General features: G+C 31.3%; 1 long non-coding RNA gene across 1 annotated transcript; it reads left to right on the top strand.

The window, feature by feature from the left end:
- Positions 1–31,698: 31,698 nt before the first annotated feature.
- LOC126835765 (uncharacterized) lies at positions 31,699–61,958 on the top strand. Its single transcript, XR_007685248.1, has 3 exons — positions 31,699–31,755; positions 60,493–61,063; positions 61,712–61,958. It is a non-coding gene; the product is annotated as an uncharacterized LOC126835765 (long non-coding RNA).
- Positions 61,959–72,089: the final 10,131 nt, after the last annotated feature.

The following is a 72,089-nucleotide window of genomic DNA, read 5'->3' as shown; positions in this document are numbered from 1 at the left end:
GTTCGTAATATTTATATTATTGTTAAAAAAAAACTGAACAACATAACCGTACTGCGGTGCTAAGTTATATTATACAAATAAAAAAAAATTAAATAGATTGCTGTCGGTTTGACACACATCCGTCTCCAAAGGAGATTAATTATGTGGAGTATGAGTTATTTAAATAATAAATAATATCTATTTGTACAACGGTATGTGCTCGGGTATTAAAGCGTGTCAGGCGTCCTCTACGGACAACACCTGGTCAGTATTTCTACAGCGGTGTTAAATGTTAGTGTACTCAGTAAACAATACGGTCGGTTAGCCGATCGTGCTTTAAACGCATATCACTGTATTTACTTGTAAAAAATCACTCATGTTTTAGTACATAATATAAAATTTAAGAGAAATATACCGTTGAAACTTATGTTTCAAGGTAGTATATACTGTATTATATACTGCATAAATGAATAGAATGAATTCTGACTGACGTAATCAATGAATAAAGTCTGTCGACTTGAGACAAAGTGTAAGGAGTTTTTTTTTTGGATAGTACCCATAGTCGAGTGCACGCACTACAAAACGGTTGTTAAGTGTGTTTTAGCTCTCGTAAAATTCGGTCGTCTGGTCTGCAATAGGGTTCGAGCAAAATATAGCAAACGAACATATAATAGGACATGTATAAAAATTCACAACGGTTCACATTAAAATGGGAGGAACTCGCTTGCCAGGCTGTAAACAGTATGTCTTTATGTCCGTCGCGTCGCATGAGCGTTTGCTTTATTTCTGAATTGTAACGACGTTGTTAAGCAGCATATTTGGTGACCGTATTCATATATAAAGGGTGAGCGGTACACTATCGGTCTATATGTATGCGTGTTCGAGCAAATTGATTACAGCAAATATGTTTATGTTTAAACAATAAAAACTTCTACTAAAAATTTAGTTTTGGAAATATTTTTTTATTAGATTTTTAATTATATTTAGACGACTTCAGAAATGTACTACAAATATTTTGATTTTGAAATTTTTATAGCGTCAGGTACTATGCTAATTAGTATTAAGAAAATTATGAGTGTACACATAAGTATTTGAATATAAACCAGATTTAATCTTGATAATTTTGTTCCTTTTAAGCGGGTTCTATCGCCAGGGACGGACTGGCCGTGCGCCATCGTCACCGATTATTCATACACATTTCAAATGATACTTTTTTAAGAATTTTTCCTGTGTTTCTTCGTGTGATAAGCATCCGTTTTGCAAAATAATACAATGACTGGTCAATACATAACGCTCGTTGAAAAATAAGAGAGCTATTACACCTAACCGGCTACCGTTCAATCTAATATCACTCGCTTTGTACTCCGGGTATTATTTTAAATATTATATTTTATATAAAGTAACCTAATTTATTATCCGTTTATAACAGTCCGTGCCTGATTATTGAGACGACTAATCTAGTCTGATAACATAAATCATAATTTAAAAATACGTCTGCTATTAGAGCTACAACAGACCCCCAAGAACTCGCGTGTGAATGGCTGATTGCTGTATTGAGAGTGTTTAAAATATTGTTCGATAATCTGTTAACCGCTTAGCCGCTCACTGACAAGCTATATTTTTCGGTTACACCGAGGCCCTAAGTTGTATGCGGCGGTACCGTTGGCGTCGACGACAATTGTGCTTGCGGCGCCGTGTCCATCAATCACTGGGGCTACGAAGATTCGCATGGTGCAGCAGCGCGTCAGTTTTTCGGGTAAACGAAACGTTTCAAAAACACACAATATTAATAGCATCCGTTTGTTTAGGTCTCGGGTAATAAGAAAAGCCCGGCATTGTGCGAACGCGTCAGCCGTAACCTCCGCCCGCCACAGTCCCAAACAAATGGGCCGCCACGTCGTGTATTCTCCACGCGTTCGCAGACGATCATAGTGGTAAAGGTAGAGAGGAAGGAAGGAGAGGGGGGGGGGTGGTTGGGATAAATAATGGACACGGAGAGGATAGAAACGATGTCGGGGTGAAGACTGTCTGATGCGAGCGTAGAAGAAGAAGAAGAAGACGGATTTTTGGATAGAGAAAGAACGGCGATGGGGTGACTTGTATATGTATATAAATTTTCCTTTTCCTTTTTGGAGCTGCGATGCTGTCGGTCGCGGTGGCGGAAGGGTTCGACGGCGCGAAACGTCTCGACGGCACGCACATACAAAAAGAACGGCCGACAAAATCCCTGAGACTCATATTTCACTGTCTGTCAAGCCGTCAGGGGTTTTTACAATATAACGGATAACCAGCTGTGTGTGCTGGCTGGCGAAGAAGAATTGCGCTCATCAAAACGTAGATCCGACGCCTTGAGCTTTCCTTGGAGGCCAATAAACGTGTATATATATTTATTTATTTATTTAATATTGTATATTATATTATATACGATGTACTTGCATCCTTTGCTGTTATACCACATTAATCAAACAAGCTCGCACATCCTAATACAAAAGGTTTGGCAATTTTCGCTCCGAGTTAAGAAATGTTTTCAATTTTCATGGAGGAATTGGACGGGAAAAGGTGTTGCTGAGTAATATCATTGAGTATAATATATTGTATACAATATATACTCAATGGTATAATATTTATGACACCACAACAAAAACTTACAAAGTTTTTAAATTGGAAGTAGTTTTATGTGATCATTGTAGTTATAATGTTTGTAATTTGACTTATAGTTCAATGATATCAAGTCATAGCTATGGTTTCATAGTAAAAAAATTGCGTCTAATGAACCGACAAATTATCTTATTCATGATAATAAAATTCAAATTAAATATATGAAAAAGATAATAGGACACAATTTAAATTAACAAACCACGGTATTAGTTAATTGAAAATTAACATTTTAAAATATGGTAGACAAGAATTAAAATTATTTTAGTTATAATATTACAGATATTAATTAGTGTAAAAGTACAATAGGTAATTTATTAATTTTATTATACATTTAATGTATATTTTTATAAGTTCAAAATTACAGTTGATTATGTACTTAGGACAAATTATGTATCTCCGCTTAGACTACATCCTACAGAAGACATTTTGAGGTTTTTTTTTATTTTGTTGTTGATTAAGTTTTATTTGAGAAAGATGTACCAATAATGTTATTTTTTTAAACACGTTACTTCTAGATAATATGATAACTATTATGAAAAAATATGAAATATAAAATAATAATAATTTTTGGAATACGATTTTCTTATTAAAATATGACGTGGTAATAATCAAGAATGGAAACGGAATTTGGGTATACTATAATAGTTTTAGTGTATGGGTTTATAATTAATTTTGTTGAAAATATATACTTATAGGACCTTCCGGTTATTAGACAGATCGGACCGCTGCCATAATGTTGCTTTGGCGACGACGTGTAGGAAGCGCTCGTCTAAGCGTGTTGTGCGTGTATCTTCCTATTTGTATAACATCTAAACACGTTAATAGCGTTTTGGTAAAAAACGAAGAGGGACTACCTTTAGAATATCGTGAGAATATTAGGGTCATGTTGACGGCTATTGCACTTCCGGTATTCATCTAGGACGGCGATACGTGTCCTGCAACGGACTACAATAAACGCGGCAACTGTCCCCGTGTGTATTTGTAAGACCAGTTTTCGCAACCCCCGAGTGAGTGGACAATGGGACGGGACCTAAAAAACCGGTTGTCCGCGGCCGTCGTCGGCAGTTGTTGTGCAACCCTTTGCCGCTTGACCGGTGCGCGGCCGATCGTCTTCCCAGCAAACCGGTTGTGTGGTAGTGTAGAATAATAATAATAATAATATACTTGTGACCCATTCGTATAGGGATGAGCACCGTCGTAACTGCTGCTACCACCACCGTCGCCTACCTTTTATCATTTACGCTCTATCCCACACTGGTTATAAACCGTAGGTACCTAGTATGTACGCGAGCTATACCGTACACGTTATAGTGACTGAGTGGGGACCTGACTTGAACTCGGTATAACGGTCATCGCCAAACGATTTCAGTATAACGACACGGTATCTAGCACTAAGAATCGATGGAACACGCTTGCCGGTAAGTTAATATTAAAATTAAAAATTGTGTATTGTTATTGATTGCATCACTGCGGTGGCGCTAATGACCGCCTATTCAATGATTGCTTATAATTGCTTTTTTACCACATCCCCATAACTAGGAGTTTAACATTGTTCGAAATATAAGGCATTTTAAATTGCAGCTTATTGACAGCCTATAATATGTATCATTTCTATGTGCAATTTTAAGTACTTCTCTTGTGCAAAATCTATGGATTTAGAAACATTTAATTTTGTTATTGTACCTACTGAATATCCTAGGAAATTTTGGTGTGACTTAAAAATGTATACATATTTAAAGAAAATATTTATCTGCTCCAATTAACCATAATAATATCATATTTATTAATATAACTATATCAAGTCAGTTTATTCTCATAAAATTTACATTTTAATATACGATAGTGGTAATTTTAACTCGAGCTAAATAAAATAATAGTCACAGTTGCTATGGTAAGATTACATTTTCAAAAAACGTCTATACCTAAATCTCTTTGATGAGAGGCAATACAATTAAAAATAACATGACCGCCAGTATAAGACGGAAATCAGCTGTCTATTTATACTCATTATTAATATAAAATAAATAATATCAATTATAGCTGTTACATGAGTAATATTACATGATTCGTTGATGTTAACGGTGGGCATTGTTAAGGCTTTATAATAATTGTTAGTACAATGGGAAATACGAAAATCAAAGAAGATAAACATAAAAAATAGAGTATCGATTTATCACCAGTTTAGTATTAGTTTATTTAAAAAGAAATTAAAAACTATTACTTTTTAACATAACTTGTGTAAAATCAAAAACTATGGCATAAACGTAATTTTTTCATTCGCGCTTTAAATGATTTTCTTAATTATTTAATCAAATGAAACTATCGACACGTGGTGACTGTGTTGAAAAATACATTTTACTTGATTATATTTTTATAAACCATTTAGATAATTACTAGCGATAATTGTCTCGTTTAATACCTATATGGCTGCCGTATTATTACATAATAATATAAAAGCAACAATCATAATGTTATAGATTAACGTGCCGACAATGTTGCGGTTTTAACGCTAGAGTGTAATATTTCGGAAATGCTGTAGTTTTAAAAGCGATTATTATAATTAAACATTAACAATAATTACTGTCGAATGCTCTCGAATTTCGGTAAGATTTCTCGGTCGATTTTTCAAATAATAAAAAAATTAAATTTTGGTGCCGCTACACTTGTATGGGCGCGCAGGCAACTATACGGAAAACAATTGCATCAGGTGAGTCTGTTGTTTATTAACGAGTGTGTTCAGGTTGTATTGTTTTCCATTAATGACCTGTGATTCTAGAGAGGGTCGCCTATTGTTTTCCGGGGTTCACATGTCTCTCACGGCAACAACCCCCTTCCCCACCAAATCACTACATGTGTATAATGAGCGACGAGTCCGACCGTAGAGTATGTGTGTACGTGGTTGTTTTGTCTATATTGTAGCAACAACTCATTAAACGCTTTAGCGAGTGCGAAAAAAATAATTTTGAAAACGTAAACGCAATCCCACACGGCCACACCGCCAAAAATCGATTACGACCAACGAGCAATTGCCAATACAATAATGGTGGACGGCAGTATTATTATTTTTCCACCCTATTCGGAGGGTGGAACAACCGAGTGCTCTTGCCGTGCACTTGGGCGACCAATCACGACTAGGTTTTCTTTTTATCCCGTTAACAGTTTTTGCAAACCATCATAATCAGACCAATAGTTGTAACAGTATTGAACAAACGTACTCATTGAAAAAAAAAAAGAGTTCAGATGTGAAACAATTCCTTCGAAAGATCGTAACGACCGCATGCATAAAAAGGTGTTTTGTCAAAAGGATTAGGTATTACTAAATATACATACATATTACTACGGTACCTGGTACAAAATAAACCACAGACGGGACCAATTCGTAAGGACTTCAAAGTTCTATTTAAATTGTCGATTATTTCAAATTTCCCCATTAGATATGACGTGTAAAAATCATGTTTGCATTGTTTTCAAGTAAACGATAATGAAAAAATTTTCAAAGTAAAATATTATGTATTTTAAAATGAGGCAAGTTTACTGTGTAGCCGACCCTCTTTAATACAAAATAAACTAAAATATTAAATATCACATCGAAGCTAAAAAAAATTGATTGGAATTTAATATCTTTCGGATTTAATAACGACATCAAAAAATAGTACAAATGAAGAAAGAAGTTAACATTAACGAAGCTTAATTATTATTTTTCTAACCTACCTTTTTAGTCCTACCTCTCAGATCGACTTAGGCACTTTAAAATTCAAAAGTTCTAGATTTTAAAATTGAATAAACGATTTACAATTTTAATTTAAAAATTTGACACAAATCTAAAAAATAATACATTTAAATAAAATTATTAAATAAAATATGATATTTTTGGTATTTTCAAAGAAAATGTTTACCTTACTATGCTCAGTGCTTACCCATGATGTAATATGTAGTATTGGAGTCCACGCTGAAGGAGTTCGGGAAATTTAATTAGTTTCTTAGGGCGCACTAAGAAGGAATAGCGCAATTAAGCCGTGTTTTACTAATGCCAGCGGCAAAGCGCGGCTGTCTGTTATAAATTAATACCTTCTAAGAATTCTATTAAGTAACGGCTATGTCAATTAACAAATGTTCGTTTGATACATGTCTAAGAATAAAGTGACTTCTATTGATAATAATTCGTGTCAATGGTATTTCAATATGCATAGTTTTTTGTTAAAAGAAAATGTTCACCAGTAAGTAGAGTAGTTCGTAGAAAACTATAAAGGACATACAAGTCAAAATTCGGGGTTATTCAAAATTCGATTTTCAATTTTAAATAAATTAATGCTATTCATTAAAAATGTTAATATTTAGCTGCCATAATTTTTAGAAAAACTTAGTGTTCAACTGTTGTAAATAATAAAATGAATAATAATTTAAATTCATGTCACTACTTAAAACATTGTTGGTTTAGTTACAAGATTTATTTATTAAAATTTATGTTGACAATTGAACGTTTGGAAAGCAAGAGTCAAAGAGTATTGAATATTGATAGTGTTTGGGATCAGATAGTCTTATTATTTGTGCCAACGCAGCAAGTAAAAAGAAGTAGATTGTGTAACTACAAAAAAATGCCTGATAATTTAATTTTTACTGCAGAAAGTGATCTTCAAAATTCACATTGCAGTTATACGTTAAGTCCGATTATAATAGAAAATATTGTAACAAAATTGAATACTTAAATATAGATAAATGAATTGCGCTGCCCGACCGCCTAACAGTGTTAGTGATGACAATATATTGTTATTGTTATCAGGTTGTTAACATAGGCATGTATTATATAATATTAACTATTCGTGTTCTCAGTTATCTCTAACACATGTATATTACTATAGTTTCTTTGTAAACTTGCATGTCTACACGTTGTCCGTGGACGTTTCCGTTTTTAACCAAACAAGGTCGAATTTGACGTAACGGCTGCCTGACGTTAATTGTATTTGCGTTGGGGAAAAAAAATTCTCGGCAAAGTTCGTGACGGACTATTTTGCCGACAGCCGTTTTGCGAAGTTGTAACTCGTATTTCATACAAATTCAACGGCTAAATAAATTTAATTTAATAAGAAATGGCCGAGTCACGTGTTGTCTTTCTCACGAGCCTCGGCGACGGTTTCGGCCGAGTATACGTCGTGTTTGGACGGGGTAGGCGATCGACGGTGGCGACAAAGGAGGTGAGGCGCGCGTTTGCAGATGTACCTAAGTAAGTAAGCGAATAAGAAAAAAAAACCCCCTTTTAAAAACTTTTCTGTATGTAGAAAACTTTGGGGAGTATGAAATTAAATGAAGAACCTCGGCGGGCATAGAGAGGGGGTGGTAATGTGACAGAAAGGAAGAAAAACGAGAAGATGAGAAAACGTTACGCGAGCGCAGAAAAACACAGAAAAGGGACAAGGAATATACATTAAGGGTGCAATTTGCGAAGGGTTGCCAGCATGTGCTCGGGGGTAGGTGGGATGGCGATACCGGGGCACGAGGCGAAGAAAAAGAGGGCTCTCCATTCTCGTTTTAATCGAAAAACATCTTTTATACGTTCGTTCATTATAATAAAAGAACGCGCGACCCGGACGCGAGACGTACGCGGGGTAAAACCGAGCGAGAAAATATGTATATATAAATATAAATAAGGGCGAGGGGAAGCAGCAGCAGCAGCAATGAGCGAGGTTGAAAAAAGAGAACGAGAGAGGAAGAAAGAGCTTTACGATATTATTTCGGCTCTCTAATTATTTTCTCCTCCGCGGTGCGTTATTAGATCTACGCCCGCAACTCGAAGGGCTGTTGGACGGGGTAAAGGATGAAAAAGGGATTCTTTGGCAGATGTACATGCACACCGTCGGCCCACGGGTACTGCCACTCTCCGCCAAACCCACCAGGCAAAAAACGTCGGAATAAAGAATATTATAGGGGCCGGCTATGGCGGCGGCGACAAATAAACTTTTTCTGGAGAAGTTGCTTTAACAAATAAGAGCATATTAGTGTTTTCCAGTAGGCTATATTTGTCTATTGTATGTATTATTTCTAAAGATTTTTGTGCTTATCGATCGATTATGCGAATTCACGCTTACTTATATTTGTGTGATGGATGTTTCACTTTTTCTAACTTCCCGGAACATTTTTTAATGGATACTAAAATTCTAAAAATGTTTTGTAATTTCTTTTAATATCATAAATATAGTCCTTATAATATCAGCGTATTAAAACTGAACCGAAATTTCTTTTTTGTAAATATATATGTTGAAACGAAGGAGAGACATCAATTCCAACAATTTTAAACATCAATTCAAAATATTTATTTTGACCTATTGGCAAAATATTTTTTTATTAATATTAGCTTACATTTTAGTTACTCTGGCTTGATAATGGAAGCATTTAAACATATCATAGGCCACTTTGTTTACACTTTTTTTAATACTTAGCAAACAATTACACTAAAATAGACAAATACCCACTTCTGCAATCCTACCATAGATTTATCCTTTATGCTATAGAAATTGGATAATCTTCTATACGTAATATGAATAATATAATGGTTTGGTTAACGAAAATCCGTTAACGGAAAAATATAAATATAAATTTCAACATTTTCTGTATTAAAGCAAAAAACAAGGATTACTATAATATTTGTAAGTACGCAACCATCCCAACTATCCCTTTAGGAAATAATTCGACGGGCTATCGAAATTCACGTCATGCATATTTGGAAATAAGTATATACTTTTGCAGGTACATTTTTTTAATAATACTCCCGTAATTTATATTTAAAGTGTAACATACCATTTACTCTAATGCGAACAATAAAATATTGAATACTTAATGAGTACCTTAGCATTGTTTTATAATTATTATTTATGTATTCATACGTTCAAAAATTCTTTATTTTTTTGTAAAAATGTAATTACATTAATACGTATAGCTACATATATATTTATTTGTTTTTATGTTTTGTTTCAGGTATAAAATGAAGTACTGTGTTTGAAATTTGCAAAAAAAGAAATCTGAAATTACTACAGTAAAGTATTTAATGGTACAGGGTTAACTACATATACTGCTTTTACAGATAAATACGTAAATGTATATATATATATATATATATATATATAATATATGTGTACAATATAATTAATTAAAAAAATTAAAAAATTATTGGTGTAAATAAAAAAAAAAGAGTTAAATTATAAAAAAAATGTTTTAAAGATTTTAATAAATAAAAATAATTAATAAGGTGTAATAACAATTTACATTATAGTACGTTTATAACTATTAAACTCATAAAATCAGTACTTAATTATAGTTAATTTTGTATTTTATCCATAAATAAATGATAATTAAAGTCCTAGACCGAAGTTATGCCAGAAATATAATAGTGTATAATTTAATTTTCCTTTCATTACTGGGTAGAATCTTCTATACAGTCTCCTTTTTTAAACAAAATGTAATGATCATTTAATGTTATATTAATAATATTAAATCAAGTATTACCATTAGTATATAAATAATATACAAGAGGTATGAAAAAAAAACTTCATGTAATCCGTGAACACATTTTTTTCAATTCATTTTAATTTCTAGTAAAATAAGTGAACTTGTGTGTAATGGAATCCGACGACATCAGTTATCAAGTGCTGTGGGAATCAAACCTGATACCTACTGATAACCTATTACTAAGTTTGACGTCTTATTATACCACTGTGCTAAATACGCTGGCTAACGTCAACTGTCTATAATATGGATATTTTCCTAATACTTGAAATAGGAGTGGATTAGATCTAAAATTGTTAATTTTGAAACCGGAATCTACTGATATATTTGGAATTCATGTATTTGAAGATCAAAGCATTGTTTGTTACGATAAATATTAAACCAAATCACTGATCTATGGTTTATGTGTTTTTAAAAACTGGAACCTAAACCAGTACAAAAAAAAAAAAAAAAACCATTAAGGTTCCATTCCATAATTTGAAGTATGATTATTTATATTTTATAACATCAAGACGGTGTTCAGCTACTTTTGTTCGTTATACAATGTAACAACCAAGAACAATAATAATTCTATATTATTTTATACAATGTAATGTTTTAAGTCGAAGCGCGGCTTACGATTTTTACTATACCACCCTCTTTTTTTTGACTAAAATAATCCAACTCACAATGGCGGCTCTGAGTCAATTAATCATTAAAAAGTCAAAGAAAGGAATGGTCGAGGGAGTGGTGGAGCCGTAGGAGAAGAGAATGTCGGAGAAATTAACCAGGTTTCCCTTCCCTCGCCTTATTTATTATTGAATTTTAAACTCTCTGTTTACTCCTCCGGCCCACGTCGAGCACACGGTCTGAAGAATACAAAAGTATGTATATGCAAGACCGTTGCCGGGTGAAAAGTTTATCGGGGCTGATGACGGGACAGGGTGATGGTGAACGGGTTGGTAGTAGTGGATTTTCTGCCTAGAGGCCATTGTATTGAGAAAAAGCGGCTTTTCTTTATAAGCACACTGAAAAACCCCGTCGCCCGAAAAACTTGGGGCCCAAAGACGTTAAACTTTTGTACAGAAACTTTACTAATACAGTCGGAACGTTTTCTTATTTCTTACAATTATTTCACGCACATTGTTTTCATCAACATTCTAGAGACTTCCGTGTTTATATAAATTATACCGCTATGTGTATAATGTATGATAAAACTGTTTAATACGATATTGGTCAATCGGGCAATGAATTTGGCCTTAGATAATGTACAAAATGTTTTAGTAGCCATAATACTATTATAATTTATACATTAAATTACTTAAATCATTAATGACTATAATATAATAATTCGTAACAATTACTAACTCATACATTGTATAATTAATGTCAATTTAATGATGTACTGCGAAGCTGAAAAAGCTTTGACATTTTAGTGGTTATAATGATTAGTGCTTCATAGTTGATATTCTAAAATTGTGTTTTTTAATTTATTTAATTAAAAACTTTAAACACCATTTGGAATAGTTTTAATTTTACTTCTATAATTTTGACATAAATTAGGAATTAAATAACGAACATACAAAAAGAAAAAGAAAAAAATGTATATTTATTGTTTAGGTCGTGTTTTATATTGACACTAAGTTCGTGCAAAAGTAATGTTTTATATAAAATGAATAACTTTGTTATTAACATTTGAATTTGAAGAACATACTATTTATTGCAGGTAGGATTTTTTTTATAGATTTAAAAAAAAAAATGTATTTTACAATTTTTGTAACACCTAATCTGAAGCGCTAATCGTGTAAAGTAATCACTATACTTTTTTGATCTTTTTACTATAAATAGTTTTCTTATATTATAATGATTAACATATGCATACTAAATACTATGATATCTTGCAAGTTAACTGTTAAATATGTTATCAGTTATCTACTTTCAGTTAAATTTCAACAAATAATTTCAATTGAATGTTTATAATATAAATTAGTATGGGATAATAATAATAGAATAACATAAGTGTACTCGTTCGTTTTGAAAACATTCACGAATATAATAATATATTTTAGTCTCGACTCCCAAATTGAATATTAGGACACCGGTTGATGATAATGGTACCTACACCCATTGTCACAATATAATAATATAAAATGTTTTTGACGTACATAAACGGAATATAAATATGTAATAATAAAACTGAAATAACATTATGCGTTAATTATTGCTATTACATAAAAATACAATAAATAATTATTAATGTCAATATGAAAAAGAAATGTAAATTCTTTTTTTATAGCATGTAGGTTATATTTAATGTTATCATATAAAATATGTATTAAGTACGCAAAGAAGAAGTATAATGTATAATAAAATACATGGTAGAATGGTATGACATAGCGTGTGGGACCGTGTTTTCCCTTAAACTCGGCGTTGCGGTTTTATCGTTTTACTCCCCTTTTCTATAATCACGTTTTTTCCAACCCCCAAAACGATTATTATTATTATTGCTCTTCCCTCTTATCTACTTAAAAGTTTCAAACGACGGCGTCGGCAGCAATTCAGTTTTTTGCCCTTTTTTTGTTTTTCTGCTATATACCTCTCTCTAAACTCCCTTAAAACAGCACCGATATAATTGTGGTAAGCCGTCGTATCTGTCGGTTGAAAAAGGCTAATGGCTTTTCTACGGCGGCGGGTTGAAGGGTTTTACGCGGAGGAAATTAACATTTAAATCCGTTTTTTCTCTCTCCTTTCTTCGTTTTCCGCCGCCGTCTCCTTTGTACGGACTCTGTTATTCCAAAGTCTCCCTCTTGTTATTTATTCCCCTCTCTCTATCGCTCGGTATCTCCTATTTAGGATTTTCCGGAACAATCATTTTCTAAAAAATTCCCTTCAGATGCTCGTCCTCCCGTCTGCAGTTGTTACCGTCAGAACCACTTTTTGCGACGGCGAAGCGATGTTGTCTTTTGCGCTTCGTTAAGCTTCGTAGGCGGATTGATGCCCGTGACCGTTTCGCTTATAATTTCTTCTCAGTAGTTTTCTTTTTTAATTATACCCATCAGCATTCTCGGGTATGTCATCTTTCTTCATTACGCGCACCTCCCCACTCGGCTCTTATTTCGTCGAAACTCCGGCTCTGCTCTTTCTCGCGTGCGCGCGTCTCATCAATTAACTTTCTAGTTCAATTCATCTTTATAATGATCCGAACGTCAGGCCATCGTACCGTTGCCCGCTCGTCTTCGTTCTACATTATTTTCACGTGCCGACGTTGGTTTTCTCCGCTCATTTGCGCGTTTTCTTCATTTTTAGTAAAATTAATTGTTTTTCGGTCCTCCGGAGAAAATCAATACAGACGAGAAATAACAAAAATAAACAATAAACTCAATACAGTGGAAAATTATATAGCAGGCGTAGTTAATATACATACATCATGATAAAATTCCATAACGTATATTATTTTATTATTCGAATCCTCACCTTGGAACTAATAATTTATTTAAAATAGGGCACACGATTCATGTCACAGGGTGATTTACTAACTATAAACTAGTAAATATCTTAAAATATATTACACTTTTTTTAGTGACTCTTTTTCATATTGTCACAGCTTCACACATTAGTTAGCCCAGATTTGATATATTTTCCAACTATATAACCCCTTATCTTTTGTATTAAAACCTATGAACTTAAGACTTTAAAATTGTAACGTGTATAATATTATCGCATCTTTTTAATTTAAGAATAATTTGCTGAAAATTTGACCGGTCGATAACCAGTTTTCGATAATTACTTTTAAAGTTATTTAAGTTTAAAATTTAGGACGAGAGTGCGGTAAAGTAATGCGTGTGGACAAAAAAAAATATTACACCCTGCCTCCAGTCTTACATTTTAAACTTTTAGACTAATTATTCAAAACTGGTTATCGACCAGTCAAATTATTCTGTATTTAATAAAATATACACGCTATTGTTTAAATTCATAAGATTTAATTACATAAGGGACAGGGCTAATTTTGAAAAATAAATTAAAATTGGGCGAATTATTAATTATAAAAGTATAAAAAAAAAGAATAATTAAAAAAAATTAATATCTTCTGTCGAGATATTGATTGGTTCGTAGTTAGTGAATCACCTAGTGTAATATATGTGATAAGTAATTATTAAAATAAGTGTGATAGCCATAATGAAATCAAATTATAGTGTTAACAAATAATGAAATGTATACAATAATTATTGTAGAATAAATAAATTATTAGAAATTTACAAGAAAATACTACGAAACAAAACTGAACGCAGTTTATTAGAATTACTAATCAGTCCAGAATTAATAAGACTATCACCTACACAATATATTGGTGGAATATGCGGGTACGAACAACATTTTATAATCACCGGAATAAAATTATATAATCGTAACTTCTATACGTGTAGCTATAATAACACGTTTCGTGGTATATCATTTTCCGGTATAGTGTGGTTATTTTGTCGGGACTTAGATTAGGTACTTGCGGTGGGACGGTACGGTAATTTTAAAACTTAAAGCCGTAAACTTGGCCGCGTTTTCCGGGTAACTTGTACTCGATTTGTCCAGCGCCGAGCGACAATGCTTTCCCCCATCTCCAGAGAGCCTTTACGGAGAGTGCGGTCGACAATAGCGGTTTTCGTCCCGGTCTTACTGCGTCCAGCATCTCACAAAAGTTTTTCCCGTACGCTTACAGAAACACAATCTTATATTATAATGCACGCGAGTATTCGTACATCGGAACAATTGTGGTCGACGGCGGTGGGGTTGGTGGTGGCGAAAACAACAAGAAAACTCTATGTCCGGACGCCATCTTTTTCCGACCGGAAGTCGTGGGTGCGGATGAAGGGTTGCCGCGGGGCACCTGAACGGCGGCCGTCGCCGGTGGTGGCGAAAAGAAGAAAACCCGCGAGTCGGCCGCCGCCCATCGATTCTTTTTTATCCACCCTTAGGCGGCGGCTACGTCATCGTGTCAAGTCACTCCCACAACCTCGACTAGTATACGTACAAGTTGCCGGTGACGAGCCCGTACTGTCTTTACACATTTTTGTCACCGTCGTTTATTCCTTTTCTTTTGTTCGTCCGCCGCGCATCTTTTTTACCGATCAACCGAATAGCAGAGTAAATGCAATCAGAAAAAGGCAGTTTCAATGTAAACAAAAACATGTTCTAAACCTGCTATAATTATAATAAAAAAAAATTATATTATATAATTAATTATTATATACAATTAAAATAATAATCTATATCGATACCTTAAAGCACTCCAGTGATATGTCCAAAGAGCATAAATAATTGTTCACTACAAATAACCGTAAAGTTCTATGTCCATTGTGGATTTTTTTTTAAGAGCTCATGAGTTAAACTCTATGCCTCAAAACCATATAAAGTGGACATAGCACTTGCGTGCCTTAAGGTATCGTTGTATAATATAAAATTAAACATTATAATGGTATACATTTAAGAAGACGGCCGCCGCATTTTTGTGTGATAAGTATCTTACCGACACTCCGATTAACCCTTGCGCTGTTCAATATCTCGTTCGTCACGCGGCTATACACCGATATTCAAATCGTATATATCATTCATAGTGTATTATATGAAGTTTCTCTAAGAACCGGTATTGGGACCAGTTTCTTTATGTACATCTAAAAACCAAAACTCTTATTTTATGTTAAAAAAATCACCGAATACTAAAAACCTTTATTGAAATAAAAAAGGTTATCAATTTTTAAAAAAATGTTTAAAAGAAAATATATAAAAAATTATAGTTTTTATCAAACTATCAATGCTACAACTTTAACCCGAATGAGGACCATATTTTTTTTGTTTCCGGAACCAACACAGTACCTGAATCTTATAAAACATTTTTGATTTCCGGAAAAAAAAACAGTTTTTCTCAGTTTCCAACTTTTAAATTACAAAATTCCAGTATTCTTACATACAATTTAAATGTATATATGTATACAATTGTTTAAAAACGTTTCATTGAATGACTCAAGCTTCGTAATGTACGCATCTTAAGTCTCAGGAGATGCGGAATTATCGAAATTTAAGCTATGCAATCGGAGTATGTCGTTAAAATAGAAATAAAGAAAATATCAAGAGCCGGTAACCGAATGACACCACATAAGTAAAAAAAAGCTCTCGATCGATGTACTACAAAACTTTTATTTTGATATGTATAACTAAATAAAATATTTGAGTACAACTGTATATTTAATATTCATTTTAAGTATGTAAGGATGTTTTATATCCATTTCAAGTGGACATCGTTCTGTGTAACGTACAGACAGAAAAAACGAGGGATTAAAAAATTAACTATATATACTACAGGTTAAAATGGTGTGAAAGGGACAGGGAGAAGACCTGTGTACACAAGGTAATTAACTGTGTATTTTTTAAAAGGGGGAACAAACACTTTTTTTTATTAATCTACATTACTGCTATTGTTTTTTTATTCCATTATCTTTTTGATACCCATGACCGTGGTCATGTAGGTTCGTTTTTATAAACATATGTGAGCTGTTCGACGATAACATTTGTTTATACTTGGTACAGATAATATAATTACAAACAACCCGGAATTTAAATGTATAAAAAACGAAATCCTTTTTTATAACGTTAACCCTTTTTTTTTGCTTTCACACTTTGTTTCGGGTTAAGTCATTGTAATTTTATCGTCATATAAAAAAAATACCCATTATATACTTATGTTTTATTTAAACAAATACAAGCATTGTAGTAGTATTATAAACCGTGAATAATACATGTTATCTATCCAATTATATATTTCGAAAATAGTTATGGCTCAATGGTTAAAGACGTCGAACTTTACTTTATACCACACTAACCTACTTTTTCGCCAGTCTACTTCTACATTTAAGTCCTCTACACTAATCTCTTTTACCTACCCGTTTTATTGAAGCAGCTTTTTTAAATATATTACTGCTGACTAATGGTACAATTTTGAGAGAAGGTGGAGGGCGTTAGAAATTAGAATAAAGTGTAAAAACATACATATTTACCTAGTATTAATTATTTATGGGTTGGTGCTCCAACGTTTTTAAATTATATTACATATTATATTTTGCCTATTTTAAATAATATTGCAATAAATAAAAACCAATGATTACTCTTACAAATAATTGCCTGGATGTAGTTACAGGAAGCTATAGTAGCAACGTACTAACAGAATATCAGCTTTGTAGGCTTTACGTTGTCGGTTTTTAGAAATACCACTTCCCTATTTTCACCACGCTGGAACACAATCATTATGAAATATTCCGTTGTCGGTTTATTATTGCTATTAGTATTGTTATTATATCAGTGGTGCGTTAAACAACACACATCCACACAGCGAATATAACGAATTCTGGCTGCTCTTACATATATCATTCGAGTTGGCGGAGTACAAAAAGTGTGTTTGCGGTGCGTTTGTTTGTATAAAATAATGGCTCTCTTCGCAAACGGGACCAGAGGCGGATGTTCCCCTAGGAGGAAACTCGACGTTAAAAGTAGTATAGCTGTAGACGGAGGCCACCGCTTTTTGTCCAGGCCACTTATTCTCTCGTGAATCGTTTTCCTTCTTCAACCGCAACACGCTGCACTCCTCTTCCTTCCGGAACTCGCAAATCGCTTTTCTATGGTAAATAACATACACACACACACACACACACACACATACATTGTCTTTTGTCGGCGTTATTTTAGACAACTTATAATAATGCGTAGTCATAATATTCTCATTTTTCTTTTTGACATCTACATCAGATGAAAAACAGTTGGTCGGGACCGACGGTAATTAGGTAGATTAGTAATATTTATAATTTTATAGTTTGTATTTGTATTATTTAATTTTACTTTAAGCTATATTTAACCGTACCTACTTGTCGTTAAACATTTGTCAACAAATAAAATATTCTCTTTTACGTCCAGTATTACTCTGTATTTACTTAATATCATTTCTCATACTTAAACGTGGCAAGTATTAAACTTATTAGCCATATGCTTGCGTAAACTCCGCAAAAAATAATAAATATATATATAAATATTATCAGTATAGTTTTTTATTCCATTTATTTATACCTACTCCAATCAGCGTGTGTAAATGTTCATTGTTATTCACTTTTACAATGGTTTCTATAGCATTTATAAACATGTAAAGTACCGAAGTCATTAAATATTTTAAACTGTAAAACCGATGTCTTATGCTATTATTGTATATATAGCTATATAAAATTTACAGTAAATGTATAGTTGGTACATTATTTTTGGAAGTTGTCCGTTGTGTCGAAAATGTTCTATGATCGAAAAATATACTTCTATAAATTACATGCGATGATAAACGCTCCTAATCCATTTAAGTGTTCATAATGTTTTATACTGTCATAATGTTATTTAATTTAACTTTACATATCAAAAATAATGTAATTATTGCGAATTGAATCTGCGATTCAATTCGCAAAATTGAAGATTTATTATTGGCAAATTAATAATATTATCTAAAACGATAAAGAAAATAATAAATTGAAAATTACTGTATGCGAGCTACCACTTTATCAAAGGCCATAGCATCTTATATTATATGTTTCGAAATATTTAGTTAATTTGAAATTTTCTATACTTATTACGTCCATCTTTTGATTGAAATTCTTTTCAGGTTGTACAATATACTGATAAAGGATTTAATAACTTGGATGGAATTACTTGAAATCGTATATAAAGTATACGATCTCATTCGGTACGAGCTTACATAGTTAATTTTGCTGGACGTGATCCAAACATTCTTTTAGAAAACTAAAGCATACAACGATTTTGTATTTTATCGCATGATTCAGTTCATTGAATTGCAAAATAATACCGCATCGTATCATTTTGACTTTTCTCAACAAATAATTACGCGTTCACTTTTTTTATTAATATTATACTTTCGATATAATAGAGGAAAACCCAGAAGGGAGGAAACCTCTTGGAAGACCACGTTTAAGATGGGAAGATTGCGTAAAAAAAGATGCTGAAACAGTGGAACCAGAAAGTCATTGGCGGGAATTAGCAGAAGATAGAGAAAGGTGGCAGTATGTTTATTTAGAGGTATGATCTTGAATGGCCGAAACCAAGGAAGAAGAAGAATTATACTTACGATTTTGTTAAGGGGCAAAAAAACAGCAATATTTAACAAAAATTTATCTAGTATCCATTTTAAATAACTAATTTTAAGGAGTAAAATACTAATTTTTTTATTAAAATTTGATAAAAAATGACTTTCGTAGAAGTCACTTTTTTGTGTACCAAAAAGTACTATTGGACGGATCTCAGTTTTTTTTAATTTTATATATGAAGCATACTATTTTCTTTATCGGTCTAAAAGGCCGATTGTTTTTAACTGTTAGAAAATAAGTTAGATTTATTAGAAAAAACTATAAAAAATTCAAAATTTAAAAACTTATATTACATTTTTGAAAACAATAATAAAAAATCGGCCTTCTAGTCCCCATAGAGAATGTAGTCAAGAAAAAAAAAATTATTAAAATATAGTGTGTACCGAATTAAGTTCGGGTTTTAGTCTTTATTTGTATACAATATTTAGCGCTTTCCGTTTCCCTTAAAATGTTTCTGTCGCATAATTATGAACAAATATTAAAACTTTTTTTTTTATTCAATGATTTGTAAAACATTAATAAACAACACAATAGTTATGGACTATAGATAAAATTATTTATCATATATGTTTTTAGGAAACGTTCATACTTTATACTGAGCACAGTGCTTATTGTCATTAATCGACTGACAACAATTTTACAGATCCACAACCTATTTAGGTACATATTTCTCGTCGTCGTTCGTTTAATTGTTGTACATAAAATATTATACTGTAACTAATAAATTTAGTTTTTGGAAAACGTACACAATAATTTTGTCTACTAGTACAAAAAAAAATTATTTTTGGGTAAATTTTAAAATGTTCTAACCAATCGTCGAGAACTATATAGGTACTCCATATCAAATAATTTAAGCCAAAGAGTAATATATTACTAATTACTTTTTAGATTATCGGGGAGAGTAAAAATATATTAGATTTTAGTCCTTCCACATTTAATTACATTCTCTGTTTACTTGGGAAAGAAGTTTCTATTCCAAAAACGTTTGTCTTCGTGTGACGCTTTTCTTGATCTACGTGTCCCTGTAAAAGAGACTTATTCAAAAGGAAAACGCAGGAGCACACAATTGATTAGTCACTTGGAGGGAACTGTTGATCACATATCCTCCAGCTGACATGTTAATATTTTAGTATTTTAAAATTAACTGAATACTTTAATTAATACACGGGTTCAGTTACAAAATGTTCAACTTGTATGAGTACTTTAAAATAATTGTAATTAATTTGTTGAAATAACTATTATAGGATATGGGTGTGAATATATCCATCATCTATCTGTTAATTAACTATGAACTCATAACCACGTATTCCAGTATATATTTCCAATATGATATTGAGATTTATATATTTCATACACATTTTAAATCATTCATATTTGTTAAAAATTATTAATACAATCTTTAAATATATTTTAAAAATAACACATTTTAGTAATTAGTTACACACAACAATCGTGTCTATATTTTCAATTTTTTATTTATCTATGTCCATTAGAGTTAATATATTTTTACTGTGTGCTTTTAAATTAGTGTTAATTGTTATTTTGTGAATTAGTATATTTATTAATAAGTTCAATAAAATGGATGTAACATGACAAAACATGAAATCTACATACCTAACTAGTAGTGACTTACCTGTAATTAAACACAAATTTCTGTTTATGTTGTTGTTTTAAAACAATTGTTAAATGGTTTACAGGATTATACGTTGACAAATATAGAACATTAACATATTATTAGTATAATTATGTAATTTTTTTTTTTTTTTTTTTGTGTTCTTTTAAATATTTCAGTTGGATCAAGCTGATGTATCGTGTCAATTGGCCAAGTGAACTACATATTATAATATATCACTCACTTTCTCCCGGGCCGGACCGGCTTAAAAACTTGTCGATTATAAATTAAATGTTTTTTTTTCATACGTCCGAAACACACTCGACGGGTGGTTAAAAGAAGGGAGAAGTGGACTTTTAAATGATATAAACGTCACGTGACCTACCGCGGTAAATCGAATCCTAAAAATCGGAAAACAGTCATAGCGTCGGAGGGTGTCGTTGTATTCGTGAAATTGTTTCCGAATCGTTTCGGGCCAACACATTATAAATCAAACGGTCGTGAGGTTCGATGGGGGCAAAACGGATGACGTGAATTTTGCCACTTTTTAACCTCGATTTTTCTACATGTACATGCTACATATTACACACCCACACACACATATAATATATATATATATATAAATTTTATATTCATTAACGGTTCCGCAGCTATCAGCCTGTGTACAATTCATAACGAATTGAAAACGTCAAACCACCGTTTTTTGATTAATACTTCGTCCTGTGTTTTAATTACGTTTCGTCAAAAAACACAATGCAAACAAAATTCCTTTGTGTCGTTGGCTCGCGTTAATACGAGTGCGTGTATCGATGACCTCGTTTAGATCAATTCACCGTGGGCTGAACCGTCATAATGATGTATTTCGCTGGCAGCCTTTTAAATTTGACAATATTTATAATGTCGTGAATTTAAAGGATATTTATATTGGCTAATCCGTGGCGACATATTATGTAGGTAAAAAAATATTTACCTATCGTTTGAGTAATGGTAACTATCATCGCCAGTTTTAGTATATTAGTAATTAGTGGAGCTAGAGTGACGCCATGTCTGACCTTGAAACAAATACCAGTTAAGCCCGAAACACATAAAGTACATTTTTTAACTAATAATTATGTTATGTTGCTTGTTAGAATATATGATTTAATTAATAAAAAAATGTGTTTATTATATTATTGTAATATTTTGGGTTCTATTACATATACCGCCGTATAAATGTTACTACTGAGTTACTAGTGAGCACTATGCAAACTTACGTCAACGTTTTTGTTTTTGTTGTTATTAATAAATTTAACTCTAATTTGTCACATTTTTAAACGTTATCGACCGTGGGACACTTTTATACACAATAAATTGATAAACCTCGATATTTGAAATCGAGAAAACCACCCAATAAAATTACATATTTTTCAACTTGTAAGTGTAATAATTCCCCCCAATATGCTCCCTCATCACTATACCCCGTAACCACTGTACTGGCTTTTCTAATTTTGCTTTTGTTTTAAAACGTTTTAAACGCGCAATTTGCTATCAAGCGGATACAATATTATAATATATTTTATTTATGTGTAATCACAAATGTTTTAAGTTTTAATACGCACACAATATAGCCATAAAACAAATATCAAACTAAAAGGCAACGTGTACAGATTACAGACACGGTACACATCAAGATTTGTAAAAAAAATATTTGGCTTTATGAATATTTAAAACGGCAATTGAAACAATAGAGTTGTCAAAATAAAAAAAAACTATATAATGCGCTATTATTACAGTTTTGGTTTTTTTCTTTCCCCATTGCCCCCTTGAGTCTTTTATCGCGTTTGGTGTCTACTAGTCAAGGACAAATTTTTCGATTCAACAAAGTCGGTCTACCTTTTTTTTTATAATATGCAGTTTAATATTCCCCTTTAGCAACTTTTTGTAATTAACGCGACAAAGTTAGAGACATTAAAATTATAATAAAGTCAATCGCGAGTGTGATTTTTATTTTATTTCAACGATAAAAAATCCCATTTGCTTAACGAGAAAAACTCTTTAGGGACGTTACATATATATGTATCTATACCCTAGACAGTACAATTAGTGCGGGCATGGTAATTTCTCCCCACATTAGCATTTCTCGTGTTGTTTCTTGTAATACCGCAGGCGTGTAACTCATTAATTTAGCTGAATTACACAAAAAAAATAATGCCTTAAATCATAAAATATTATGTACCAATTAAGCTGTTATCGGTTATACTTGGGAACTTTTTTGAAGTTCCCAAGTACTTTATTTTTGAAAGGCCAACTTTCGAGTTACACGACAAATAGCTGTATAAACCTCTATGTAGCTTCTAAGGACAATGAAAAAATGAACAAAGGTACATAGGTATGCCAAGATAATATAATAATAATTTATAAATGCGTTTTATTTGTGTACTATATTATTAACCTAAAATATCAGAACTATACATTAATTCTGATATTTATTTATTTTTTCAAGTGTTTGTATTTAAGTGAAAATTTAAGTTACCTAAAATACCGACGAGAGAACCTAGTTAAAGTTGTCTTTTTTTTAACGGTATTAATTTGTTTTTCTACTACTATTTCGCTTTGACATACTTGCATTGCCATACACATGACTTTACGGTTATTTATATTTATTTGGATCTTGCAGTATCTCAAAAATATTCTTAAAATTTAAATTTTAAACTACGCTGCAACTTGGTTTCCACTAAATTTGATTTATGGTGTGATGTTTGTTTCAGTTTCAGACTGTGCTTAGGTCTTTTTACAACACAATGTAATGTAGATAGATAAATTACAATTCTTTTAAGTGCATAACAAAATTAAAACAAAAGTTTTTATTTGCTGATACAAGTGTTACATTAATCATTTTTTTTATAATATTAAGTTCACTGACTATTTTTTGTCATATTTACATTTAATTCCTAATAAAAAACTTTATAACTTATAACTAAGTGATGAACCATCACTATATCTTTTAGTATACTACCTATGAAAAATATCCCTGATACAATTTCCTACTATATTTAACAATCATTTTTCTTGTCTTAAATGTATTCCTATAGACAAGTTATTTCCCCTGTTTTTATTATGTTTTACACATTTTATTTTCAAAACTGAGCAATGAAAGCTTATTGCAAATATTTAGATACTGATAAGCAACTGCTTACTATAATTCAATTCTGACTATAACTAAGACAGTTTATACTTCAGATAATATATGTGTAACAGCCAACTGCTTTAACGTCAGAATACTTTCCCTGTTACCGCTTTGTAGATGTAATTATATAATTATAATTTTATAGTTTTTAATTGTCATGTAAATTATAAATAACCTTTAACTATGAATTAGAAAGCCATTAATTTATTTTTGGCAAAATAGTTGTGTTTCTTTGTGAATAAAAACTTAAGGCGAGTGGTTTGTATTTAAAAAACTGTTTGCACGCAATATTTATCTGGAATCATCGTCTCTCCGCCCTTATACCGCGGTTGTGCAAAACTTTTTCTTGAGGTGTAAGTATAATGCCCATAAGTACTATACGTGCTTTCTCGTTAATAATCTCATTCGGACAATGACACACACCGCGACGAAGAGAAGTTTCCCAATTTCTGGTTCTGTCAGCGTTCTTATAACAGCATAAACCATATAACAATAACTATAATGTATAATGTACAAGATAATACATAATATTATTATTAATGTATAAAAGCATAAAAGGTTTTTTTTGGCGAAATGATAAATAATAATCATATATTGTTGTATATGATATGCGCTTAGGGTGCAAAAGGATTAACATACTTATATAGATTATTCTTGGTACTTGGGCAATTTCGTCACAGTTAGCCCAAACTTCTTTCAGCCACGGCTTAGTCTTTATGCATCTTTGTACAACTTCTTTATGCGTGTAATACGGACAGCGTGAAACAGTTACAAGTAAAGCTTTTACTTCGTTTCGCAAACGATAATAACATTAATATATTCTTCAGCGACCACGTGAGGCAAGTCCGACAAACAAGCATTTAACACAAAACTATAATAATATGAATATTGTTTCATAATAATATAGTAATGCCGCCCATACTATACTAACAATAACATTACGCATTCTCATTGGGTCTCGTAGGTCTGAAGATTATAACCATGTTACGCACCGTTGTACATTCCAGATCTAAATGTTGATGACTCTTGGAGTTTTTGTCCTCGAATTAATTCCAGTTGATTTAAGTTGTAATAAACTTATTTTAAAATAAAAACGTATAATGATAGATCGATAAGATTTATAATATTTGTAGAACACTGATTTTTTATTTTGACAGTTATCGAGACTAACAATAATATAGTCTTTACTCTTAATATTGCATCAGCGCAGGCCGTTAAATTAATGAAGAAATTATTTTACGGATACACTAGACCTTCAATGCCATCTGGCGGTAAAATACTAACTGTCAAATCCGTGTACACGGACAAGAGCTACCGGTGGTTTTGATAATTATTACACAGCTGTATTCCCGTAGTCGTTAAACACAGAATGATTAAAACCCATTACAAAAGCTAAATTCAGTAATCTAGTTACGTTTAAAAAACATTCACGTTGCACAATAGTATAATGCCTTTTAATGTAATTCCAAATCTGGAATATAATATTTACATTTAACATAATGGACGAATTCCACAATATGATTATTTTAAAAGAATATGGCCACACTAATTATAAATTTACTTAAATACTCATGAGATAACAACTATATTAAATACTTGTGATTAAAATAAAATGTATACATAATTATTGAATTTTGTATTTTGAATCTGTGTGTTGATCTTATTTATGTTATTTTAAAACTCGTTACAAACTTATTATAATTCACTGTATATTTTTATTAGTTAAAACTGATTTACAAGGAGTTGTAAATTCATCAATTGTAAATTTTATCTTTTGTCAAATATATTTAAATATAAACTAATCAATGATTATAATATTGTAATACAATAACAAATTACAACTAGGTTTAAGATATCTAAAATATTAAATAACGCTTGCCTACTTCTATTTATTAGGTATATCGTATATTAAATCCACTGGTTAACTAGTAACTCGTAGACTAGTGACTTTTTAAAATTTAATTTACTAAACAATATTTTAATGGCAAAATTGTACTGTAAAAACTAATGTTTTATTTTTGAATTTGCAATAATTAAAACATAAATATAATTAAAAATATACATTAACCAACGTTATACCGTTGGTTTTTTTTATTTTAGATTTAAATTTATATAAACACAACTTTTACATTGTACATTAGGGAATGAAAATGTTTTCTATTCAGCATAAAACCATAATTTGTTACGGTCCCACACGTGTTGACCAACCACCAAATTATGGGCTTTTCAGTGTCAACACGATAACTAATTAGGTACATATAATGCCACGTGGAATGACATTATACAGAGTGATTCACTTTGAATAAGACACTCTTTTTTTATTGGAATTACAAATTTATCTTACTAAAATATACTTTATGAGTGTTACTTTATTTTTATATTTCCTAATTTTACTTTTTTTTTTTTAGTTATTCTAAAAACTTATAAATAATAAAACTTAAGTAAAATAAATATACATGTATATGAATTAATAATAAATACAATATGTATTATTTGTATTTTATTTTATAAAAATTAAATTGTAATATTTAATTTAGTTGATGTTGAAGTAGTGCGTGTTTTTCAATTTATTTACCGCATACATTTATATTTTGTATTTTTCAAGTTATAAGTAAATATATACTTACCTATTAATATATTATAATACTACCTATTATTATAATTATAGCAGAACATGTACTACAACCCATTGCAAAATTAAGCAGAACGGAGACACCAAATGGCCGTTTTGGTTTTTGAAAACTAGCGTAGGGGCTAAATGTGTACGTCTATTGAAACCAGTTTTGAGCCTTGACCCATAGGTGAAATAATAATAATAACAATCGATATGCAGGCACGCGCATCTATCGGCAAACTTGTCAAACCTGTATTTGTATCTGAGGGTTGATTTTGGTCGATAGGGTTTAAAAACTTAAACATATACGCGTTCTCATCGACTATGTTGTTTTCCACCTTTTAGTAGATCTCAAATCACATATTGTATCGTACATAATATCACGGTTATCTGTCAGTATTAGTCGTCGGTAATGTTTGTCTTTTTTTAAGTTAAATTAAAACCCATTATTTCATTCAATTTTAACGAAGCTCCAGCCAGTAGCCGAATCAAACTCAAAACATTTATCTAGTCAGTTATACTAGATAACCGTGCCTAATATAAATCTCAACATGGAAATCCATATCAATAGGTATAGCTAAACATATGACAACCGCATAATACCGAACAATATCGGAGCGGAAATAGATTAAGCAGCTAATGTAAAGCGGTCGCTACTTCCTCCTAGGAAATTTCTAGGCAATAGGTAACTTATAATAATTTTTATCCATATTATAATACAAGTCGTGCTGGTTTAAGCATATTTTTTTATTCGTGTATTTTGTTTAAAGCACGTTAATTTAATAATTGTATTTATTACAAATGAGATTAGGTAAAAATGGCCCAGGAAAAAATGTGATCAAGTACTAAAATGACCAAGACGTTTTTAAATATAAATATTTTTTAAGATAATGCATATTGTAATATTTTATTATAGTTTTATAATTTATATATTAATAATAAAAAAATTACACTAACTAAAATGTATTATATTATAACAAACAAAAATATATGAAAATATTAATATTTTTCTATTATATTGATAACATTAGACATAAACATAATTTTAAAAAATTGATACAAAATTGTGTAATTTTATTTACATATTGAATAATTTGTTAAAACAAAAATGTTGTCATTTTTTGTAATATTAATCATACAATACAATTAATGCATGTTATAAATATCCAAACAAAAAAAGTAAAGTTTTATACTTACAACTTAATTTTTGTTTAAGTTTCATTTTACCTTCAATCCTTTTCTTCAGAGTTTTATTTCTATTGATAATTTAAAAACGCATTTCTCCGGGCCACGTCTAACACGATAATTAATTGCACGGTAACTGGAAAGCAAGAAGTTTTCGGCGATACACATTACTTACACACGCAGCCCCCTAAGGGAGCTATTTGTCATGTTAGTGTTACACCTAGTATGTACATTAGCCGTGGAAGCAGAAGTTCGATTTTGAAATGTAAGTAGATTTGGTTTCGTGAAATATTTTCAAAACGCCGAATTCTCGCTATCACATTTACCGCTACGATATATTATATTACATTTTAGTATAATGAATGCAAGATATTAAACCCCTACAAAAAGGAAAAAACGAATGGAAATTGGTGGACTACACTTTACATACTGTTTTGTTATACACATATTCAGTGAAGTTTGAAATCAGCCGTATATTGATTCTATAATAATACACCAAGTTTAGAATTTGAAACATATGATTTTTTAAGAAATGCGGTTTCTTAGTTCGCTTACAATTGATTTGTGAATAATATTTGGTGTTCTCTACCTATTTAACGTACCACGTAGGTAACCGTTTAAAAATTCGCATTAAGTTATAAATTAGTACGTTTATTTTTTAACAAACCGCAGTATAACAAAATTAGCTTAAAATAAAAATAAAAATAATAATATAAAAGGCAATATACATTTTAGAGTACATAAAAATAAGGTAATAAGATATTATTTTTAATAAGATATTTTAATGAAAAGTCTACACCATTATTTTTAATATAATTTTCATTATATAAATGTTTTGAAACATAAATTATTAAAGAGTGACAAGTGACAACTGGTTTATATAAATTGGTATAATATATTTAGTATTATACAAATGATCTTATACATTTGTTAGTTTTGTAACATACATTTTTCCGAAGAGAAATAGTACAAATTTAAACAACGCAATTTAAAATAAATTGGTACAATCATTTAGTTTTTTTAAAAATTTGATTTGATTTTTAATTGTTATAATAATAGAATATTTTATGTGATGCTTTTATGATGTACTTGTATTTTTTATTAGCGTTAGCAAATAAACCAACTGAACGGTTTATATAGTATAAAAAAAGGAGTACACGATCCACCTAAAAACCATTATCCTTTTTTTTATCTTTATTAAAAATTAAACGTTTTACCATGTATGTAAATCCCTGTGCTAAGTGACAATGTCAACAGGCTGGAAAAAGGTCGCCGTAAAAGTTTTTCGTAATTTTTTTTTTAAAACCACCCTTATGTTTGTGTAATAGGGTCCCTGAGCACGCGCCAGTGGTTTTACTTTTTTCCTTGTCACGCTTACCCTTTTTAACCGAGGTGGCTATATTTTTACAAGTTAATTTTTTGCAGATCGTTTACCTGCTCAAATATGCACTAGGGGTATTTTTTAATGCACTCACGTGTATCATAACAGTTCTAACGGTATAAATTAATTTTTCAACAACCACAAAAGGTTTTTTATCCCGAAAAATAAACAACCTAATAAGGTTGACAGGCTTAAGTTATATTTTATTTCTGAATGTTTGTTGCACTTTTAAAACAATTTTTTAATACATATCCCAAGTGTTCGTGTGGTTTATAGTATGTATCACATTAAAATATAACATAAAAAATGTTTTTTTTTTGTTATAAATTATTTTTTATTTCATAATAAATATAAAATAATTATGTAATCTAAGAAAAATAAGTTTGACTTACCTACAGACTACAGAAAAAAAAATGTGATGTTGTTTAACTAAAGTTTTTTGTACAGTAACTTTTTCTTTTTATTGAGTTTTTTAAAACGCGATAAATTGAAATATTATTATTTATTTGTGATAGATTATCGTCATCCAACTACTCTAGTCTGCGGACTATACTAATCTGTACAAAATATAAATTTTTTTTTACAGATTAGTATAGTAATGGTAAATTTTAAGAATGTTTTAGTTCTTGTAGCTCTTCTGAAAACTACGAAAAATGTCACATAGACCATTTTGCCGTATAACATTTGATGTATTTTTTATATCGACCGAAATAGTATACTACTAGTTATATCAAACGGTATTAGAATTCTTGGGTCAGATATTATCGATGGGACAGATATTAACGTGAGGGGTGGCTTTATTTAGTTCCAATTAAATAATAAATAATAAAATTATAAATAATTGTATAGATTGACTAATAATAATTACAATAATACACGTAGGTATATAGTTTAATATTTTTATGATTTAGGAAAATATTAAAATGTCGCATAGTAATAATTATGAAGTCTATGAAGTGGAAAATAATTGTTTACTTGTGTATAATGTAAAACCCGTCACAACGTCAAGCGTGTGAAATCTGTCAAAATATTTCCGTCGTGTCTTACATTTACTCGTACATATTTTCCTATACTTAAATGTATTTTTGTCACGTTTAATCTAATATAACCTTTTAAGCTTTTATTTGGATATACCTATAAATATATTTTAGCATACCTAATTGAAAATATTAAATTAAAATGACAAAAGTATTTTTATTTTTATTTTGTACTATCTACAAACTATACGTTCGACCAACTATAACTATAGTTAAAATATAAACACAAAAAAGGCTTAATATTTATTTAGTTGTATTTACTTTTGATTAAAAAAAAAGTACTAAAATCCGATAAAAGCTGCACAAATGTAGTACAGTAGATTAAAGTTATTGTTTTAATAAAAATAATAATAATAATAATTTTCAAATAATATCAAATTTTAATTATCAAAATAAATAAATAAATTACATATTTTTGAAATTGAATGACTGTTAGTTTTTATAAGTGTTTGAAATAGCCTTCATTATTAGCTATACAGAATTGTATTTGGTGGTCCACATAGTCAATGCGTATGCCAATATTTTTAAAATTTTGTAAACTTTTTTTATGTACTTATCTTAAAATTCCAGTTTAGATGTATCCTTTATACATTTTTTATTTTTTAACTATACTTTATTTGTAAGCTAAATTGGTACAAAGACTATACGGTTTTTTAAATACTCTAAGAAAATAAAATCAAAATGCAGATTATATTACTAAAACATCAGGAATTTGGCACTAAGTTTGGTTCTAAATAAGGTATAAGTAGAACCGCATGGTGAATTCGTGATGTTCCAATACAACAAATCAGGCGGTTAGTATAATTTTACCCTTCAGTAATATTTTCTCCGACTCTGTGTTCTCAGGTTATTTGTAAATATAACTGATTACCAATAATAAATGAGTCGAACAAAGTAACTAGGCGTATCCACGAAAACCACGGGGGGGGGGGTCTATGTGCTACCGTGCGAATGTTATTTTGGCCTCTAGGCGAAATCCAGCAGTGCAACCGAGAATAGCTGTTGTACATAGTAGACTCGTAATTCTATTTCTAAGTTAGTGTGTCATACATTATTTGGCCACTACGGTTCTTCCCTCGGGGTCCGAAGACCCTGACCCGCAAGGTCAACTCGGGGCGATACGGCAAAGGGGTTGGGGGCCAGATGTCCGGCAACGCGACAGAGGAACAAGTAATTCCGGTCCTACTCCCGGTACACACAATAAACGTGTTACTATCGATAAAACTAGTTCGATAGCTATTCGATTACCAAATGGCAGAACAACATGGGAAAACTGGATTGACAGGAACGAGGCCCATACATTACTCTATCCCTTCGGCAAAACTCGATTGAACCCCTTTTTATTTAAAATATTATTTCCACGGCGGATATTATCGGTTCTTGGCCGTTTGGCTTTCAAACGCTCGTTGACCGCCAATAGTGTTGGACAAGCTGTAAATATGATTTTACCAACAAAATACGAATGACCGTAAGTACTTATCTTTTCCATTTTTTAACTATAAAAAAACATACAGGTTGATTCATTAAGGATAAGGCATAACATTTTTTCTGAAGTTTCCAATAATTGTCTTGTTTTTCTTTTTGGAGACACTAGAATGTTAATATTATTTTACAATATTCAAATATTTAACATTTCTTCCAAAGCTCTAGCAACTTTTAAGAAGTATACGTATATGTAATAGTATTAAATGTTTAAATTAAGAATAATTTTCTGATAATTTTGACTTGTTGATAACCAATTTTGTATAACTCACATTAAGGTTACTAAAGTTTTCAATTTAGGACGAGAGGAAGATTACGGTTAAGATAAATGTCCATTCATAAAAATAATACTATATTCCACCCTTCTTCCTACTTTCCTAAATTTTAAACTTTAATAAAAAGTAATTGTTTAAAACGGGTTATCGAATAGTCGATATTTTTTACCAAATTATGCATAATTTGAAATGCTAATAAAATGTTTCAAAATTTGATGGAACTCTAGAAAATAAACAAAAATAGTAAATATTTGATTATTTTATAATACTGTACAGTTATACAAACAAAAATTATTTCAAAATTAAAAACTAAAAAACTATTAAGAAAAAATGAATGTCTTATCCATAATAAATCACCCTGTAGCTGCAGCTAGAAAGTATATGAACGTTGTCGATGAAAATCTATATACAAATGGTAATCGAAAAGTAACAAACATGTAAATTAGAAGCTCATAATTATTTAACGACCTAGTCTCGAAAAACCCTATTAATATTACTCTTATTACTTATAAAAAATAAATCAATCAATGAAACAGGGTTGACGTTATTTCAATCTCTCGTCTTCCAACGTTATTTCCATTGCTTCTGTGCTTCCTTTCTTCTCACAAAACGACCTACGATGTACATTTCCGACAGTTTTAATCGAAAATTGTCATCAGCAGCAAGTTTGAGTAACGTATATTATATTTCTTTCTTTAGCCGTATTTTCTTCGTTTAATAATTATTAAACTCAGTCGTCGTCGACGTCTTTCTTGTTGTCCGCACCGAGCGAACGCATAATAAATAGGCTCGGAAACTTTATTATTACATTTTCCGTCGTCGCCAGCTTCCCTTTTCCTTATAGCCTTCAACTCGATTCTCCCTACCCGCCACGTCTTTCGTTATTTCGTTTTATCGCCAAATAACTCAAATTATTTCTCTCGTCTTCAGCTTACAATGTGTATTGTGGGCGATGAAAGGAACCGTGCACACATATACGAGCATGAGAAATGTATTACAGAGTGAAAGAGAGGCGGGGAAAGACGTGAAGGGTGGGTTGGCGAGAGGATGCGGCACGTCAAAACTAAAGTTCGCCCTCTTTTCCCGGGGTTGTTCTCTCTGCTCAGCCATTGTGTATATGTGCGCCCGCTGTTCTCGCTATCTAACCTCTCCTCCTTTTCCACCTCTGCCACCGCCGGTCCGAAAAACCCTTCGACTTACACGCGGGCTTCATTATTCATACAAAAGTTTTCTCGTCAACATTTTCCTTTGGCTCTGCTGCCGCCGCTGTTGCTCTCCCGACGTTTCATTTTTGCCTCCTTTTGCCCCCAAGGGCTTCCCGAACCCTTTCCATGCAGAGACGTCGCGCATAAATTATCTATCGACCCGGACTGTCGTTTCCTCCGTCTCTACAGAGCGCTTACCTACTCCATAGCAGTTTTTGGTTTTTCACGGTTCGACTTTTGTCAACTACAACGATGACGACGACAACAACCTTTGGGTGAACACATAATAATGTAAACAAGCTTTGTCCATTTGTGTAACCCAAAACTATCTCTTTGCCCAACACCGTGATATTCCTCTTATTTCACCATTTATATATCGACAAACGCATAGCGTCCAAAAAACTTACTTGTATAATAGTATAAAAACAATAAATCTACTGTTAAAATTTTAAAACGTTACAAGTTAAACTTTGCTGTGTTAATTTTAGTTCAGTGAATAGGAGTATTTTTTGATAGTTAATTTATTTTTCGGACTATCGTAGCATCTTAATTGACAGCGATAAAAAAAAAACTTTTTCATCTAAACATAGCTACGCAGAATCCGTTTTACTCGATCCATAGTGGTTTTAGAACCAAAACACTTCTTATAGAATCGAAAGATAACAATATTTCGGAAACAACGTTTTATCCGATTTTGAAAATAATTAGGTAAAAAAAATAGTTTTATTAAAAAAGTAAAAAATGTGATTCTAAATGTTTAGTATTGAGTTTAGACAAAAAAAAAACAGATATGACATTGTTTCCAAAATATTGTCTTTAAGCAGTACCAGTTTGGCGCTTTTCCAAATGCATGGAAACACACTTTGCTTCAAGCTTTTATTAAATATGCCCAGTAGTATGTATATTGACGTTCTGTTGGATTGTTGTTGAGATTTGTCGATTGTTAAGGCTTTTCCCGTGGTTTTTATTTTCTCTATCGTAATTTCTTTAAACATTTGAGGGGTTCTTGTTTCTGTCCACCTATTGACTTGGTGAACCGAGAAGAGTGGGTTTACGTTGGTGGTTAGTCTTCCCGTTATTCCGGGAATCTTCCTTTTGCCTACTAGTTTTTTCATGACTAACTTCTTAGTCTGTTTCCACTTGAGGGCATAGTTTTTTCCGACTACTTTCTTTGCTTTTCTTTATTGTTTTTTTTAAGGGTTCCTCGACTTCTTAAAGACTCGACTTTCGTTGAACATTGTTCGTCAGTTCTTCGTCGTAGAGCCCTTTGGAGTGTTCTGGCAGCCAATCATTCTTTCCGTAGCACCGCGGTTTTGGAGGTCCACCAGTGAACTGGTTTTTTCCCCATTTGTATCTACTTTTTGGCATTGAGCTGTCGCATACTTTTTCAAGGAACTTAAGGAGTTTAAGAGAAAGATGGGGACCCGGGCCGCGTAGCGAACCGCTGACTAAAAGTGTTCGGTTTAAATAATAGTTTTTTTCCTAAGTTGTTGGTCAACGGTGTTGGTCGGTTGCTACCACTATTTAGGCCCAGCCAATATAGTTAAGCAACCACCGACGGTATGAATGATTGGATGGGTGACCTAAAAAAAAAAAAAAAAATAGTGAAAAAAATTGAAGTTTCTTTGTTAGATATAAGTAAGCTACTCGTTACGACGTTTAAAAGTGATTACTAAACTGATTTAAAAAGTACTCACGCCTCATTGGCGGGAATAATGACATGACTAAAAGTGTCTCGTAACTTGACACAGTCTTTCGTCATCGCAGAGGATGAAACGTCGTAAGTCGCCCCCGATATATAAAAAAGTTTTAAAAATTCAAAAAAATTCAAAAATTGTCCACTCATCCAATCATTCATACGTGGAAACACCCGTTGACCAATTTATTTTTTATGTTTCAAAAAATGATTTTTTAAACTGTCATATTGGTTTCTCTTAAAAAACTCATATTAAATCATCGATTATTAAAATATTGATAATTTATCATAAATCTAACAAATTGTAATTATAAATGGTTTTTATTTAATTGATGACGTTATGAAATGACACAGTTTTACAAAACTATTAAACTTCGTGAGTAGGTTTTTAATAACTACAAAATATAGATAAACATAAAAGAAACGGCGTATTTCAGAAATGAACGTTTTATATTTGAAAACGGGTAGGATATTTACAATATCTTACAGCGTCCATTTTCAATTTTCTGTTCTGATTACTGTAATACATTATAACATTCTGTTATAATAACAATTTTGGACTGTACCTAACCAAATTTTAATTACATAATACTGATCGGCTTATTTTTTTTTTGTAAAAAAAAATAGTTATTTGATAATAATTTGACATAATTTAGAACTTAGAGTACCTTAATAACAATAGTGTAAGTGACATCCTTTACAGCACTGCGTTAATTCATAGCACCTAACGATGCTCTAAAATATGTAAAATAGTAAAATGGTATTCTTATATAATACTATCTTATAATTTTTATAATAATCGTGTTTTTAATTGCTAACACAATATACCAACAATTTAGACGAACCGTGTTAGATTCACGATGTCACAAAATACAGGTACCATTTTACAAAATTGTTTTTTAAAAACAAATAATTAAACAATTATAGTTGGTAATATGTTTGTCATAGTGATGTGTTATAACATAAAGAATTTATTATATCACATTTTTTTTTATAATATAAAAATAAAATTTAGTTAGCGCTTTGAATAGTATTGTTAAATTTCATAATTGGTATTACCAAAATTACCCTAGTTAAATAATAACTATTTAATATACATAACTATTATTTTTATTTTCTATGCAAGTTATATGCAGATTCCTTAATATAAAATCAAGTATACGTGTATGATGTATTTAAGTTAATATGTTAAAATTACACTGATTGGTTAATACATTGTCCACATTAGTATGCACAATCCAGACAAAAATCGAACCGATTGGATATTATAGAAAATATGCGAGATATACTTATTGTCCCGGGCTGTTGTAATAATATTGTGGCAAATAGCTAATTATATTTTGATTGCCTAATGAAGTCTGGAAAAGTACAGAGGTGCTTAGTATTTGAAAAGAGTTCTTCCAATACCGGACAGTCTGATTTCATAATAATAATGATCTAAGTAAAATGTTTTTTTTTGTTGAAACGATATCTATTGTTAATATTAGACTCGATGGACACTAACTTTTACTTTTGTATATACCTACCAGATATAGTGTGGTAGACATACAGATACTTTGTGTTCTACGTGTATTGTTTACGGTCATTACCGTTTACACGCATTAATATAAATTATAATGGCGGCTCGAAGAGAATTTTTAATTATATTACAACAGTGGTCTCGGTCGTTACGTGACGGAGTGGTCTTGCGATGTAAGCCAAAGGCGGCGGTACGGCAAATCGAAATTAATTATATTAGGGGCCGCGTGTCTTTTAAAGCGGGCGGGCGAGTAAAAGGGTTTTCCTGAAGGAACCGTACTATACAATGCTCTGTGTATAGCAGAATTCTCGTATACGCACACACACATACATGCGTATAATAGGGGTAGGTATAATACTTTCTATTTTGTGTACTTTCTTTCGGTTGCTGCGAAGGGGTTCAAAAGTCGTCGTCGGTATAATTTTATTAAAGAGACGAGGCCGAAGGAGCGAAAGGGTCTCTTAGTGTGGCGGTCGGGGGGACATGATAAGAGTAATAGCGAGAGAACAGGGCAAAAGGGTGTAACACATATATAATACACACACTTACACACACACACGCATACGAATCCAGCAGCAGTTTTAAACTTTATATATAGTATATACGCTATGTGCACACACCGCCCGCACCCTTCTTCCGCCGAATGAATAATGGCGGCAAAGGCCGGGGCGACGATGGCCTAGGGGTAAAGAATCCCCTATATTTTCTTTGCACCGCCTCCCGCACTGCTTTACGAATTCTTTAGAAAGGCGGGCGATGAACGCGCGCCCAAGCTATATGTACAAAATTCTTGGTATACAAACTGTATATGCTAACCCCGCCGTCGCGTCGTATTCATACCCTTAGAAACATTTTAAAGGCATCTTTACCCCGGCGACCACGTTATCGGTGTATCCGCACGCGGCGCCCCCGGGACGAAGGCGATATTGCAGGCGGCGGGGACGCGCGACCCGTGTATGAATTACGGCCGTAAGGTTATAAACCGTGCCAAGAAATCCTATTAAGTATTATAATATGAAATACTTCGACCGACCTCCACAACTTGCTCGGCGCATACACTCAGAGTACGCGAGGTGTATATTCTATGTGTGTGTGTGTATGTAGGAATTTGATGATAACAATATTCTGTTTCGCCTTTGGGTATCTTCTAAATTATAATACAAATATATATATATATACATACATATTATATTGTATTTAAATTATCGGTTGAGTTATTATTATACCACAGGTCGGTCCTCTGGTATATTATTATGTACGTATAATGTAATATGTATTGCGATTCGCGGCCAACAGTTTTTTTTATAATATTATAAGAATAAGGAATCCTGAACGTGCTTAATAGTTCCAGGAAATACAAGAAGTATACAGTATCCAGTGTAAATATTATTTACAAGATTTTAACGCAAAATTTGCTAGTAATAATAATATGTAAAACCCGTTTATAATTACTGAATTACTCCACCTGACCCTATACAATGTAGTATAAAGTTTCCATTATAATTATTATCCATTACACGAGTTACATTTAAATACAAAAATTTAGTATTACGGACTAAATACAGTTCTAGCCAAATTGTTCTCGTGTATATATGTTAGACGTTAGTATGATATTATATCCAACTGTTAAAGTGTAGTGTTGATTCCTACTTAATTATCTACAAATACATCTTATTAAATATTTTTATCAATAAATCAAAACGGAAAACTGTTTGAAATGACAAGTCATAGTGACAATAAATTGAAAATCTATGAAAGAAAGACATAACGTCTTGCCACGATGCAGTGTGTTTTTTTATGTTAATCGTTATGAATAATTCAACTACAACGTAAAAGTATAATAATAAATAATAATACAAGGCATAACATAAAAGAACAAATTTGTACATAGATCGTAAACATGTAATTGTTTACTAAATTATTAATATTTTTTACGGTACATTTTATTCCGGGTTTTTATTTTAAATGCAAATTACTCGTTAAAATTTAAAATCGGTGACCGTTCGGCTTGCATTAATATTTCGGTGGTCGTTCCCGGGGGATAACTTTTTAATATAAGACGGCAGCGGTCGGAGGTTCTTTCGGCCGTATAAAACCGGACACAACACAAGCGTGCGTTGCTGTAATCAGTGGTGACATTTTTGTTGTTGGGGTTTTTTTTTAATTTTTTTTACAAGAGCCACGCGGGTCGTCTCGAACGTATAACGTTTAAATTAATGCGTGCACTTTTGTCCGCAAAAATGTATAGAGAAAAAAGGTTAACGCGATTCCGAGCGTGGGTGACGACCGGACGAGAGAAAGGGGTCGTGGTCGGAATACATTTGGCCCAAAAAACATAATGTTTTTCTAAAGTACGTGCGCGGTGTTGAATACGATATTTTTGTGTGTGTGTATGATTATAATAGTCGACCTTTATATTATATGTATACCACTGCAGTGGCAGTGACTACAACTTCGGGGTATGAAAAAGCGGATTGCCACGTATAGTATAATATAATAATATGTGTAATTGGACGCGTTTTGCTGTTGCGTTTTTCTCGAGCGCGCCTCCCCGCCACGCTGCCCCTTGTGCCTACTGCCGCCCGACGAGGGTCCAAACAAGAGGTGGAAATTAAATATTAATTTTTCCCGGCGGCGGCCATTGTTTTTTACAAACGGATTTCGAATCCCTTTTTAACGGCCACATAAGGTTTTTTCGGGAACTCGCACAATGCGCGCGTTTTTTCATTGTCCGTCCCGAAAGCACCAACCGCGCCTTTTCACCGCACCGGCAGGCGGCCCACCGCGGATATCATATATTTTTATTCTTAAAATTGGTCTAAACAAAATATACGGCCGGATAAAAAAAATATTTTTTACATTAATATATTTATTCCCTTAAAACCGACTCGTCGTCATATTATTATAGTTGATGCGTAAAACAACAGCAATGTGTTGTTACCTGTGTTTTGTAGAAATATACAGCAAAAACTACAATTCTATTCATCATACAACTTTTTTGTTCAAATATATAAGCGTCCAGTGTACAAAAAGCCATAATTCGTTCAACATTTAAAGTATGAAGAATTATTAATGATGTTTGGCAAAACACTTGTATGGCGTCCTCTTAATTTTATACTCAAAGATTAACTGATTTAGTGTAAGTTAATAATGCCTTCTTCTGTACTTAATGTGTACGATATACACGTATTTCCATTGTGCAACTTCAATATAATTACAGCCAGATAGTTTAAAAATGTCAAATTTAAAGTTAAAAAATAAAGAGAAAAAAGTTCTAGAATTTTAACATTTTAAGTTTTATGAAATGTGTCGTTTATCATCCAGATGAGCGAATTATAGTAACGCGACTACTAAATTATAAAACAATATAACGTTATTAAATTTCAAGCCTTCAGATAATATTGACCGAATAAATTACGTTTCAATACGTTTTACTAAAATCGTGACTTAAGTATTAGGTATTGTATTTTAGCAAACATCTAAAACGCTTCACCGTGTCCAAAAACGACATCGTCCTAAAATTGTTTTTAAATATAATTTTCGTCACGTAAAGAGGTACGCAGAGGCCAAAAGTTTAGGAAAACTACTTCATCTCGGGTCACGTATACAAGTGCGGCAATCCGGAAGGTTTTTGGGATCTCGCTGTAATATTTTTTTCAGCAAAATAATGGGTATGCGATAAACGCACGCGTGTGACGGTACAGTAGGTACTACTGGGGGAAACAAGAACAGGTAAAGTAAAAGGCGAATAGGGGAAGTCAAAATATAGCTGTTCGGTTAATGTTTCATCTGTATAACTGTACCCGGGAGAATATTCTTATCGGAGGCCAAGAACTCGACCAATAATTTAAACGCTCGCCGGTGCACCAGATAAGAAGAAGACGCCAAGTCCTGAGAGAACGAGATATATCGAACTTAACGCTTAGGTCTGTCGTAAAACTTATCTTAATAAGCACTCGCAGAACTCTAAGAAAATATGTTTGTCACGCAGTTTGTTCGAAAGACTTTGCTATCTCGGATGTTGCAAGCTTTTTTTTAAAAATTTTTTTTTTATCCTTAAATTTCTGTTCAATCAATGTTTATCCCTTTGCGTTCTGCTTATCACGTATTTCTCTCGGCGTCCTCACACCGCCGGTCCCCTATAAGTTTGTGGCCTCTAATTATTATTAAAACTTGAAACTGGCTAATTAGTTGACGAGTACCTTGGGTTTTCTCTTTCGCCTCCTTGTCACCCGCTACATCCGGTACAACGACCGGCGAGGCGAGGGGAGTCCAAATTACATTTTCTTATTCCGTTTCCCCGTCGCGTGCAATTATGAACAGAAAAACCCCTTGCCGACAATACAACGCAGCGGCTGTGGTAATTACAAGCACCTGTCCCGTTGTTTCCATGTGTCGAAGCTGTGACTGCATCTTTTCTCCTTTCCCGGAATTACCCCATTATTTTAACGCCCTCGAAATAAACCGTGCGGTTTTAAAATGTTTGTTTCCATCTAAAAAAAATAATTTCGAAATATTATTTATATTCTATGTATAGCTCCAAATAATAAGGTGGATATATTATTACTTGTTTAGTTAAAGCTGCCGCATAACTTTCAGGGGATAATTACATTTTTTATAATTATCGCGATTTTTATTTTTAAATAATATTAACAACTAACGCATGGAAAAAATAAAATAACATTCGTTATATTTTTAAATATTGTTTAGTGAAACAAAATCAAAAACAATTACAGCTACTTTGAAAAATATTTAAATAAACGATACAGTTTTGAGCAAAATAAAGGTACAACCCTCCTTATTTTTGTGGAACCCTCTTGCAAACCACGCTGGTGCCAGTCTGTTCTGCATATCGATATTAATATGTCCTATTAATTCTATCTCAGATCATCCCCTCGACTGAAACACCCTTTTACCTCCCTCGTTATTCTCATTTTGAACCTGTCCAAATCACACGATCTATTCTCTCCATTAAGATTTCAGTCGGTTCCATTCTTACACTGCCATTCATCTAAATACTCATTTCTTATACTAATTACACTTGTCACGCTAAGATTCTCTTTCTTCAGATTCGCTTCTCCATTATTTAACTAGAATTAGCTTTATATAATTTAAAACAATGTGACTATACGAGACTGTAGAAGTCCCTCTTATGTATTTACGTAACTTCATTGACAAATTTCTAATACCTGTCCATACAAATATTGCCATTTCTCTTTTGCAATTATAATAAGATGCTGAGTTAGAGTGTGTGTCTCACACTTCAATTATAGTTTCTAACCTTATGTTGTTTAATATCGCATAACTACTAATTACTATTATATTAAAAACAAAGGAATTGCGTAATTTGCCTTTATTGCAAAAAGTAATAAAACATTTTCAAAATAAAGATTTATTATATAATTATTATTGTGTTTGGTATAGTAGTCAATATTATCATAATTTTGTCCAAAATAAGTTACCCGGACGGTTGTTAGTAAAATAAATCAAACTAATACATTTTTATAAAATTGTATCCATAATACAGGTGTATAATGTATCTCTATTTAGATACTGCTATTATTTTAAAGCTTAATTATGCTAACAGGTAAATTATTAAGTGAATCTTGTCATATATTAAAATTTTGAATGGTAATTAAAAACAATTATCATCGTCTAATGTTGACACTAAATTCAAAGTAATCGCGATGTTAAAATGGTACTTTAATGCGAGCGTTTTAACTTATGCAGTTTTAGAGAAGTAATTTGATTTTATATCAAATTCGAAACTTGGTTGAAAAAGGTTTTCAGAAAACAGAATTTTCTAGCGTATAAAATATAATATATTTTGTCCTGACCCTTTTATGAAGTTTGAACAATTAAACCACAAAACTTTAAAATCAGAACATTAAAAAAGTTATTAAACCTTCAATACAAAAACCCATATTTGTTAAAATGAGTTAAAAAAAGTTCGTTGATTTTATCATTTATTTTTAGCTGTGTATTTTAGTTGTAATTTAAAAATTAAAATTACATTACTCTAAACTGAAATTACTTACTAGCTACAAATAAGAATGTTCGCCTCTAATTAAGGAAGTACCATAAGATTAAAATATAGTTATAATTTTATCAGTTCGAATGTAATAAAACGTTTGCGGTCAACTATAAATTATATTATGAAATAAATTAAGATATTGTAAATGAATTATGAAAACACATGGCAGTATAAAGTGTTGTATTATTGATTGTTATTAACTATGTATATAGCGTAGCTATAACCCGTCAACAATGACTGCTTACTAATTAGGTATTTCTAGTCGTTATACAGCGAATACTGTAGCAACGTACGAATAGAATAAAATTAATATTTAGTAAATATTAAATAATTACATATGTGCATTAAAACGAAACAGCTGATGCCAATCTTTTGTGAGCTGTTATTTAATTCGCGAATAGACGCAGAATTAAAAATCCGGCTCGAACCGTATTAGGACCTTTAATCGTTTAACTACGTTTAAAATGTCAGATCTCTACGTGCCGTATACTTAGCAAATTATGTTATGTACATTTTTTCTTATAAGTATATTGGTTGTAAATAAATAAAAAATAAAATGAAACGATTAAAAAAAAAGTGTAAATAGCAAATAAACCCTATATACCCTATATATAACCCTATGATAATTAGTAAAATGGAATGCTAAGTACAGTAAATATTGCGTTTGTGTGGGTTAAAATGAGTAAGGAAAAAAATAGACTGCATCGTTAAATTATAATGCGTGATTATTATTGACTGACATTATTTTAATTCCTAATCACCGCGTGAACCGTTATAACGAAATAATTTCGCAAGAGAAAGAGTGGGAAATCTTGATTTCTCTTGGTACAGCAAAACGATACAACGGAGATGAACTTAATAGTATACATATATACACCGGGCAAACGAGAAAACATTTTCCTCAGGACCAACCAATGGAAAGCAGCCGATTTTAATTGCTTTTTCCTCTTTTACTTATTCCCGGGCGCCACCGACGCCGTATGTATATATATATATATATATATATATATATATTATAAAAGGGTGGAAAATAAGAGAAGACCGACCGCGCGCCTTTAGGTACGAGGAGAAGGAGGGGTGGATGGTAGTTGAGGGGTGGGTGTTCGGTGTGAGCGGAAAAGAAAGGAGCGGCGGCGGCGGCGGCTGGAGGAAAAGTAGTTGAAACACAGCGCCGCCGTTTCCTGTTTGCAGACGCCACCGTGTACGGATCTATATTTTCTCAACGTTTTCCTTTTTCTTTCCGGGACGCGCCCGCGCGCAACGTCGCCGCCGCCATTTGTAATAACCCCCAGGCTTAAAATCCCTTACGTCGCCGCCGAGCCCTTACATACAGCTCTGCTGCCGCTACCCTCCGCCCGTGTTCTTTCTCTCGTTTACTCTTTCTCACACCCTCCAGCCATTTTACCGTCCCGCATACTTTTGCAACACGACTTGCACGGCGGCAGCGCTTTTATTGTGTGCACTCTTCACCGCCGCCCCCGATATTCTTCCACGGAGGGTTTTCTTCGAATTATTTCACATTTCAAGAGAGGTCCGATGCTGCGTGTGCATATAAACGGCTGTATAATATGTATGTATATATATATACGCTTAAGGACGTATCGATTTTTTTTTTTTATATAGCCGACCCTCGTAATACGGCCGTTGAGCGGTGGGCAGAACTTTTGTACGCTCAGAAAAGGGTTTAACAAATCTATGTAACAACGCCACGTGGGAAATGTAGATTTACAGCCTTCGAATTGATTTTAAAGTTTTTAAATATTTTGTATTCAAACGAAAATAACATAAAACCATTATATTATGCATAATATATTTATACGAAAATATCGGTAAAACGAAAATATAAATTCCCATTTTTTAAATTTCAACGATTTACTCATTCATGATGACTATAATTTAGATACAATACGTAGATATGTATCTAAATGAAAAAATATTGCTGAAAAAGTGGTTTAAAAGTCAAAATTAGAATAATTTATGGAATAACTCTACCCGTATAAAAAAATCTCAAGAAAAAAATTACAATCTAAAAAAATATAATATAGACCTATACATATTTGAGCTTTATCGTATACCTGAGAATTCTATTTAATTATTATAAAAGTACGTCTTTCCTTTAATATGGAGTACGTGGTTGTTATTACTAATTCCTAGAAATAGAAGAAAATAAGTCTTTTGAAATCTTAATGTACGCGATTTAACTAAGATTGCGCCACAATGAGTTTTAATAAACTTGTCTCAGAAGATGAACTTTTCAAAGAAACCGAGCTGTTAAAATTACATAAATACAAAAGAAAAAAATCGAGTTTTTATATAAACTCGAATAATAAGGGCAATTACAAATCTTAAGGTAAAGTTGTCAATATCCTAAAACTTATTGTTAGTTTAAAACTGTTTTCAAATCGCTCAGGCCAAAATTTAAATCCAGCCTTTTTCATTTGTTTTGTTTTGTATGTACGTAATTTTTGACAAAACTGAAACTAAATAAAATTAAAAAAACTAAAAAAATGCTTAGAAAAGTTCATTATTTTTCACAGGTTTTTGTACAATATTAATAGCTAAAGATTTATATCAATTTGTATTTCTTATTGTTATGTAAGTAGACTATATTAATTTTAGGTTCATAATATCAAGGTTTATCAACAAATTATTATTCCATTTATTATGTTTAATAATTCTAAGCTCTTCTGAATATTACATGAGAGAAAATATTCAGTTCACTCTACAACAATTTTAATAATTTTGTCTGTCATGTACTTTTAATACGTTTTCCGAACACAATTGTTATTAGAATCAAAAACTTCTGAATTATCTTTTGTTAATACAAATTATTTGTCAATGTAATAATCATATTTTACACCGGTCTCCTTAGACTTTTAAACTTGAGCCAAAATCATTAAGTCAAATTGAGAGCAAATGTTTGCTATCTGTAAGATTATTATTGGAACTATGATTACATTAATTAATACTAAAAGCGATTAGGTACCTATTTGAAAAAAATAGCGTTTTGCTATCATGTTCAAGTATAAGTATTTTACAACGCACGTTATCTTTTGCCTTCTAAGTTTAATCTCCAATTTAAGTCTTGGGTTTATTAGATACATACCTATGCGATTAACGTATCATAAATTATCAAAACAATATTTTTCTGTATACAGTACTCTTGCATAAACAAATATACCTACTTACAGACTAAACAGAATTATAGCTAAATTATTTACAGTATTATTTAGTATTTACCACTACTATAACGTGCATGTTTAATGTTAAACGCGCTAAACCCTTTCCCTTGTATTTACTTTAAATATTAATATAAATACTTCTAATTAATAGGCCTATACGCAAAATGTCTGTTTACTAAAGGGCTATATAGTGAAAAACGTGGTAAGTTGCAATGAACTATATGAACAATTCTCAAACTAACTGCTTATTTCTTAAAGTGATAAAAATAATTAAAAAGTATGGAAAAACGTAAAACTATAGAATTATACCCAATTAAATTTTATATATAATCATTTTAATACTAAATTCTGTTTTGTTTCTTTTGCGTGTGTTTCAAAGTTGCAAAAATGGATTATTTTATAAATATTGTGTACGAAAATATTTATTTAAAAAATTTAATTTACTAAAAATTAAAATAAAGTGTTTAATTTTTAATTTTAGGAATAGACATTAGGTTAATAATATAAATGCCATTCAAATATATATTATTTTCCTTAAAACATTGTTTAAAAGCCAGTCAACAAACAGAAAATAATTTTAAAAAAAATAGTAGGTAACTTTATTATCTATTCTAGTTGTTTAATAGTATTGTCGAGAGCCAGTGAAATTTCTTGATAAACAGTTCACTGGGTATTAAAAGTAGAATATATATGTATAAGTCAACTGTTTCATGCTCAATGAAAATGTAATTCCAACAACTATTAAATCTCTTCCATGGTGAATTTGCAATATTAGATAACATTTCACTAGGTACTATAAACTTGTGTGTGTTTGCGAATTGCCATAATTACTAAGGTTTATTCTTAACAAACGGCTGTAATTTATATTTCCTACCTATTAATATATTAATCGATAGATGCTATATAAAGTTATCTTAGTGCACAATTATTGTTGTAATAAATAGAGTGAATTAATTACTACTCCATCATAAATCTGCAAGACTTCTTAAAAAAAATAAATTTGTTTTCCTTATTTAAAAATTTAAACTAATAACATTTTTTTTCTTTATGAGCTTCTCTTGGTATACTATTTCTAATTCCAACAATTCTTAAAACTTCACTCAACTCAGAATATATTTGGAAGCTCGTCCCCTCTTATTAGCGATTAACAACGAACATAACTGTTCTTTGTTCATTTTAATTTCGAGGATCTTAGTTTCCAAGAGGTTTACATTTATATAAAGTCTTAAGCCCCTTTCTCCCTTTTAATTAGACAAATTTAAGAATAACTGTCTGTATACCTACAACATGTGCACATATTTCGCCGTTTGTTGCAGGCTATAAATGGTATATAAACTTGTTTATTATCAAAATTAAAAAAAATATCTTTCTGATTTTGAATAGATTTTAATTTCAAAAAGTTTCTAATTTTTAATTATAAAAGATACATAAATTATAACTATAAAGTATACTGTTCTTTAAAGTTATACGTTTTAGGTATAGATATTACTTTATATTTTTCTAATTTTTTTTTTTAACTGTATTATGCCTTTTATTTTTAATTAATAGCGATTTCTGTTTCCGTTATTATTAATTTTTTTTTTAGTATTATTATATTAATTCAATATTTTATAGTAAATTCTAATGTATATGATAAAAAGAGATTATCGGAGTATGTATATATGTACTGTCATCACTACTTGGCATATCATATTTCTGGTTTTATCTTTAGTTTTCGGATTTATCTACATGGATTTCCCGTCGCTATAATCATATTGTCTTCTTGATTACGTTCGTTAATAAAATTATCAACAACCTGACAGACAAAACGTGAGTTTCATACATTAACGTGAGATTAGTAACACAGCAAACGAGCGAAGAAAGGGGAAATGTGCATTCTTGAAGACGTCTAAATTTTGACTTTCTTGCAACGTCACCCCATAAATCTGACAAAGCTGTCTCGTCTTCCCGTTCCTTTTAATGGGGATAATTTGATAAACCAACGACGGTAGTATGTGTGTGTGTGTGTGCGCGCATTATGTGCTGTTGGTAAATTTATCTAGACAGTACGGATAAATGTCTGCATGTAGTATCAAATTATTTTTGACTTGATTTCAATTAGGCTATTTACAAGAAGTGTGGATAGGGAATTTTCGTATATGGACGCAGGCGAGATGCGGTGTAAAGTAGTGGAGACGAGCAAACTCGTTGCTGTCGTCTAAGAAGCTATCCGTCAGCGCCTGTCAACAAAATTTTCCAACAACACACACACACACACACACACACACACACATATACACATAAGAAGGAGGAGCCGCTGACACCGTAATTTCCATGAATACGCATGCGAAGTAAAGCCTTCTCTGCACCAAAACATTCACACACGTCATACGGCTCCTTTGACCCAGCCAACTTTCTATCCTTAATACGACTGCGACGTTTGTACGAATGGTAAATATGGGAATAAAAGGATACAACAGGAAAAATGGACAAAGAGAGGGTGAAATAAGAGAAAGACAATCCGCGATGGGAGGATGAGTATAGCACACGCGAAAAAGGTTTCTCGTTTTACCCTTCACACACCCTTTAAGCGCCCCCGTACCTTCGTCAAACCGGACGTGACACGTGACATGGTCTATTTGCGGGCACGCCAGTCGTCGCGCAGTGGTATTTCTCAACAGTCAAAAGTTACACGAAGGAACAGGACAACGTTTTCGCATGAAATATTATTGTTCAGTATAATAATAAGAGACTGCAGTAGTTGGCGGCAAAGATCATTTCAAAATAATATAATATTTCTAGTATTGGTTTACAAAATGGGCTGAAAAAAGATATGTTTCCACCAAACCACTAATAGCGTATACAAAAAAACATATAGGCATATACTTAAAAAAAAAAATCAGGCCACTCACTGATGGAATAAGCAGTTCAAAGTTGACTAATTGGTATTTTAACAATGTAATGGTTCGAAATTCAAGTGTAAAATGTAGTTAAACATGTTTATGCGTCGGTGATTTATAGGAGCCCGTCGTTGTTGAAACTTCTAAAACGACTTTTCCGTATTGTATACGAACAAAGGAATATCTTCGTCGTGCCGGAAAATCGTTATAGAGAGAACAATAATGGAAAAGCCCAAAGACTTAGCTACACGGCCATAGTTTTCAAAAGGCTCTTTATTCTGGAAAATGTATGATGAGAAGTACCTCTATTTTTAGTATTATATAAATGCGTTTCGCTCGTTATAACCTCGTCGACGGCTTATACGCTCCGTCGGTTCTTAAAGAACAATATTTTGAAAACTTAAGTGGCACTGGTATTGCCGTTGCTTTTCTTGTATTGTATTATTATTATTGTGTAGGTATGGACTTGGCAAGTTTAATCATCGTCGATGTCTTCTTTCCAGCCCATCCTTCAAGTTAATGCTCGTTACGCACTAATGACGGATCCGGTATTAGATGAATATATTATTTTAGAAGAGCACGTATTCAAATGAAACTAACGATATTATTTTACATGTGCGAATCATTGAGCCACATTAATATTGCATCACTTTAAGATCCGCACAGAACTCTAGCGAACCTTTAAGCGTTTCTCGAATGTTTGACGGTGGAAAAAAAATCAAAACACGAAAGTTTCTCAAAGTTTGCCACACGTGTAGCAATGTTAATGATCCACTCCAGAAACTTCAAAAGGGAACTAGTAATAAATTATACTAGTCATTCCTTTCACGTCTTATTACGACATCTAATACTTCTCTTCGAGATAATTTAATGTACCCAATTTTCGTGCAGTATGTTACTAACAAATTCGTTTCGATACGTTCGAAGAATCCTAATTTAAAAAAAAATAAATTTATTTAACTGTAATTTTAATACTCATTATTATCGAAAAATGAAAAACAACTTTTACAATTTAATTTATAATTAACATCTTATAAATCCCATTACGATTATTTAATTAAAGCACGAATATTATAGTGAACAAAGTTATATTTTTACTTACTAGTCTATCTTCAAAGATAGTTCATTAAGATTATTTGAATAACTTATTAAAATATTGTGTTAAGCGTTTCTTATAATAGTCCAAATAAATGTCAGATGGTTTTTGTAATTACTGCACATTTTATAAGTACATTTTTAGTTAATGTATAATATTCATACAAACATACCGCTCTGTGTGATCTAATATAGTATTATGTCACAAATCGTTAACAATCATTTTATAGGCAAATACTCGAATAATTTTGATTTATGTATGATGTATTATATGTAATATAATAAAAATAATAAATTTAAAATTATTATTAAGCCTAAATTATATTTAAGTTAAAGTCAGTGAAGTATGGCCACCTTAGATACATAAAAATGTATACCGTGGTGTTGCGGACTCGTACGCAAGCTGTTAAAATATAATATGTAATACCTATGTGAAAACCTTTAATAGAGCCTTGCAAACCTTTCTCTTATCGCTTTCCCTTATCTCTCTTTTTAATAAATTCGTTAATTTTTTTAACCAGAGGAAGTATAATTTTAACACAGTCACGCCAAAAGCCTCATTATTTTTTTCAATTTTAAAAGATAAAGATTAAACTAAATGTAAGTTTTTTATTTGTATGTGTTGAATTATATCGTACATCAATTTCCAAATCTTTTATACATCTATAGAAGAAAACTTATATCCATCTCTCATAAGAACGCAGTAAAATAAAGGTTACAATTTTTACTTCTTTACAATTTTAGAAAATCAATAAAAGCATTTTTAATAATTGCTATATTTACCACATTAATTCTATTTAATAATATAACTAAAAATTGTAATAAATTAATTATTTTAATAAATATACAATGTTTTCAGCTATCCTATGTTAAATAAACGCATATTTTATATTATAATATTCATAAATATACTGCAATAATTTGTTGCATTTTTCACCAATATATTTACACGTTAAATCGGGCAAAATTACCATTGGCAGAAAGGGAGAGTTACCGTACAGACAGTGCGATGTGTACATGGCAGAGTGCGTTTATTGTCGAATGTGCTTAAGTCTCGACGGTGGTTTAAAACGAACCTCGAGTCCGAGAGAAAAGCGTGGCGTAACTGCAGATATATTTAATGTGAGACAACGCAGGGCGCGGTGGAGGCTCGAGGGTGGTTTTACTACTTTTTCGGAGAGCCCGACGCCCCTCGCACCCAGCCCTACAAAGGCTCATTTCGCAAAACTTTGTTTGCCGTTAAGGCGACGAGATAAGGCGGACCCGGCGGCGGATTTTAATGGTATTTAAACACGCACACACACACAAATATTACAGTAGCAATAACAAAATCTCTCGACGAAAACCCCTTCCTCGCTTATGCTCACCTCCCGTCATTTTCTTGCAGTCTTGTATATCGTAAAACCAAAAGGCCCTTAAAACTTTATCGCACTTTACCGGCCGGCGGCGACTGCGTTGGTCTTAAGAATACGACAGGCGGCATGGAGAAACTCTAGTACTACTCTAAATATATATATAGAATATACACGAATTAGATAGTAATAATAATACCCGCTTAGTTGTAATATATTGCAACAGAATCGTTAAAATTACAATAAAACGTGTTGCCATTATTTTATCCTAAGTTTCACCGCCTTACATCGCTATAACACTTACATAGAAGCTATTTTAAAATAAAAGACGCTGAGGTTATTAATGTCTATTTTTTTTACCTAGTTGTGTAAATAAGGCAACGTTGAGAATAATTGCACGAAATAGCTTTGTAAAATATAGTTTAACTGAACCAGTCACCGCATTTCATACCGTTTTCGTACTTCAGTTGCTTGTTTCTGAAAAGTTTCTTGCCCATTTTATACTCTGATCGTCTCTATGCTGTTAATATTAAAATTCCATTCGTGTGCCTTTCGCTTGTAACACGAACGTCGCAAGCACAGACCCCCATCGTTGGATTGAAATTCAAGGCGTGGCAGTATTTCGTATTATACTTAAATATATATATATATAATATTTATATATAAAACGTGCTTCATCCTGAATACGTTCTACCGGGTGAGAAAGGCACACTAGGCAGAGACGAGAGAAAGGGCTCTTTCTCGAGTTTTGTATGCGATAAAATTTATGCAAATCCTAACAACAATCAAAATGGCTGCTTCTTATATAGTACGTAGCCTTTATACAGCAGCAACATTAAATTATAAGAACAACAAAACTTTTAATTGAGTCTTGGATTCTCTTTGTTTATGTTGTTATTATCGCATATTTTATGCAAAAAGCGTTCTATATGACATTTTCGAAATTCCGTAGACGTCGGTGGTTTTATTTCTTAGCTGGAAATATAGGTATACATGCAATAGCCGTGCTGAACCAGGGGAATTGGGTCACGTGCCCTGAGGTAACAAGGGCGGCAAAAAGAATGGTTGCCCTAGGGTAGAATAGTTAGCGCAATACTATTTATACATATTGATAATTTTATGAACGTGTAAGAAAAATCTGTCTACAGGAAAAAATTATCATGGTTTTTTTTTTTTAAATAAAAATTCTAATTATACTTAGAGAAATTTGTTCACAATAATTTTGTAATCTATTATAATTATAATACAACACATTTAGTGTAGATATACAATAAAGGTGATTACTAGCCTCGGTTTTGTGGTTTTGTTACAAAAATAAGTATAACTGTAGGTTTAATATTGTCTACTTCGTTACTCCAAATATAATCATATGCAAAAACTTTTTTCTTTAATTCTTCATCCTTTCAGCTCCGAATTTAGAAATATTTGTTTAAGACCATTTAAAGTTGAAACTAATACATCTAGTGTTATCTTATTAAGTTAAATATCGGTTTGTAGAGCAACCGATATTCGAATTTCAAAATTGACTCGAACACGGAAGTCAAAACATTGACATTACAAAAATCCAGAAAAAATAGTTTTGTGCGGACATTTTTTGCTGATTTCGAGGTTGGTATCGGTGTACTAACACCGAAACTTTGCCCATTATAAACAGTTCAGCTCTACATGAGTTTACTCTGATATCGCACATAACAACAAGTAAGAGGTCCAAAATCACAGAATTGGAATTTCATTGTTGTCGATATGCTAAACTCGTGCTTAATTTTTGATTATCTGTTAGAAATCATGCACATAATACAAGCAAATTTATTATTTAACCGTAATTGTGTTTGTATTTACATTTTTAGTATTTTGTATACTTGAAATACATAAAAAAATTACATAAAAAATCAAAAAATCTGGCAACACTTATATACTAGAGGGATTAAAAGAATAATTAATACATTACATTGATTATTGTTTATAGTGTTTTATTTATTTGGCACACATTTTTGTATAGGCGCATTACTATAAGTTTAATGCTGTTTATTAGCTGTTGCTATTACCAATCAGTAATAAGCAAAATACAATATATTACAATGTTTTTATCGATATTTATACTTCAAACATATAAAAATTTGTGATTTAATTCAGAATAGCCAAAAATACTGTTAATAATATAACAAGTGTAAAAATAAAGGTACTATAGAGTTGTATCTATTATAAACAGAGTCGAGCAATATTTATTTAAATAAACTGAATTCGCTTAAAACCATAAACGATTGGTTTTTTTTTTTTGTTATTATTTGAATAAAATAAATATGATTTGTTTAATAAATTAAAATAATTAAATAAAACCGAATTTAAATGATTTTTTATTCAAACAAAATATATTTATTTAAATTATGAATAAATCATTTTAATTTTAATACGTTATTTCGACGAGTAACATTTTTTTTTAATAATGCTAAATTTGAACAATATACCGTAGTGGAAGTTGATAATTTAAATATTAAAAAAAATCACAAATAAATGATAGAGATTAAACACAATGTTATTAATAAAAACTTAACGTAAATACAACTAAATTGTATTCTTATTACAGGGGGGTTGTAAAACAAAGTTACATTAATAGAATATACGAAATAGTAGTGCTTGGACCTTTTTACAAATGGGTTTTATATCCTACGTTTAGATGAAACTCTTCATACTTAAATAACTTTCAATTAAAATAGACATTACTATCCATGCTATATAGGGTGATTTTTTTATCATGAGCCACTCAATATCTCACTGAGTTTTATTAATAGTTTAAGTTTTTTTTTCGTAGTGTTATTATATAATGTGATCTCAATTTTCCACAAATTATTATGTTTCTACCCCCCTCCTAAACTAGATTTTTTGATAGCAACTTTTGAAACTTAAATGGTAACATACATATTTTTTAAACTTATTAAATTAAGAATATTCTACTAACAATTCTGACTGGTCGATAACCAATTTTGGATAACTATTTTTTAAGTTATTGAAGTTTCAAATTAGGGCAAGAGGAAAGGTGGAGTGCAGTTTTATTTTTATCTGCGTGCATTTCCGAACCGCACTTCCCTCCCCATCCTAACTTTCAAACTCTTATAACTTTGGTGTGAGTGGCTCATGATATAAAAATCACCCTGTATTACAAAATAAATATGAACCACAAAATATAGTATTAAATATTTATTATACTATAACAAATTATAATAATGTTAGTAAATTAATATTTTTAAATAAAAAAAAATAGTCGACATGCTTTTTAATGTCATCTGTTTCAATATAAAATTTAAAGGATCCATATAATACCTAAAAAAATAAAGTATTCCTTGTATCAAGCTAATGGTGTCTACTGTATAGGCGACAATTTCAAAATTAAGCTTATACAAAATGGACGTTATGTTAATGGATTAATCATATTGGAAACGGTAGATCACATCACATTATATGACGTATGACAACTACACAGGTTGTTTTAATTACATTTTTTGGTTTATTTACGTCAAGCGATAACCGCGGTTCACCACGTGTCAGTAGAAATTTGAGTAGACGTTTTGATGAAAACACAACGGCGTATTCTTCCGGTGCCGCCCACGCCAAAATTCTCGTGGAAACCCGTAAAATTGTATTACGCCGCTGATTTACGGGGCTACATCCGAGGAAGAGCCTTTTGATACATTATTACATAATAAATCAAATTTAACGCCCGATGTTGGCGAAATTAAGACGAGTTGACGACGGTGGTGGCGACGAGAGAGGGCAACGTGTACGCGGCCGAAGGGGAGAGGATCCATAATTTAAGACTTTCTGGGTACGGGCTCCGGAGTTTAAAACTAATTAATTTTACCGCGAACTCGTCGGGTTTCCACTAGTTCTATTATATATATATATATGTGTGTGTGTGTGTGTGTGTGTGTGTGTGTGTAAGAGTGCGCGAGGAAGAGAAGGTCTGATGAACGTGTACGAGGTAGTGGCGGAGCGCGAGAACACTTAAAGTCGTCCGAGGTTGGTTGAGGGTACTCGGGCGCGCAAAATTCCTAAGTTATTATTCGTCGAATATATAATACTTTAGAATGAAATGAGAGAAAGAGACGATGAGATGAACGATAAAGAAGAAGAGAAACGGCGAACGGAGTGCGGCGGTAGCGGCGATGCTGATGTAAAGAATACCAAGACGCCGACGACGGCGGCGACGGATGTAAAGGGGAAAAGTTTGCCGGTGAAAACTTTCGGGGCCGCGTCGAGAAAACTGGATAAATAATAATTATTAAGGATTCCGGGCGGCACAACACTGCTTCTATTCTGCCAAAGGCGTCGGTACTGTGTTATGTAATTATTCAGAAATATGTAACAACGTTATAGGAGAGTACCTCAAAATTGAACTATTATTATCCAGTTCCAATTCAAACATTTTATTTTTATTTTCATCATCTGTAAAATAGTAGCGAATGTGACACACAGATGATACAATCATTATCAACCTCTTAGAATCTTCTTAGAATTCCAATTATCGCATTTAAATTGAAATCTAATTATTACGAATAAATCAAATAAAATCATTTTTTCAATTATTTACAATAAAATTTTTTTTTAAAATTAAACTAAAAATGTATGGATATTGCATTTGAACTATGTAATCAAATACTATGTATAAATAAACTATACGGGTAAATGAAACTAATGTTAAACTAAAGTTTAAACTAATTTAAATGTGCATTGAATACATCTTATTGTTATCATTAAGTTATATTTTATAATATTATACGTATAATATATAGTATATTGTGTACAAACAAAATGCGTTAAGCCATTTTGGAGTATCTAGTCTTTGGCTGTGTGCTTAACAATAAGATACATCTGCGGTGTGTATAAACGACGAAACCCGAAAATGTGGTAAGTCTATCGGTCATGCGGTTTCCTTTAAGGTCGACTATAACACTAAAGGGGTAAATTACACTTGTGGTTTACGTATGCAATATTTTCGAGACTACACCGTAAACAATAGGAACTCGTTAAAAGGTGACCAAACACAAAACGCCGCGAGGCTTTATTGTAAACTTTTTGAGGTATGACCTGAAGTTTTGAAAATATCTAAAAGGTGTGTTCGCAATAAATATGACACGCTGTCATTTACTTAGTACAGCAATTAACGTAACGGTTGAAATTAAATTGTTAAACTATTGGCGGTCGTGTGGCAGCACTGAGTGCTGTTATCAAATTGACTTCTTATGATAACAAAAAGGCACGCCCGCCGGAAGGTCAATATTACTCAGTATAATAATATAAATAAAATAGTAGCCATCTGCCTGTAATATTACCTACACAAGAATACAACTACTATCAATAATTATTACGGTCTTGTATTATCACCAGATGGTTTTTAATTTAATTATTAATACAATAAATAAAAACTACTTTGTTAATAGAAATCTACAAAAGTATATTATTGACACACTAAAAATAATGAAATTAAAAAAACTCACAAAAACTTTATAATATTAATTTAAACCACATTTATACTAATTGTCCCTTTAATTGCTATTTTTTTGCAGATAAATTTATAAACTATCAAAATTTAAAACTATCAACTAAAACAGACACAATCATTTGTTTTTCTGCGGTTTTAAGAGAAATAAGTTTTAAAAACTACATTTTTTTAAAAAAAACCTTCTACCCAAAAATTGGTCATATAGGGCAATACATTTCAGTTTAACCACGAGAGGGTGTCCTTAGCCATTGTGTACATTAAAAGGTAAAACGTTATTAGTTGTTTATACGTCTTGTTAACCTCTTTAAATTTCTATTATTCGTAAAATAAACTAATATTAATTTGTTGGCGTTACTTAATAAAATTAATTGATTGCACGAACCTTCAATGAAAACTCACAAGGGTAGGGATTTATGGGTCTTTAGGAATTTCCTCTTGATTCTGTTTTTGCATCATGACGAAACATTATAATTACTATAATTGTCGTTCAATTTGTAAAAAGGATATTAAAAAGCCTCGAAGATGACGGGTTAAATATAACAAAACAATACAGCCTGTATAATAGATGTCGATTGACGAAAACGTTCATTATTATAAATTATAAAGCATAGTGTGAAAAGGACACAACGTAAACAAACCCGGCCTCGATTATAACGTTGAACTCACATTAGGGCTTCCTTTTAAAAGGTTCTATATTCATGTGATTGGCGACACAAAGTAACCAACCGTATGATATAATGTCGCGTGAGTTATTGTAACACTGTTCAGTGTATAAGGATACAGAGAGGTATATACAATTATTGAAAATCGAGTGAAGCAAGAGTGTACATTACATTGTGGCAATTTTACGAGCTTTACACAAAGACACCACGAGGGTTTTTATCATGACAAAAATTCTGTTGGCGTCTATATAGTATATACATAACGAAAACGGTGTAAATGATAAATTTCAACTTATCAACAATTATTAACGTTTTGTCGTCGTATGATCTATGCGTCCCGGAGGAGACTATTAAGGTTTTTCATCTTTCGTTAATAATTATTATAGTCGACATGAGGACCAAGTACAGACAACACCGACGCCTTTCCCTCCGGCACCGTTTCGATGTCACCCCAGCCTGTGCTGCATGCATGTAGCCAGTGAAAGTTTTCTGAGGAATTCTAAGGTGAACGTGCCGTACACACCGCGGTAATTGACTTGCCGTCCCTGTGCTCTGTCCGCGTCGCCACTAGTAGGTACACAAGCCAGGTCGATTTATCACGGATACGAATGGTTGCAAACGGCGGTTGTGTGTGTGTGTGTGTGTGCGAATACGAAGACGGATGGATAGGGACTAGGGGAGTGGATAGTGTAATTTCGTTGCCTTCAGGCGCACTCTTTTGAGTAATGCCATTCTGACGGGCGGGGGTCAAGGGGGAAACTTTCAACTTGTAATTTATGACTCGGCGGTAGCTCTCTCGCGTTGTTTTGTATGCAACTTTCTTCGCGTGTACGCGAATACTTGTTATTATATACTCGAGAGTCGTAGGCGGGAGGGTGCTGACCCCTCCTCCTTCACGTCCATATATATATATATATATAGCGTACATCCGTTTTCTTGCATACAGGTTCTTGTCGAAATAATTATTGACGAGCACCGGAGACTTTTGTCTCGAATGCTCGGCCCGGGGATTAATCAACCACCCCACGGGCCCCCTTTTGCACAGTTCGTCGCTAAGAAGAGAAATGACAAAACGACTTATTGTCGAGCAAAACTACCTCGTTCTTTAATATGATGGAGCTTCGATGTCAAAAACACTCTTGTTATATCAGTCACTTCAACGGCATAAAACGTCAGCTGTGCCGGTAAATCACTGCAAAATGATTGCCACCACTATTGTTTTGACAATTCGTTTATTAGAAAATCTACGCTCGATCAGAATGCAGTTGATAATAACAACCTAAAGCATACACTGTGACCGAATACTATTGTAGTTTTTAAGATCACTTCAAAGTGTAAACTCTAAAACCGGAAACCCCATAAGACATCAATAATATCTTAATTCTTACCTACAAACATTTTTTTTAAAAATACAGATAAACAGTGTTAAGCACACAAATGGCGACAGATTTTATTTGAGTTCGCGCCGTCAAGACGGGATTCTATCAACCGTCCACCAATAACGATAATAATATGTCGAAGGTACTTCTTGACGTCGAATAATTTGCATAAAATCTGTCGTCGTTTATTTATGCTTATCAGTTATCAGTTATCTATATATATTTTAATATCAATGCTACAACTAAAAAAATAATCTGCCAAAAAATTATTAAACTTTTAAAGTATATAAATTATTATTATATTTTTATCTTTTCATGTTTAAAGCACCGAATAAAAAATTATGTTAATTGAGTAAGTGAGGAAAATATTTATACACATTTATGTGTATTTTGCAATTCAATAAGTACAAATTCACAGTTTTGTTGTATTAAATTAATGTTTGACATTTATATAGCTTAGCAGTTGAAACATTTTTTTCGTTTATATGTTATATTATCTCCCCAATTACTAAAAATTAATAATACCCAAATAAAATGAAAATAATTGTATATATATTGTATAGCAGTTTTGAGATCAAAACGATCGAATTTTTAATCAGAATGTTTGGCAGACGACAACTTTAATTTGTTATTTATTATTATTAATATTATAATTATTGTAATATACAGCTGATATCCTATGTACACTAAACCGGCGGCTAATTTCATGCTGTTATTTTCTTTCGGCGTTGGAGCTGCCTCGTCATAGAATAGTATAGAAAGATATTATCTCATTAATTAACAGAAACAAGACGACTTCTGTAAAAAAAGTCCAAAATTGTTTTTTTGTTTTTTCATGGATGTGCAAGTAAAACTTGCTATAAATTGTTAAGAGAATGTTTTTGTAACATTTTTTTTAATTATCCTGTAAAATTGATATTTTCTGGAATAAAGTGCTTTACTACGGGAGCTTTTTGTTTATTTTAATATCACTTAATTAATTTAATTAATTTATATTAAATTAATTTTTGTTTTATTTTGTTTATCTTGATATTTTTTAATTAACGCAGTAAAGCAATACAAATTAGTAGTAAATATTATTATTACTATAATCAAAAATTAATGTTTGCAACAATTTTATTGAAATTAGAAATAAATTATATGTACTAAAAATGTTAAGTTTGTTTATTAGTTTAAAAAATATTAATCTAATTAATAAAAAGACAAATCATTTTTTTTAAAGTTTTTTTAAGTAGGGATCAGAGTATCAGACAAAGAGCAACGCCAATTAAGTTAGAATAGGGAGCTAATTTTGAATCCCAGCAAGAAAATTTCTCTCGGCAAAATATCAACAGGCTTTTTTTTTTTGTAAAAAGGGTCCATTGAGTGCGGTAGAGGTTTGTAAAAACGCAAACAACAGGTGATGCCCAAATGGCCTTTAGTGCAATAAATTACTGACCGTTTACCCCTTGAATACAGTGTTTTTATCCAAACATATTTTATTGTTTGACCATTTATGGCCCCTTTTTTTTAGTACGGTATACCTTTTTTTCTGTGGTATTCTCATTTCCTTTTGTGTAATTCCTTTACCAGCACAAACATATTCATGCAACCACTTTTTTTTATTTCTCTTGGGCCAACTCAATTTTCATGTCGAATAAAAAGTATCATATCATTTATATTTTACAGTATAACACAATTAGTTTTATTGTTATTCCGTAAAATAATTTAACATTTTTCTTCTTGTTTTTATTATTTTTGTAATTTCAACTTTATTCTTGATTACAGAAACATTTTTTAATTGGATTAAATACCAAAATCCACGTATTAAACTCGGATTTCGATTTGGATTTTGAATATCGTGTGTTTAAAGAGATAATAATAAATATTAACAAATAACACAGACATCTTTGCGCGATTAAAATACCGGCATTTTTAACTGACCTAATATTATTATGTTTTGTTGCAGGTATATAAATCCAGGTGTTGAATATTATGTAGTGTTAACACTTATCTGAGGTCTGAGAGGATTGCTTCTTGCTCATTGAGAAGCCGATATTATGTTTGTTTGGAGGCTTCTAAGCATTGATCATTCGGTTTGTCCTGCAGCGAATTTGCTGTGTAATGACCTACGAGAAGACGACCACGGCACATCGAGGGCTATGGAGTAAACATGATTAAGGGCGTGCTGTGGACGACGGTCGATGAGTTGGAAAATTAACGAATTAACTGCCGCCGATTTTGGAATGGAAAGTGAACAGTGAAAATAATTACTGTCAACGAGCGCATTCCGTTGGTATAATGTGCAACACGCGACCAAAAATCTATTTTGCGTGCCGGCCGTCTGATAGAGTGGAAACTGTAATACTTTGGTTAATGACGATTTCCAATAATAATCGTTTGCGAGCTTCTACCGGTCTACCATTTAATAACCACTCCTTTGTCAACCTGTACACTTAAACGGTCGTGGCTATTTGTGGACACGTTATTTTAATTAGACGTATATTCCAAAAGACCACGACGGGCTGCTGTCTACGTAGGTATATCTCTGAGAGTAAACTTTGTTAGCCTCTATAGACCTTGGTAATAAATGTGTACAATACATATATTATTGAAAAATAATTTGACTAACATTAAACGCATACTAACATAAAAATATATACATAAAGTTACATTTAAAAGTTTTGTAAAAATTAAAAACGTAACACCACTTTGTCGCGTCTCTTCAGTATAACGTCCAAGAATTATTTTACACATATAGTTCAAATTGTAAAATTATAAAGATAAATTATTATTAATGGGTAAGATAACTTTAAGATTATGAAAAAAAAAATGCAATTTTTATTATGAAATTATCAATTATGTTTTTCTTAAAATTGTAACGTGCATATTAGTATAACACCTATAGTTAAAACCTTTTTGCTAAAACTAAAAATTGTATTTAACAAATTACTTTGATGATTCCCATTTTTTGTATATAATTACTCCATTTGTTTTTTTTTATACATTACTCATTTCTTTTAGGCAATTATTATAATATACTAGTATCTGTTATATTATAGTATTATTCTAGAAACAAATCAAATATGATATCGATTTATAATAGGTTTATGAAAACAAAATTGTAAACAACTGTAAATTGTATACGGTCGTATTTAAATATTATTAAAAATATATTAATTTTACAGAAACCGGCGAAATATCATGTGCTGCCCTCTACACTTGAAGATCAACGTGAAGTTGAAGTTTTGCCGAACGAAATGCCATCTCTTGAACCCCAAAAACGTCCCGGATTGACACTAACAGTCACAAAATTGTGGAATACAGCTACATTTGTTAAACTAATAATAATGATAATGTATGAGTGATTATTATATTATATAAATTAGAAAACATAGGTTTTTTATATTATCAGATAAGTAAAACATTAATATAACTGACATTAAAATTTTGTAAAAAATATGTTCTACTTCATTGTCACTTTTTACTTCGTACCTGCATAATATGGATAAAATGAAATATCCTAATTGCCTAAAATGTATAATTTATTAAAAACTGACTATTATAGAGTCATTTTTTCCATTGGTGTTTTGATAATTGTTCAACTTTTAAAACTTACACCCAAAATCTACATTTATTGAAATATTTTTTAAATAAATACTAAAATTTACTTTTGGTCATTTAAAAGAATAAAAAAGGTGTATATATATAACATAATAGTTCTAATAGTTCTTTATAAAACTCTATTTTTATTTAAATTTATAATTGTTCATAAAAAATGACATCATAAATAAGTTATAACTGAATAATACTACAACACATTTAATGTTTTATAAATTTATTTAATGGTTCCATACATTACATTTCTCCTCCTCTTGTTTGAAATGTACATTTTCTACATTATTTTATAGTGAGATAAGAATGTGTGATATTATACAATTTTAAATAACGTAGACTTTATAATTATAAAAACGTGGAATTGTTTAATAATGTAAATAAGTATGTTATCAGTATTTTATATTAAAAATAAATTGCTGTTGGCAATATGTTTTTATTCAAAAATAATAGTTGTTTTTACTACTTTTATAAATGTAATAAGTTACCTACATTTATTACAATAAACGGTATAGTCTACTTAAAGCGGTTAAATTAAGTCTAATTAAGCGGTTAAAATTATAAAACATGGAACATGCTTTAGCCTGATGACTCCTGAATAGTGATTATTTCTGATCTATAATCTCCTTGCGATTTATGATGATAGTATAGTTTTAATTATATGTTCTGGCTAAACGTTTGTATGACGACGACGACTCGTTATTATTTCGATGGCATTATAATATATTATTATAGGTTTGAAATAAGCGCGCTACTTTAGTATCGAAATTTAGTGTCGTTATTTAGTGACATTTTCGGGTTGGCAGCCAAGGCTAAAGCATGATACATGCTAAAAAATATGTAAAATTTGTATCAGGCTACCTTTGATAAAGGTTTTAAATATTTCTACTCAACCATTAGGAATAAAAGGCGAAAGATTTATTCGTATTAGGGATATTATTCCATTAGGAATGAAAGTTTTTCGGTTAAGAGGGCGCCAAACACCCGTTATTTTCTTCAAAAAACCCGCCTTGCGCCTTACAAAGGCTGTAATCAAAAAGTAAAAAACCAAATTTTAACATAATATAGACAACAACATTGTCTGTGTTCTACCATTGACATTTTTTTAATATTTCCACCAGTTAATGAATAATTAATTAATTAAGAAAGGACTTTTTTAAAAATTATATAGCGTTGATTGTATTAGGTATATCGAAAAAATACGGATGATGGAACACAGATAATTTTGTCATAAATACAATGTATGAATTTCTTTCCTTAACTATGTTATGAAGCCTGAGAAAAATTAATCGACGCAAAGCAGTTTTGAAGGGGAAAAATTGTAATTTATCCTATAGAAATGACTGTGATAGTCTGACAAAAAAAATGGCAATCAACAAAGTATCCTCATTACTGTATTAATAAGTATACATTATAGTTTAAACTCTAAATTAAGATTTTTTGAAAAATTGCCTATATTTTACTCCTTAGAAATGGCCGGTGTGACGTCCTCTTAACTATTTACTGTATCATTATTATCAATTTGTTAATTGTAGTATTTTATGTTTATAAATTATGTAATTTGTGGTTTTTTGTTAACCGTTATAATATACCTGATATTTCCATATTATATATGAATAATAAAATATAAATTACTGTATAAAATTAATAATTATACGGCACTTCGGTTATGTAATTTTGATACACGAGTGTCTTCGAACCTATAATTTTGTACTATCCTTGTCTTGCAACTGTTGTGCACAATAGTAGGGATTAGTTCTAACGAATTATTTGAGAAAAAACAGATTGTTGATTAACATTTTTTACGTATTTTGTGATTTTTTACGATGTACGTGTCTTAAAACTTATTAAGATTTACAAATTTAATTGTTGAAATAAAAAAATGAATTATACTTTTGAAATTTGATTCATAAGGTATTATTCTGAATAGGTATCATACATTTGTTTTGATTGAAAAAGTCGTTGTTAATAAAATAAATTATAGTGAACTACCTATATGTTTTATATATTAATAAATATAATACACATATTTTATAAATACCCAATCTCACATATTATAGTAAATTTTACATATTTTTACTAAACTCTGTATAAAAATTAAAAAAAAAATACATTGGCCTTACTATTACGCACAAATAAATAATAAATAGAGCTATAATATATTGTACTTAACTTTACATTTATTTTCTATTTTCATAGTTATATATAAGAATACTTCTAACTTCGACTAAATATTTTTTTACGCTAAAAAATATAGCACAATCAGAATTTGGCAGTCAAACTTACTACCTTATTTTTACTTACTATGAACTATAATAACCATATTTTGTTAGAATTTAACTTAATTTATACACATTTTGTTTTTCATAAGATTAACAAAAGAATTGTTATTTTCCAAAATAAAATTTTTTTTAAATGTTATACAAATTATCATTTACCCATATTATACATAATATAATATCAATGGATATTAATCATAAAAAAAATATATATATGACAACATTATATTTCCAATTATTTCTGCACTATTTCTAATTATAATTATTCTAATAAGTAGTGTAACGCATAAATGTATTCATAGGATGAACTATAGAAAGGGTAGTTACGACCCGTTTGATAAAATACTAAGTGAAATATTAATTAGAACCGCGATGAGAGCAACGCGGAAGATTCGAATTTCTTCCTGGGCTACTTTCATGGGTGGAGCCGGTGATAGAATTTTGGACCGGGACTTGGTGCAGGAGTAAGGTTGTTGTACGTAGAGGGATGTGGCGGTGAGGTGTATGTCTTCGGGTTTTGTATTAAGGTATGAGATTATTCGGTAGGAACAAAGGATCCCCGCGGGTCTACTTTCGAGCCGTCTTAGCGTGCATTATTAAATTGTCTGCCGCGTCAAGAGAGCTAAAAGACAGGAGGCTTTGGGAAATTCTAATTTAACACGAAATGCCCGGGTCTTTGAGGGAGGAGGAAGGAGTTACGCTTAGACGAAGTTGGAAAGTACGAATACACATCCCCGTGTTGTGTATGCTTTGTGTGTATATATATATATATATGTATATTAAACATTATACAGCGTGCGTGTGTGTGTGGAAATCATTTGGGCCAATAAGAATGCCGGAGATACTTTGCGAGCTCCACCCTTTTACTTGACAAACACCTTACTACCGCCACCTCTCACATACCCGCCTGGATCCCACGAAAGGGGTAAGTTTTAAGAAGAAGCCATCATGGAAAATGCTTCCCCTTCGTCTGACACCCCGCTGTCGCTTCTCGACGTACCTATAGCGAGCGCGAGCATGCAATTTAATTTTCTATACAAAGTTCTGACGACATTTCCGTCAAAGTGTCTTTCTCTTCCCCTTTTGCTCGTCCTATAGTCTTACACACGTATTATATTATATACTTTTTCATCTCTCAGCCGTTTTCTCCTTTTGAATACCGCCACATAGCCAGAACTCTGTCAGATTTTCAACTGAATATACACGAAGACGCAACGGTAAAGTTGCTGCTCGAGAAAACTTTGCTTTTAAACTGATGGGTATAACGTTATGTGTGCCAGACTTCAAATAAATGACGTCAAGATGGGTAAGGTCTATGTAGGACAGTTAAAGTTTTGATTAAGATGATATTGAGTTCGCGGGCTAATAGTTATTTGGTATCATAAATCGAAGACATATTATAAAGAGAGTGAATAATAACACATTAGAAAGGGTAAAAAACACATAATATGACTGATAATGAAAAAAAATTAAATTGTGTATCCTACTAATTCCTGGTGAGTAAATCAACGAAAATACACTGAAATACTCAATGTATAATTAATTAACTAATAACGCTCAACAACCGTCTACCAATGTGGTAAAAAATAAGAAAATATATATTTAGATATATATACATATGTCAATTCAGAAATTGTTGTTTTTATATTTAAACTCAAACAGTAACATTGTGTTTTAATAGCAATTTACTTACCGACTATCGTTTTGTAACGTATTAACAAGACTATTTTATACGAGTACCTAATAAAGATCAATAACTATTAAAATTAAAATAAAAGCCTATACAAAATATTGCAATCAAATTTACCATGTAAAAAATCAAATTTACACAATTAGGTCAACTCTATTAAATTAATTATTAGTATTTCAGTTTAACAATACATTATAGTTATTCAAAACAAAAAAAAACCTCCAATGAAATATTCTATTAGTTTAATTAGATATTAGAGTATATTATAATATGTTTTGTATACTAATGGGGTCGTTATTTTTTACTGTGGTAGTTCCTAAAAAATATTTTTCAAATGAATAAGAAAAAAAAATGGATAATCAACTGACATAATTTTTTATATCAATACCTAATAATCAATAAAGAATTAGGTTTTTTTAGTAAAGAATTTCTTGACGGTAAGAAGCTTGTTATAATTTTGACAATGGACCTGTTAAACATTTTAATTGAATACTATTACAGGAAAAAACAAGCAAGCAGATGTGGATTAAAATTTTTTTTTTTTGCATTTTTTTAACTTTTTAAAGGACATTATCGTATAACATTCATCTGTCAAACTTTTACCGCCAACAAACATTTTGACCTATATAAAAAAAAAATGGAAAATTTGTTAACATTTGATAATGGACCTCGGCAATCGTCCCTACATGGTAGCATTGATAATTTTGGTGAACATTAATATAGGTACTCTATTTATAACAATATCATATAACATATTTTATTTTATTGTATGCAGTGTTTAAAAATTTGTATTTAATAATTTAAATATTTAAATATGTAAACATATTTTTAATAATAAATTAAAAAAATATATTTTCATCCGTTATAGCGTAAGTGTGTGATAGTCATACACTCACGTATAGGATACACAAATTAAAATAAAATAAATGTTGTTGCGCTCATTTGATGGAATCATACACTGAAAAATACAATAAAGTTAGTTAAAATAACTAAATAAAGAATTCGACCAACTAAATGTTTATTAAAAGCAACTGTTTATTTAGTTATTCCAACTAGACAATTATTGTATCTCTATATTAACCACAATTTGAGTTGGTCCAAAAATATTCAGTCCAATTACTGTATTAACGTTTAACAAAAAACAAGTATAATTTCAAAATAAAGAGTAGTATGTAACTTCTTATTTATTTTCAGAATTTCTACAAATAAACATGGTTGTATTACAAAAAGTATAAATTAGTACAAAATTTTGCATAAGCGATGCACAAACTTTACTCGATGAAAATTAGAAAATGTGATAAGGTAATTTTGAAATCTGGTCCAAAAGGTGCGATAGATTATCAAAAAAATGTTTTAGCCTTTTGAGCGTGGTTTTGTTGCACATATAGTAGCCAGTAATTTAATAGGATAATTTGTTTTGTGATTTGGATACATTTTATTGCTAGCCTTGGGACTTACATTATAAGCAAATAAAGTTAGATGAGTCACTCGATGACAAAAGCATCACAAAAGCTATTCGACCAATGGCAGTTCTCTGAGTTTGTTTCGTTTCGATGCACCTCACAGCTGCTGTCAAGTGTTTAATCATTGGAGAGAAGACATGGCCGATTGTGCAAACCATAGATTTCCTACTCCACGTTTAATCTCCGGACTTACACCCAACGTCTTCTCTTGTTTTATTGTCTTTTGTCCCTATACTCCTTCGTCAAATATGCTGACGTATACATTCAGAAATCCCTAGGTTTCATACATAGTTAAGGAAAGAAATTCATACATATTATTTATGACAAAATGTTCCATTTGTGTTCCATCATTCGATTGCATTCAATTGTGTTCCATCATCCGTATTTTTTCGCTATACCTAACCAACGCTATATCATTTTTTAAAAAGTCAAAAAAGTCCTTTCTTAATTAATTAATTATTCATTAACTGGTTGAAATATTAACAAAAATGGTGATGGTAGAACACAGACAATGTTGTTGTCTATATTATGTGAAAATTTGGTTTCTTAGTTTGGATTATAGCCTTATATAGTGAATATTATAAATCATCACCATTGAGATGCTTAATATCCAACAACAACAACTGTAATTGTTGTATAATAATAATAGTGCGTAGGTATTTCTATAAATTACAATGATTTTTGGTAACTTTAATTGATTATAGCCTTGAATCGAAGCTCTAGCTTCGATGCATAATGTTATGTTTAGAACTTAACGATTATCATAATCTTAAAACTACCTACTTAGTTTAAATTTTAACATTTATTAGGTAATTGTATTTTACAATTCGATAATATTTTTACTGAAGTAAAAATGTCGTGTAGCATTTCACATTAATCGCGGTTGCAATCCTTGTTATTAGTAATAACGATTTAATTTCTAATAAAAACATTTTATCAAACTATTTGTAAACAAAAGAATAACTATAATAGTAGGTATATTAAAAAAATACTCTTGTTAAAAATTTGTTTATTATATTAGGTTTTAAAATGTATTTATTCCTCCAAAACAGTGACCACACAGACAATTCAGTATGTTAATCACTATTACAAAAAACGTTAATTTATACAATTATAGTAATAGTTAATTCCTATAATTATTATGTAGACAATCGCTGTGTTGACCGGTGAACATTATGTTTTAACAACATGGCACACTTTTATTTGTTTGGGCTTATTATTCATATAAAATATACATCATTATTCGGATCCATTGTGGACTGGAAAGGCCAGTAGCATATCATACAAAGAGTACTTATAAATGTTAAAAATTAAAAAAAAATGACCATTTGTACATTTTTTAACGGTTTGGTAAAATTGGATTAAAATTAATAAAAAAAAAAAAAAATAACCGACCATTTCAGTTAAATTTTATATATTTTGGAAAAAATAAAATTCTAGTTATCATCTTCAATTCCGTAAAAAACTAACTATCAGTACATTATTTTTGGGAAAGGGGGTTCATTAATGTACGCCTATGTTAATAGGACCTTAAGCTAATATTTTGGTTAAAATATACTTATTGGGACTATTGAAATTTCTTTAATCCCGAAACGATTCCTTACGTAAAGTTTTTCGGGCTCAGGGGTAGTATAAGCTAGGTAAAGTTTCACTTTAAAAATGACATTCCTGCCTAATAAGACTTTATTATCTACATGATATTTCAAGTCATTTAACATGTTAATATAATTGTTGCGGAACTTTTTTTATCAACAAATCATGCCTGACCCTGTGTTCCACATAAGTTTGCCTAACTTGTAATAACATTTAACATATATTATATTAAAAACTATTCTTGACATGTAGTAATTCATAACAAACCCTGTTAAGTCCATTTTATCAAATTTTACAGACGAAGCAAAGAACTAAATTTTACTAAAAGCTTGTAAATTAATTTTTTATACAGAGTAATCAAAACAATTTTTTTCTTTAGGTAATATTTACAAAAGAAGATTAAAGTTAAAAATGTATATAATTTAAAAGTATTTATACGTTTTCACAACTCTCCTTTTTCTTGTAAAATCTAATAAAATTAGCTTTTGTTAATATAGATACGATTTTTTGTTTATGTGTGTTGTATTAAAATACCACACAGTTTGTATTACGTTGATATCAAACTGTCTAGATATATACAGTGAATTCTTTGAAAAAGGGCCAATTTTTTTTTACTCGCGTAGTTTTTTTGAGTAGCTATTGAGTCGGCAATAACAAATGATACCGGTAAGTCACTTCTAGTGATCATATTTTAATACAATTTTTAAACAGATTTCGGGCCAATTCACAATGAAAAGAAATATTTTTCTAATAATTGTCGAATTTGTTATAACTAATGAAACTTAATAGGGTTTCTATTTTTTGTTTTCTTTTGGAAAAATGTTATTTCTGTTATGCAATTTTAGTTACTTAATATTTTCGTGTAAAATTACTTTTTTTTATAAAATAACCTTCTGCTTAAGATTTACGAATAATATTTGCTTTCATATTATAAATACAATAGTATCCGGTGGTTTTTAATTTTCTCCAGAAGATACTGAGTAGTGAGTAAAATAGGTTTGATTTCAAAATCAATCCGTTATCAATATAAAAGTATATATTTTTGTAAAGTTAATATGCAAGTCCATGAGTGATATATTTATTTAACGTATAACCTAGACTGAGCTGTAATGCAAAGTAACGTAATTTATGTTTGAAATACTTTAACCTGTATTGCTCTTTGGGATATTATATAGGTCATCGATACCCTTTGAATAGGTCGTGAGAAATCACACGGTATCTCGAAAATTATTCTTGTCTCAGCCAAAGCCAGTCGAACGGGTTTCATTGCAGCCCGACCAAAAAGATACATACTAAAGGGGCAACCCCCGATCTCGATTCCCAATATTATACACTGCCCCACGGCGATTGTCACTATTACATGTTTTGCTATTATACGAATATTATACTATTGTGGGAAATCGAACGTGAGTGGATACGTTATTTTTCGATCCCGTATAGGTACAACGACGTTATTAGCAACAGGTTTTCGGTGGCGTTTCGGAGCAATTTGAAGGGTGTTCAGTTATAGTACCTGTTATAGTATACTACCGAGGGAGAATGACCTCGCCGCCGTCGCCACCGCCGTTACCGTCGCATCGTTTGACAGTATTTAGTGAACACAAACCAAATATAGGTACCTATCAAACATCGTTATTTTCACCGGAATAAAAACAAATGTTGGGAAACCGTTATCATACAAAAATAAACCTAGTAATTGGACCGAATACCGATACTAATTGTTTAATAATTTATATTGACAACTGATATTGACTTCAGTTTCAGTATACTTTTTAATTTTAGCACTAAATATTTACACTCATGAGAATATTAATATTGGATATTATTTAAAATATTCATGATGGTTTATTTTAGTTCTATCTGGGGAGAAAAATTATATGTTTGCCCCTCTTAACTTTTACCCGGGAGGGACTGCGTGCTGCTCCTCCTACTCCGGCATCATTCAATACAGATGGCTTGGAATAGTAAACATGAACAGAATAGATTAGATGTTAATAGTTTGGAAATTCATTATTTATCGCCGCAATTTACATCTAAATTACATTATTACAACCAATTAAGTTATCAATATCATACAGGAATAATGCAAATTGAAACATTTTGATACTAAATATTGACAATAGAAATACTCATTAATAAAAGCCTGATATAGGAACCTACAATATAATTTATTGAACGTGGAGTATACTTATTGATTATTGCGGTAAGAACATAAATGATTTATGCAAACAGGTGTTTCAAGTATAAATCATTTTGATAAATTAGAGACAAGCTACTTGTATTGTATATTGAATCAGTATGAATGTCAAGAAATTATCATATCATGAGTTATTGGAACAATTATAAAATAAACATTTATAAAAAAAACTCGATTCCTTATTATTTATTCTATTTTATGACTTGTTACAATACACGATATTATAATATTATACACATATATAAGATGTTTTATGTTTGTTGGGAATTTTTTCAAATAAAGTTAGATATAACTCCTTGCGATTTGTTAAAAAACTAAAGAAAACAATAATTATTATTATTATTAAAATACCTATATTATTATTATTGCACTTAATACAGTATACCAGAGGTTTTGCATCTAGTAGGTAACTATATAAAATTATGTTTTTGTCTGGCGATTTTTATGTAATGATTAAAATATTATAGAGTAGTCTAAACCGTAACGTTGAGTTTCGTTCTTAGATAATATTATTATCGGCGGTAATGGTAAAAAGTGTTCAAATTATCGCTTCCCTCGTGCGACGCGTGGCTATTCGGTGGTGTTATGTACGGATCCGTTGTCATTTGTATGATAATATTAATAATAATTAATAATATTACTTCGAATAACGCGTACAACCGGACAAGACGAAGGAACAAAAGAGGTTCTTTAGGTTTTCATATGCGCGAAACCCTGATCGTATATAGC

The sequence above is a fragment of the Adelges cooleyi genome, unplaced genomic scaffold (assembly GCF_023614345.1).
Source record: "Adelges cooleyi isolate 19-005CV unplaced genomic scaffold, UGA_ACOO_1.1 ACOO_flye_CR_arks_rails_tigmint_CR_PRNA_23, whole genome shotgun sequence".
In the NCBI taxonomy this organism is placed as follows: domain Eukaryota; kingdom Metazoa; phylum Arthropoda; class Insecta; order Hemiptera; family Adelgidae; genus Adelges; species Adelges cooleyi.
This window is presented reverse-complemented; position numbering and strand designations above follow the sequence as displayed.